Here is a 72,089-nt window from a genome sequence, read left to right on the forward strand (position 1 = left end):
GAGTTTAAGTTCTAAAAATTCCATTTTCCATTTTTACCGATTTGGAGCTCGAATTGAGGCGATTTTTGGGAGATTTTTAAAGAAAATAATGGGGTAAGTGTTTTTAACTCAATATTGGTTAAATTACTCGAATTCATCACTGTTTTTATCATGTAATTAGTGAATTAAGTTGGAAAAATTTGAAAACCCTTTTGGTTAGATTTGAGGATTTGAGGGCTGAATTATTATCGGAATTTAGTAATTTTGGTATGGGTAGACTCGTGGTTGAGTAGGCGTTCATATTTCATAACTTTCGCCGGATTCTGAGACGTGTGTCCCACAGACGATTTTTGAATTAATTTCGGATTTTTATTGAAAAATGTAGTATTTTCTTATGAAATTGATTCATATAATTTTTATTGATTGTATCGAATTCTTTTGGCTAGATTCGAGCCAGACATAATTGGATAATCGTGAAAAGGCCTTCTATTGGATTAAATTGGAGCAAATTGAGGTAAGTCTCTTGTCTAATCTTGTGAGGGGGAAAATTATCCCATAGGTAATTTAATTAATAATTGTTGCTAATTGTGGGGGGCTACGTACGCACGAGGTGGCGAGAGTCCGTGCGTAGCAACTATTAATTCTAAAGTCCGGGTAATTTATGACTCAAAGCATGAATTACTTGTGTAAATTATATTCGTTATTTAATTAAATTATTTGGTAGATATATTGTGAATTGTTAGGGAAAGATAGTAAGATATGGAAATCTCATATGCTTAATTTTCTATTTAATAGAAATTGTACATCCTTATGTATTAGCCCTATTATAATAACTTCTCATTTCGGAGGTTCATAAGAAAATGTCATCCTTTTTTGTGGAGCGGGCCGAATGCCTCGGCAGTATAGATGCATCTATGGATCGTGCCGCACGTCCCTCGGCAGTGTACACGACACTCTGGATCGGGCCGTACGACCTCGGCAGAAATCGTGCATAATAATAATAATGATACGATACTGCAGTTTGTGAATTTAATTAATAGTTTGAAAATTATTGCATTTGAAGGAATTTAATTATTTATGCTGATTAAATAAATTATTATTAATCTGTGAATCATGTTGATTTAGATATTTTAGTTTTATTTCAATTATTATTATTGACCCGTAGTGAGTGTCAAAGTCGGCCATCTCGTCTTTACCTCTTCGAGATTAGGCTTGATACTTACTGGGTACACGTTGTTTACGTACTCATGCTACACTTGCTGCACTTTTTGTGCAGGATCTGAGGCAGGCACTAGTGGAAGCCCTATCATCGCACACCCGCGTTATCCTGAGGCCTAGTGGCGAGCTTCCTTTCTGAGTCGTTCTGTAGCTACCAGTGCTTCTTCTTGTATTTGCATTCTGTCTATTTTATTTCAGACAATATTTAGAGTTTTGTATAATCTTCTAGATGCTCATACACTTGTGACATCATATCTTGATACACACATTGGTAGAATTGGGAGTTGATTTTTTTTCTTGGATTTAAATTAATTGGTATCTTTTCTATTTTCTTTAATATTGCTAGTAAAATAATAAAATTACTTAAAAATTTATTCTGAAAATAATTGATGTATGTTTAAATTACTAGTTGGCTTGCCTAGCTGTAGTGTCGGACATCATCACGACTTATATGTGAAATTGGGTCGTGACATATGCCATTTTGTGAATTGAAACTCTTCGTTCTCCTTCCTCTACTGGAACGGTTTTTAAGCAAGTCTATTAACTTACCTTTTGTGTAAATGTTTGATTTCTTTTCATCTGGGCTTCATCTTAGAGATTGGTATATATGAGTTATACATGTATTTTTTTTCTTCCGTTGAAACCTTTCTAAATAATAAACTCAAACTCTAAAATTGTGATTTTCTCGACGGGGTGAAGAATTCTGTGAGATTTGTAGCTAAAAACCTACTTAATATCAGTCCATAAATGAAAAATAGCGCCGTTGGGATATCGTTGCCTCAAATATTCTACATTTCCTAGAAATTTGAAATTAACTTCAAGTAAAAGTTCTCCATATAGACACTAGTGCCACACCTCTTATGATCTCTATCAATCAAATACATTATATATGTTAGATTCTTGAAACAAATATGGTTATACATATACACATATATGTTAGTGAATTTGTTGATGTCTTGAAGAATAAAAAGAGTGAGCCCTTCGCTGGTAGAGATAGGGACTTGGGGGAGAAAGAGGTGAAGGCATTCTTAGGCGTGTGCTCAATCTGATCACTAAACTTGTTATCTGCCATATGGCTTTAATCCGATAAACCATTGAGAAATATTGGAGATTCCTTTACTGGAGCGGGTCCGCCCGTGATTTCAGTGGCAGGAAAAACTAAAATCGGGATCTAGGTGAAATGTCAAGGTAGTGAACTTTCTTTCGTGTTAGCTCTTTTATCTATTAATTTAGGTGTTAATTTAAAATGTTAATAATACGTGTCATAATTTCATTGGTGCATTTATACCATGTTCGGAATAAGTGATCAAGTGCGAAAGTAGTGTATTATTAGATACACTTGGATAAGCATTTGACGCGTGAAAGGTTTTTCGAAAAGAAATTGTCACGACCCAAAATTCGATAAAGGTCGTGATGGCGCCGGACACCGCTGTCACGCAATCCAACAACACATACTTAGCTTAATTACCCATTTTAATGGATTTAAAATCAAAATTTCTTCAATAAAATAATAAAAATAAAACTCATAGAGTAAATGATAAATATTTTTAGCAACTAAATTTCTTAACAACTCACAACCATTTCCAAAATCCGGTGTCACAAGTGCATGAACATTTACTAGGTAATTAAAATATAAAATACAGCATCTGTCCAAAATATAAATTAGACAGGAAAATATAATATCTCTGAAGGAGACTCTGTTGGCTGCGGATCTTAATACAGAATATAGCTCACCTATGTACCCACAATTATTAACCACACATGTGCGCCCACAAGGCCGCTAGACATATATGTACATGCACAATAAAATGTGCAGCAACTGCAGCATGAGTACGAAAAATAACGTGTACCCAGTAAGTATCAAGCCTAATCTCGAAGTGGTAGAGACGAGATGACCGACTTTGACACTCACTATGGGTCAATAATAATAATTGAAATAAAACTAGAATATCTATATCAGCATGATTCACAGAATATATCAATAATTTATTTAACCAGCAGAAATAATTAAATTTCTTTCAATTTCAATAAATTTCCAAATTTATCAATTAGTCTCATTTACAGGAATAACAATAATTCCTTAACAAGGAGGAATAATAAATTATTAAATTCCAAAGATTTTCAATTTATCAATTAGCTTTATAAGCTGCAATAAACTATTAAAATATAGTATAATAATTATTATTAAGCATGATTTCTGTCGAGGTCGTACGGCCCGATCCAGAGTTTCGTGTACACTGCCGAGGGACGTGCGGCATGATCCATAGATGCATCTATCCTGCTGAGGCGTTCAGCCAGCTCCACAAGAAAGGAGGACATCTTTTTATGTACCTCCGGAATGAGGGTATATTTATTATAAGATAAATTCACGAGGAAGAACAAGTTCTCTTAATAATTAATTAATTTAAACAGAAAATCAAGTATATGAGATTTCCATCCTTTAATATTTTTATCTAACAATTCACAATATATATATATATATATATATATATATATATATATATATATATATATATATTAATTAAACAAGGAATACAATTTACATAAGTAATTCATGCTTTGAGTCCTAAACTACCCGGACTTTAGCATTAATAGTAGCTACGCACGGACTCTCGTCACCTCGTGCGTACGTAGCCCCCACAATTAGTAACAATTATTTAATGGTAATCAATTATGAGGTAATTTCCCCCTCACAAGATTAGACAAGAGACTTACTTCGTCTTGCTCCAATTTAATCCGCTAGAAGGCCCTCTCCACGATTATCCAACTCTGTCTCGCTCGAATCTAGCCAAAATAATTCGACTTATTCCCAAACATGGTCAACTCCAAGGCCCTACTAGCACATGGACACTTTCTCAAGGAAACACCCCACTATCTCACTTTCCATGTGCATTACATCTACACAAAGCATAAACTCTGAGTCTTCCAAAAACCTGAATATGAATTGATAAGACCAAATATGGCACACATTCCCCAAATCCTTTGCTCAGATTACCACTGATGTTTTCTTTCCTTAGTTGAAATGACCCACTAATACATCGATAACCAGAAACCTCACAAATAGACAACTATGCAATCCAACTGTAGACGGTAAGGCTCTCCCACTTAGCTTTAAGCTACAATTATAAAATTTTGGAATCCATCGAGATTCTTTCTTCATTGTTAACGTGATCCTGCGCACGCAACTCGCCAAAATTTCTCAAAATCCTTCTATTAACCTTTAATAAACACTCCGAATCACTAGCCACATTTACATATTAAATCTCTTACCGGGTAGCCAGAAAAAAAATTCTTCCCAGAAACTTCGTCAACATCACACGACCGCTAACATGCTCACAGGAGATAACCCACCTGTGGAAATTACATGCCGACATATTCCAACGTCGCTGCACTGGGTGCAATTACTACAAAATCAGTAGATCATCCTGAGTCCAAACTCATTCACCAACTGCACTAGTCCGTTCACTCCTCATAGACGTCAACTAAAGGTGCAACAATACATTCCAATCCAAAGTCATGTTGTATCCTTCTTCATATCGAGCAACTCCCTCCTTTTTGTATCCAATCCTCCTCAGTATAGCAGCTAATATTACAACTTAAGTCTATAGACCTAGTCACTGTCCATCCTAAATCCCAAATCACTTCAAACTTTTCTCAAGTCATGTAGTTATCCTACCACGTAACTCATATTCTACCTTGTCACTTTTTTAAGCAACTACTAGATTTATGTTTCTCACACTTGGCCTCCTAGGAACTTAACCACCACCAGACACCTTCCACATGTCCTTCCTCATCCGTAGCTGCCCAGTTGTTGCCTTAATTAAAACCCATCTCGGTAGCACTTGAACCAATAGCTTGTTACCAGCTTTAAACCTTTCTGACGATCATCCTTCTCGAGACATCTATACTAGGAACGATGCTTCAATCCTGAATCACTGCACACCGCTATCTGTAACGACTGCTTTCCCTATACCAATTCCTGACACCCCATCGTGAAGGCTAGTTGAAAAAGACTATAACACCGGCAAACCTTAACACATTTAACAAGGTGATGACACCACATCAAAATTAAGAACTCTACCACGCTCGAAAATATCAGGCTTCGTTACTCTATCAACCCCAAACCTGAACATTCATAGCCCGATTGCCTTTTTCTCTGCTGGAAATAAAACATGGAACCTCTGAATTATGTATTGAGAAAAACCTTCTTTCAAGTCGTTTAATGCCCTGACACATAGACGGGCATTTTACCATTTCATAAACACTGTGTGATAACAACGCATGCATCATCATAACAATCAATGCCAAATCTCAAAACCTTAGGTAGTACTGATACTTAATTTGAAATAACAGGGGCAGCCTTTCGCAAGGCGATGACAATAGCCCAATTAATTACACAGGGAGAAGTATCTTATACTACATATGTAGTACCATTAAAAATTTCCTCGATGCCCAATTTATAACAAGCACTTCACGTCGCATAAGATTTAGTAGGAAGAAAATGAAGGCATAAGCCTAAAAGGAATGAAATCGCATGATGAGGAATCAAATCGCATGATGAAGAATCAAAAAGGAAAATATTCCTAACAGTCTTGTAGCCTCTCGAAGATAAGCACAGACGTCTCCGTACCGATCCGCATAACTCTACTAGACTTGCTCATGACTCGTGAGACCTATGTGAACCTAGTGCTCTGATACCATGTTGTCACGACCCAAAATCCATTAAAGGTCGTGATGGCGCCGGACACCGCTGTCAGGCAAGCCAACAACGCATACTGAGCTTAATTACCCATTTTAATGGATTTAAAATCAAAATTTCTTTAATGAAATAATAAAAATAAAACTCATAGAGTAAATGATAAATATTTTTAGCAACTAAATTTCTAAATAACTCACAACCATTACCAACCCCCAGTGTCACAAGTGCATGAGCATTTACTAGGGAATTAAAATATAAAATACAGCATCTGTCCAGAATATAAATTAGACAAAAAAATATAACATCTCTGAAGGAGACTCTGTTGGATGCGGATCATAAATCACACCTGTGCGCTCACAAGGCCGCTAGACATATATGTACCTGCACAATAAAATGTGCAGCAAGTGCAGCATGACTACGAAAAATAACGTGTACCCAGTAAGTATCAAGCCTAATCTCGAAGTGGTAGAGGCGAGATGGCCGACTTTGACACTCACTATGAGTCAATAATAATAATTGAAATAAAATTAGAATATCTATATCATCATGATTCACAGAATATATCAATAATTTATTTAACCAGCAGAAATAATTAAATTTCTTTCAATTTTAATAAATTTCCAAATTTATCAATTAGTCTCATTTACACGAATAACAATAATTCCTTAACAAGCATGAATAATAATTCATTAAATTTCAAAGATTTTTAATTTATCAATTAGCTTTAGAAGCTGCAATAAACTATCAAAGTATCGTGTAATTATTATTATTAAGCACGATTTCTGCCGAGGTCGTACGGCCCGATCCAGAGTTTCGTGTATACTGCCGAGGAACGTGTGGCACGATCCATAGATGCATCTATCCTGTCGAGGCGTTCGGCCCGCTCCACAAGAAAGGAGGACATTTTTTTTATGTTCCTCCGGAATGAGAGTATATTTATTATAAGATAAATTCACGAGGAAGAACAATTTCTCTCTCTCTCTCTCTCTCTCATATATATATATATATATATATATATATATATATATATATATATATATATATATATATATATATATATATATATATATATATATATATATAAATTAATATTAATTAAACAAGGAATATAATTTACACAAGTAATTCATGCTTTGAGTCCTAAACTACCCGGACTTTAGCATTAATAGTAGCTACGCACGGACTCTCGTCACCTCGTGCGTACGTAGCCCCCACAATTAGCAATAATTATTTAATTTTAATCAACTATGAGGTAATTTTCCCCTCACAAGATTAGACAAGAGACTTACTTCGTCTTGCTCCAATTTAATCTGCTAGAAGGCTCTTTCCACGATTATCCAACTCTGTTTGGCTCGAATCTAGCCAAAATAATTTGATACAATCATTAAAAATTGTAGGAATAAGTTCTATAAAAAAATACTACATTTTAAATAAAAAATTGTCCGTGGGGCCCACATCTCGGAATCCGGTGAAAGTTATGAAATCCGACAACCCATTCAATTACGAGTCTAACCATACCAGTTTCACTCAAATCCGACTCCGAATCGATGCTGAAATCTCAAAAATTCATTTCTATGAGATTTTTAAAAAATTTCCAAATTTCAATCTCAAAACACTAATTAAATGGTGAGAACAATGATATATTTGTGTTTATAGACCAAATTAGAGTTAGAATCACTTACCCCAATGTCTTTCCTTGAAAATCTATCCAAAATCGCCTCTACTCAAGCTCCAATTTGTTAAAAATGACGAATGGGACGAATGCCCTCTTTTTATAAAACTGCCCCAGACAGCCTTCGGAACTGGGCCTCGAACAGGGCCTCGATCGTGGCTTCGATCATGGCCCTCGAGCCTAGGCCTCGATCGTGGCTTCGATCACAGGCTCGAGCCTGGACCTCAGTCATGGCCTCGATTATGGCATCAAGCCTGGTCCTTCGATCATAGCCCCAATCATGGCATCGAGCTTGAGCCTTCGATTGTGACCCTCGATCTTGGGTGTCTCGATCCTGGCCCTCGAGCCTTGCCTTCGATCATGGCCCTCGAGCTGGACCTTCGATCATGGTCCTCGAGTTGGACCTTCGATCATGGCTTCGATACACAAGCTCGAGCCTGAGCCTCATCAACCCTGGGCTCGATACCTGGGATCGATACCTGGGATCGATACCTGGGCTCTATCACAACCCAAAATGTCCAACATAAGAGGAAAAATTGCAGCAACTTTTTAAATCCAACTTTTGATCCGTTAACCATCCGCAACTCACCTGAGACCCTCGGGACCTTAACCAAATATACCAATAAGTCCTAAAACATCATACGAACTTATTTGAAACCTCAAATCACATAAAACGACGCTAAAATCACGAATCATGCTCCAATTCAAGCTTAATGAAACTTAGAATTTCCAACTTCTACATTCGATGTCGAAACCTATCAAATCAGGTCCGATTGATCTCAAATTTTGCACACAAGTCTTAAATGACATAACGGAGCTATAAAAATTTTCAGAATTGGATTCCGACTCCGGTATCAAAAAGTCAACTCCTCGGTCAAACTTCCAAACTTTAAATTCCTATTTTAGCCATTTCAAGCCTAATTTCATTACGGATTTACAAATAAAATTTCGATTATGCTCCTAAGTTCAAAATCACCATACGGAGCTGTTGGAATCATCAAAATTCTATTCCGGAGTCGTTTGCACATAATGTTGATCGAAGTCAAACTTGGCCTTTTAAGGCTAACTTAAGGAACCAAGTGTTCCGATTTCAACCCAAACACTTCCAAATCTAGAAACAACCATCCCCGCAAGCCATAATTTATTATAAGCACATTTAGGAAGTTTTATTTAGGGGAATGGTGTTCTAAAAATCAAAACGACCGGTTGGGTCGTTACAGAAATAATATGTAATAAGGATATGATTACATGATCGAGATGCAATCTATTTTTTAAGGGGTCGTTTGGTAGAGTGTATAAGAATAATGTTGAATATGGTGTATTAGTTATACTTGCATTAGTTATACTGATATTAGTTATGCTGGCATATTTCTTATCTATTATTTTGTTTGAAGTATTAAAGCATTACACAATTTCTAAAAAAATTATTTATTTATAAAAATACCCTCATAACCAGTCTATCACTTTATCTCTTTAAAATAAACATATATTGATGAATGTTTGTATATGAAAAAGGTTTAAAAAATTATTTGATTTGTCTACTTATATCGTAGTATAAAACTTAATATTTATTTATAAAAAAGAAAGGCCAAATAGGTGTACGGCCCCTTAAACTTGGCTCCAGTTTTTATTTTGACACCTTAACTTAGCTTTTTTCCTATTGAACACTTTAATTGTACTTTGGACTATACCATTTAAACACAATGCATGACCGGGCTGTAGAAACTTAAGCACATGTTTTTAAACGCTTCCCACGTGGAATAGCATACCAATAATAGTCTGACACGTGTTTATTTATCCAGGTCGAATAAAAAATCTCGTTTTTACCTTACCCACACACCTCGCCTCACTTAATCGATCTTCCACCCAAAATCCCCTTTCTTTAGCCTAATAAACCCTAATAAACTACATTGAGACCGATTCCCGGTGGAATCTTCATCGATTTTGAGTTAGATTCAACTGTCCGTCAACTATTTGGCCATTATATTATAATATGGGTAATCGTTTGCTTCTTTTGACTGTGGTGGTGAGTGGAGTTGGTCGTAACTGGAGCTGGTCATGACTGGAGTTAGTTGTGACTAAAGTTTAGAGGATCTAGACATGTCTGCAGACGAATATATTCTTGTCAATTTTTACCACGGTGAACATATTGTCAAGGATCCTGTCCCGAGATATGTAGGAGAGAGGGGTGAGGATGGTCACATAATAGACAAGGACCACTTTTCTCTTTTTGAGCTTTTGTCCTACACAAAGGATATGGGTTATGCTGAGGTAGAGGTTTTTTATTTAATTAATCCTAAATCTAATGACTTTGTCTTGATTGAAAATGATGAACAACTATATAATATAGTTTGTCACCTTAATCATCTTGATCATTTAGATTTGTATATTAAGCATGTAGTTAATGAGCATGTGTTGCTTGATGAGACTGTCCCATGTGGCCTTTTATGTAGGCTAGAAGTTGTTGAACCAAGTGAAAATACATTAAATAAAGAGGCTAGGGCAACATCTACTGTTCCAGAGGATATAAATGTCCAAGAAAGTGCTGCAGATAGCACATCTGTGCCTGAGAAAAATCTAGCTGATGTTGGTGTTGCAGGTGAGAATTTACAAGGGGCTGAAGAAATAACATAGATGCTAGTTTGGCATCAGATCTGTCAAGTAATGAGTCTGAATTAGATAACATTCTTGATGAAGATGATAGTGATGTGAATGAAGAGCTCACTTCATTAAGGCATGAAAGAAGAAAGAAGAAAAAATAGAAGAAACAAAGAAAGAAACCTACTCCAACTAAAGAGATTATTCTGGGAGAAGCTGGAATAGATAAAGGCTTTGAGAATATTGGCAGACCATCTAAGGAGGACAGGTTTGCTGGAAAATTAGGAGGGGATGAAGACTACTACACGAGTTCCGATATTGGAAGTGATGATAGCACAGATGAGTTAGATGTTTTAGCTGAAAGGGGTATTGACATACCTCCTAGAAGGAGAAGTAAAAAGGTAAGGTTTGACCCTGACTATTACCTTGCTATTTTTGAGCTTGATATGGCATTTGAAAATATTGTAGAGTTTATAAAAATAGTAGCCTCATATGCTGTGGAGAACAAAGTGCAACTAACAATTAGGCCTAATGAAAAGGATAGGGTTAGAGTTAAGTGTAAAGGAGCCAAGTGTAACTCGAAATTGTATGCAAGCAATTATGGAGATTCATATGACTTTACTGTGAAGAAGTACCATCCAACTCATAATTGCAACACCAAAAATAAGAACAAATTATGTACTTCTAAGTATATTGCCAATAAATATAAATATAGGATTATTTCCCAGCCAAATATTAAGTTGTGGAGATTCAAGATTTGGTCATGGATAAGTTAGGTTTATATGTTGGAAGGACTGTTTGTTACAGGACTAAGTGTAGGGTGATAAGTCAATTCATGGGTGACTGGAGGATGGAATTTAACAGACTTGCTGATTATACCGATATTATTAAGCAAACAAATCCTGGGAGTTCATGCTGGATCAGAACATATAGTGAGACTATTCCTGGCAAGAATCTATTTGTCTATTTCTATCTATGTTTAGATGCTTTGAAAAGAGGATAGTTAGAAGGGTGCAGAAGGATTATAGGATTTGATGGTTGTTTTCTAAAGGGAATCTGAAAGGGTGAGTTACTTGTTGCAGTTAGTAGAAATGGTAACAATCAAATATTTCCTATTGCATGGGTTGTAGTTGATGAAGAGATAAAACACTCCTCGAGTTGGTTCATCTCATATTTGATTGCAGATTTACAGTTGGGATATGGTGTTGGCTTAACTGTTATGTCAGATATGCAAAAGGTAAAGTTACAATCAACTTTTAATTTTTCTTTTTCCTGCTTTATATATACTGTCCACTAACAATTATTACTATTTTTTGTAGGGACTAGTACCAACTATAAAGGGAATTACTACCAATGGCACAACACAGAATGTGTGCTAAACACATTTGGTCTAACTGGTCCAAGAACTGGAGAGGTGAAGAAAGGGGAAAACAATTATGGAGATGTTCCAAAGCATCTTATGAAGTAAAATTCAAGGAAGAACTGGAAGCAATGAATAAGCTTGGTTATAAGATATATGAAGACTTGTTGAAGTATGATAAAAAGTATTGGTGTAGGGCATACTTTAGAGAAGATTCAAAGTGTGATGTCATTGAGAATAACATGTGTGAAACATTCAATTCTTGGATAGTAGGTCCTAGACACAAGTCTGTTATAACTATGTTGGAAGAAATTAGACATAAAATCATGAATAGGACCATTGAAATGAGGAGGTTTGCTGAGACTTGGGTTACTGACATTGCACCAATGGTTATAGTGATACTGGAAGAGAACAAAGCCCTTTCTAGGAGGTGTAAGGTTATGTGGAATACAGAACATGGGTTTGAAGTTGATGAAGGTGTGTACAGATTCATTGTTGATTTTAGGACCATGACATGTACTTGTAGATCATGGATGTTGAGGGGCATTCCATGTCAACATGCAGTATGTGCATTCTATGATAGAGAAATGGACCCAGATGATTATGTTGCCCACTGGTATAGGAAGGAAACTTTCCTTAAAGCTTACCAGCATTTCATTCAACTAATTCCCAATATGAAGATGCGGTCGGATTCAACAAATCCATCTATAGAGCCTCCGGAACCTAAACCTATGCCAGGTAGACCAAAGAGATATAGGAGAAAAGCCAAGGATGAACCAAGAAAAAAACATGGTAAACTATCAAAGAAAGGGGTAAAGATGACTTGTTCAAACTATGGGTGTTTAACGGGCGGGCTGGGATGGGTTGGACACAAAAAATCAGCTCGTCCGTTTAACATTGCGGGCTGTTAGCGGGCTGTACTTTTTTAGGTTTTTTTTGTCCTTCCGGGTTCGGTCTTAGCGGGTTGTTAGCGGGCTGTGGATTTTTTTTTTAAAGGTAAATTTTATTTTTCTTATTCAATATTATTGATACTTAAGTGTTTGCAAACTTTTAAGGCTTAGAATTAAACTTTGAAGTTTAAAATTTGAAAGTAAGTGGCTACAAAAAATTATTTAGTAAGACCTATATGTAAGGATCGGCCGTCGCCGTTAGTTTCGAAAATAAGCACCGTTGTGACGAGGAACCGGAAACATATGACACCGGTTCGAAAATTCAGGAGTGGAACACGAGAAATAAAATATAGGACCCAATTGGGGCGCTATATACTGGCATATGACCCATCTCTTTTGGTTTCTCTATATGTTCTTCCCGGCGAGGACAAACTATTTCCCGGTGTGTTCAGATTGCCGGCAAGTTTCGTAAATTCCGGCGACTTCCGAACATCTTTCAGGCGGGACACAGCAGGACTTGCCAGTGCTCTTGAGCAGATCCGACACGCTTCAGGAAACCTTGCTCCAGGTTCTTTCATTTTATATCTGGTACTCGTGGTATCAGTATTTTTATTGTATTTTTTCTGCTCGCGGGAGTTGGTACCTCCCGTTTTCCAATTTTCCTTTGTTGTGTGAGTTAAATTGCTGACATCTTACCTCGTACTAGTTTATTTACCATATTAGTGTGCCTGTTGTTACAACTTGTATTCTTATGGTTTAGTCTGTTGCCTTGTGTGATAGTGATTCCCCTTACTCTGCCGTAGGTAGAGTGGCTGTGGTCTACGATGGTCGAGTGAGGTCATGTCCTTGGGGGGAATGGGGGCCGGGAGGTAGGGTAGGGTTTAGGGGGTGGGGCGGGAGGCAAGGGAGGTAAAGGGAACAAGGGTTTCTGTAGGTTGAGAATTGGGTCATGGAATGTAGGTACATTGACGGGTAAATCTATAGAGTTGGTGAAGATCCTCCAGAAGAGGAGGGTCAATATAGCGTGTGTCCAAGAGACAAGGTGGGTAGGGTCGAGGGCGAGGGAGACGAGTATAAACTTTGGTACTCAGGAGTCCAGAAAGGTAAGAATGGAGTGGGCATCTTGGTGGATAGGGAACTTAGAGAGTCAGTGGTTGAGGTTAGACGAGTGAATGATAGATTGATGACTATTAAGTTGGTGGTTGGAGAGTGCACCCTAAACATCGTTAGCGCCTATGCGCCACATGTGGGCCTAGATGAGGAGGTTAAACGACGCTTCTGGGAAGGGTTAGATGAGATTGTGCGTCAGGTTCCGCCTGCTGAGAAGCTATTCATAGGAGGGGATTTCAATGGGCATATTGGGTCGACCGCAGGTGGTTATAGCGAGGTGCATAGAGGCTTTGGTTTTGGGGAGAAGAACGAAGGAGGTACATCATTGTTGGACTTCGCTAAGGCTTTTGGGTTGGTGATTGCGAACTCTAGCTTTCAGAAGAGGGAGGGGCATTTGGTTACTTTTCAAAATACGGTGGCGAAGACCCAGATTGACTATCTCCTCCTCAGGAGGTGTGACAGAGGGTTGTGTAAGGATTGCAAGGTGATTCCGGGTGAGATACTCGCGATGCAGCATAGGCTTTTGGTGATGGACGTTGGTATTATGTTAAAGAGGAGGAAAAGGTCTACTCGAGGAAGACCGAGAATCAGGTGGGGAGCCTTAACTAAGGATAAAGCCCAAGCGTTGGAGGGGCGGTTGTCGGCTATGAGAGCTTGGAGGAGCAGTGGTGACGCGAGCACTATGTGGTCAACGACAACATACTATATTAGGGAGGTTGCGAGAGAGGTGTTAGGGGTCTCGATGGGCGTCTCTGGTGGGCACAAAGGAGACTGGTGGTGGAATGAAGTGGTCCAAGGAAAAATGGAAGCAAAGAAGGCGGCGTATCTGAAGTTAGTGGGGAGCATAGGTGAGGAGGAGAGGCGAGTGTGCATGGATAGGTATAAGGCAGCTAGAAAGGAGGCTAAGCTGGCGGTCACAGAGGCTAAGACTGCGGTTTATGGTCGTATGTACTAGGAATTGGGGGAAAAGGTAGGGAGAAGAAGTTATTCCGGCTGGCCAAGTTGAGAGAGAGGAAGGCTCAGGATTTGGACCAAGTGAGATGCATCAAGGACGAAGATGGTAGAGTATTGATGGAAGATGCCCAGATTAAGAGGAGATGGCAGACTTACTTTTGTAAACTTCTGAATGAAGAATGGGATCGGATATTGTGCTAGGCGAATTGGAGCATTCCGAGAGTCATCGTGACTTTAGGTACTGCAAGCGTATCGAGGTTGAGGAGGTCGTGGGAGCTATGCGTAAGATGAGTAGGGGCAGAGCGACCAGGCCAGATGAGATTCCGGTGGAATTTTGGAAGTGTGTGGGGAGAGCAGGTTTGGAGTGGTTGACTAGGTTGTTTAATATTATTTTTAAGGGGAAAGGAATGTCGGATGAGTGGAGGTGGAGTACGGTGGTTCCATTGTATAAGAACAAAGGTGATATCCAGAGCTGTAACAATTATAGGGGTATCAAATTACTAAGTCATACTATGAAAGTGTAGGAGAGGGTGGTTGAAGCGAGGGTGAGGATGACAGTGTCTGTATCCGACAACCACTTCGGATTCATGCTGGGTCGTTCAACTACAGAAGCTATACACCTTGTTAGAAGGTTGGTGGAACTATACAGAGAGAGGCAGAAGGATCTGCATATGGTATTTATTGACCTAGAGAAAGCATATGACAAAGTTCCTAGAGAAATTCTCTGGAGATGCCTGGAGGCAAAAAGGTGTGTCGGTTCCCTATATTATGGCGATTAAGGACATGTATGATGGGGCTAAGACTCGGGTTAGGACAGTAGGAGGTGACTCTGAGCATTTTCCTGTTGTAATAGGGCTACACCAAGGTTTTGCGCTCAGTTCGTTCTTATTCGCTCTAGTGATGGACGCGTTAACACACCATATTCAAAGGGATGTGCCATGGTGCATGCTATTCGCCGATGACATAGTTCTGATTGATGAGTCGCGAGCCGGTGTTAACGAGAGGCTGGAGGTTTAGAGACAAGCTCTTGAGTCTAAGGGTTTCAAGCTGAGCAGGACGAAGACGAAATACCTGGAGTGTAAGTTCAGCGCTGAGCCAGGGGAAGTGGGCATGGATGTAAGGCTTGATTTGTAGGTCATCCCGAGTAGAGGCAGCTTCAAGTACCTTGGTTCGGTTATCCAGGGGGAGGGGAGATCGACGAGGATGTCACACACCGTATTGGGGTAGGATGGATGAAGTGGAGGTTAGCATCTAGAGTCCTGTGTGATAAGAGAGTGCCACCGATACTCAAATGTAAGTTTTATAAAGCGGTGGTTAGACCGGCCATGATGTATGGGGCTGAGTGTTAGCATGTTAAGAACTCACATATCCAGAAGATGAAAATAGCAGAAATGAGGATGTTGCGGTGGATATGCGTGCACCCTAAGATAGATAAGATTAGGAATGATGATATTCGGGAGAAGGTGCATGTGGCTCCCAGTGATGACAAGATGCGGGAAGCGAGGCTTAGATGGTTCGGACATGTTCAGAGGAGAAGCCCAGGTGCTCTGGTACGGAGGTGTGGGCAGCTGGTTACGGAGGACACGAGAAGAGGTAGAGGGCGGCCTAAGAAGTATTGGGGAGAGGTGATCAGGCAGGATATGGCGAGGCTCCAGATTTTCGAGGACATGACACTTGATAGGAAGATGTGGAGGTCGAGTATTAGGGTTGTAGGTTAAGAGGTAGTTGAGTCGTGCCTTACTTCGTAACATGGTGGGACTAGCCATGTAATTTTTTTTTTCCCTAAGATAACTAGTAGGAATATTGTGGCTTACTATTTCTCTTTTCAGTGCAGGTCCTATTTACTAGCTATCGCTTTTGCTTTACATCTTTCTTCTAGATTTCATGAAGTTCCTATTTTTCTTATGACTGTTGTGGTGATACTAATATTTACTAATATTGTCTCCCTTTACTTTGCATCTTTCTTCTGGATTTTATGGTGTTCCTATTTATCCTTTGATTGTTGTTGTGATACTAATATTGTCTCCTTTTTTGTCCCTTTTGCCTTTTTGTTTTTTTGAGCCGAGGGTCTTTCGGAAATAACCTCTCTACTCCTTCGGGGTAGGGGTAAGGTCTGCGTACACACTACCCTCCCCAGACCCATTAGTGAGATTTTACTGGGTTGTTGTTATTATTGTATATATAAGGATCAAGCTCCGAAGACTTTCATTTGATATTTTTATTGAATAATATATAATACTTCAAATTAAGTTGCATGTTCTTTTTTGATTTTGTTATTTTTGAACTTGCAAATTAAAAGTTTACAACAATTATAAAAAAAATAAATAGTACATCACATGCTTTGCATCATTTTTGTAAGTTCATCCATGTCAATATGAGGTTCTTGGTTTCCGGCATTGGTTTAATTAAAACTATAAACCATTATATCTCCAATTTCTTGGTCATCCGCTTCATCTACCTCGTCACGCCCTTGATTTCGTCGTTCTGATCTTATCCAATCTCTGAAGCACACTAGAATTTCCAAAGCGTTGCTACCTAATGAATGACGAGTATCTCCTAGTTGCTCCCTTAATTGGCTAAGTGCGCTCTCTGATGCGACTGTGGAAATCGGTACATTTAGCACGTCTCTAACCATGGCCGAAAGAACAAAAAATTGATTTGAGTTGCTCCTCCTCCAACCCAGTGGTAGAAATTCCTTTGTGCGGGGCTCTGCTGACTTTCGCAAGTAGAATTGAAGTTCATCAATATTTCTGCTACTGGTTTGTTAATGCTCCCCTATTATAGACCAAATCAAATAATCTTCAACACCATCATTATCATCCAAAGCACTGGTCCCAGATGTTGAAACAGAACTTGAAGGAATATTTGCATCTACAACGGAAGAAGCATCAACAATGTTAGCATAATAATTATATAATATTTCTAAATGTTTGTGTAGATCAAAAATACATGTTTATAAATATCCTTACAAATTCTACATCTTACATAATTTTTATCTTCTTCTAGTCTGTCAAAAAAATTCCAACACTTACTTCTTAATCTTCGATTATTCTTAATAGGGAGGGGAGGCCTACTTGTATTACCACGACTTCCACCCCTAATATTTTGAGTTTGACTAGTATTACCAGGTGTAGCTGGTGGTGTTTCAAGATTATCAGGTGATGAAAATGGAATATCATCTAAATTATCATCTAAATCATCATCTATACCATAATTTTCTTAAAGTCCCTCATAATCTACATTTAAATTTTCACGTGAACTTTTAGAACTATGTGTAAAGCTACTAGAAGAACAAGCACCACCTCTTGATCTTTTGAAAGTTTTTTTACTACCACCTCTACTAGTGCATGCTTTTTTGGCTGCTCTAAATATATCCATTATATAAATTAAATTAATAATTATAAATAATAAAATAAATATACACCAAAGAATAGAAAGATATAGAACGAGTGTACCGGGATTCCGGATGCCGCACTAAATTTGATATAAAAAACCAAACTTTAATTGATAGATCGATACTTGATAATTGATACCACACTTCACTTGAATACTTGATATTTGATAATAATAACTTTGTAATGGCTAAACTAAATATTTGATGAAACTTGAAATAATAAGTAATTGAGAATTTAAGAACAATAATCAATAATATCAAGAGAGAATTAGAGTAGTAAGAGAGTGAATTGTGAGGAAAAATAAAGAAGAAGGGGGGATATTTATAGTTTTTAAAAGGTTAAAATTATAATTTATCAAATATTAGGGGTGTGAGGGCAATTTTCTTAAGGGGGTAGGCCGAAATGGCCATTTCTGCAAAAAAAGGCCGTTGGCCAACAGTCATATTTGAATTTGACCGTTGGCAAAGGTAAAAAAAAAAAGTTAAAAACCGGGCTGTAGCCCGTTAAAAACTCGTTAACGGGCTTAGCGGGGCTGTAGCCCGTTAACGGGTTAACGTGCTTAGCGGGTTCCGGTGCACCGGTATCAAAAAACTGTTCGTTTGAAACCCGCTCCCCGCCCAACCCGTCCCAGCCCGCCCCCCACGCTACAGTACCGGGCTGAACCGGGTTGTAAACGGGTCAGCCCGACCCGATTAACAGGTATAGTTCAAACTGCCAACAAACAGGATATAACAAATCTGGATGCAGGAAAGGGGTAAGTTCTGATATTTGTAATTCTGTCTTTTACATTATTTTTTTGCAATTCTGATATTCTTTTCTTTTACTTCTGTCAGCATGTTCCAAGAAGTGCTACTCAACAAAGTCAAAATATGCCACCACCTCCACCAAGATCATCTCAGGAAATAACATCTCAACAAAGCAATCTATCATCTATATGTGAGGATACAAGTGTTGTCAAAAGACAAAGCAACAACCAATCAACTGGATTGGTAGAGGAAGAGGAAGAGGAAGAGGCCATGGACTATGTAGGGGAAAAGGAAGAGGAACTACACTAGGAGGAGGCTCAGCTAATGCAGCAACCATTGGACATAAAAGGCCAAGGCATAATGGTTTTGGGATTTTTACTGACACTATGACTGTAACTAATATCCTGAATTTAAGGGTGTATAGTTTATTATAATGCAGTTTTGTGGGTTGGAATTGTTCTTTTTTTTTACTAATTCATTGTATTTTACAACCTGATATATCATCTGAGAGAGTCATATCAGCCGAGACATTCAAGGATACATCTGCAACTAACATAGACATTGGATTTAAGCCCCCTGGATTGAAGTTTAAAGGAAGAAATACAGTGACAAGGTCACAACTTCAGCAAATGAGTTCAGCAAGGAAAAAAGGTTCTTCAAGTCAAACAAGTTCAACTGCATCTACACTGAGAAGCATACCAGTTTTTATTTATGTTATCTAAGATGTCACTACCAGTTTTTTGTTTGGGCGGTTATGCTCTATTAGAGTTTACTAGTTTGGGCAGTTATATGTTTGGAAAAACAATGCTCTATTTTTTGTAATTTGTAGACCAAAACAATGCTCTATTTTTTAGCTTGGATGTAATGCTAGTCCATCACATTATGCAATGGATTGTTTAGGCATCTATGTTTTCAATTCATGAATATGAATTTGCATTTCATTCATAACACATTATGGAAGTGCAGCTGAACTTAAATTTGCATTAAAAATTGGTCATTTCCATTTCATTCATAACAAGATAGTGTACATTAACAAAAGGCCAAATTCCTAGTACCTACTTCCAACATACTACATTTTTCTTGAACTAATAACAGCAACTACAACACTATTAGCACCAGCATATCATAAAAATACTACATTATTCTTCAAACCACCAGCATCACCAAAGCCAAATCCATAGAAACAGCACCACCACCACAACAAATAACCACTTCAACCGCACAACTATTTTCTCAGTTCTTTCGACTCTCTTCAACAGACCCTGTATAACCCCCTTAGCTTGGTCAGGCATTTCATCATCATGCCATCTGAAATATTTGCAGCTACCTCGACCCTACAAAATTCAAAAAAAAATACGGCCAAAAAAATTAAAAACATATTTTTTTATTAAGAAATTCAAGAGTCTAACAAAAACAATACGATCGACTTACCAATTTACAACCATAAAATCGGCGACCTGGGTTTGCAGATGACCATGATATAGTCAGTGGCGCATTAAATCCACAGTGACAAATTTCCATTCCATTGCGAGAAGTTGTTGATTTTTGTGACATGGAACTGATAAACGAGAAAGATGAGGAAGAAATCAGATCAAGATTCAAGCTTGGGCACCTAAGCTTCAGTAGAAAGGGAAAATGACAAATTTGCAAGGGAAGAAGACGAAAGAGGAATTAGGGCATTCTTGAGAGAAAAAATGAGAAAATCGGGTGTTTTAAAATGGGTCTAATGGGTGTGTTTTATTTTTACCGTTGGAATATCTACCTAAGCAAATATTAATAACATTCACCCGCTTATCATGTGTGAACATAACGCTCCTTTGGCCGGACATGCGTTGTATTTAAATGGTATACACCAAAAAATAATTAAAGTGTTCAATAGGAAAAACGCTAAATTAAGGTGTCAAAATGGAAACTGGAGCCAAGTTTAAGGGGTCGTCTATATATTTGCCCAAAAAGAAAATATGCTAAGTATTTATTTGTTTATTAGGGATATAATTTTATTTCTCGCTTTCTTGGGTTATTTCAAACTTGCAGTATATAGTAGCATATTTTAACCAAATATAGATTTTGAAGGATATTTTTGTCTTTAACTAAGTTAATGCATGCATTAAAACCCATTGCATTGTTAATACTATGATTTCTTATGCATTAGTTATGCATGGAGACATGTCTAGTCAAATAGGCTTCTAATAAGATGTTCCCCTTCAAGAGCTCCGATATGATAATACCAAATAAGGTGTATAACTAATACTTGCATAATTAATGCATATGTTCAAAAAATGTACCAATAAAATATTACTAATACACAACGCTAATGCATCCTACCAAACAACCCATAAGTATTTTTCTCGGTATAATCAACTGATATTCGAAACACATTACTCCGACTAAATTAAATTCGCATTCTAAGAATAAGTGTTACCTATTAGGTATTTCTCCATTATCCTAGACTTTTGATTAAGGTCCCGTCTTATTTTAGATATTAATAAAATAATTTTTATTAGTCTGTCCCTTCGGGACATCCGATAAAAAAAATAATATTTATTAGACTACCGATTCTAAGATTAAAAAAACCGTTGGATCATGTAAGGGCATGTGAGGTCAACATCATCTACGGTCAAAATCATGCTGATACAAGTTTTTCCCGAACACAGCCGAGCAGCAAATTGCAAAATATTATCTCTTCTAAATTTTCATCCCAAAAATAAATAGCATTAGGGCTTTGCTTGCCGTGGCCCCTCTAATTCTCTTTTCCCCAAACTTTTCACAGTAAAGAAATCTTCAAATTCCACCACTCTCCGCCGCAACGCCGCGGCGTTCTCTTTTCAAGAATAGCTCAGTTATATAATGTTTGGAGTCGTTCGATAGTTGTTTTAGTTTGTTTCATTTTGTTGTTAGGGTTTTGGTGTGTGTATTAGTCCAAAGATGTATCCTTCTCGAGGAACTAATGCCTATGGCCAACAAACGTACTCTTCGCAATCAAGCTACGGCCAAAGTGTGAGTATTTGCCTCTCTCTTTGTTTTGTTATTTTGGTACCTTCTTTTTATATAATTGAAATTTATTCAATCAATCAGTTATGCAACTTATTCCAACTGTACTTTAATTTAAAAGGCCAATTGGAGTTTGTCTAAATTAAAATATAAGTTTAATCTTATGTAGGTAAATACTTACCCGCGCATGGTGTTTACACCAAACCAAATTAAAGATATCTACTGCTAACCCTCCATAAAAAGTGATATATGTAATCTTGAATATGAGGCAAGTTACCTGTTACAAAAGGTAAAGGTGACCTTACATATTTGTTAAACTCTCAGGGGTCGTTTGGTATGAGATGAACCATTCTTGATATATTACCAATCAAAAAAAGAAGAAGATAGTATATGTTGTCTAAATGTCACACTTGTCCATACCATACAAGTCCCTAAATAAACTAAAAGGACTTGTCGCATAATCTTAATGTGAGTGTAACAACAATAATTATACCTTAATCCCAGCTAGTTGCCGTCGCCAATATGGATCCTTTCATTTTGTTGTGCTATGACTTAGCTATATCAACATTGAGATTGTACTTGTGAAACACAAATGCTGGAGCGGTGTTGTTAAAGGCTCGCCTAAACTGCTTAAGCCCGGAAGCTTGGTGAAGTCCAAGTCATGTGCTTTGCCTCTAGTGTAGGTGTCAAGGTGCTAAGGCGTGTGCGCCTTCACCAATAGGTTATGTCTTTAAGGGCGCAACAGTATACATATAGCTTAATTATAGTTTTATTGTTGTGTCCAAAAAAATATTTTTTTGTGTTATAGTTACATTTTCTTGCATTACATTTCTATTTGTTTCCCTTTATTGGCGCTCTTCTTTGCTAAGCCTAATTTTTAATTGCGCTTAAACTTCCAACTGATTTTGGCACTTTTTATACGCTTTTCGCTTTTGACTACTCTGTAATGGAGCAATTGTTCACCGCATTGGACAAACTCTGTAGCATCAACGCAAAAGAAGTAAAAAGGGCTGCTCCGTGATTGTGTTTTAGATGAGATTTTAACAGTAAAAACTCTTTAACTCTTAAATAATAATAGTGTCTTATAAAATGAGAAAAATGAGTTAGACGAAGTAGTATTAAGCATGCAAATACTGAACGTGAGTCACATTGTAGTTAGGCAATGTAACGACTTGCAAACGCAGGTCGCAGGCAATTATAAAGATTCTCAGCTGTAGTATCTTGTGTCATGAACCAGCTTATATTCACGGGCAGCTTTTTCCATAAACCAATGGTGCATAAATTTATTGTAAAGTAGCTCTTACTAAACATTTATGATTGTCAAAACTATTCAATTCTATAGTTTTCTGTACTACATTCATGCTTATAAAATTGTTCATTTTCTCTGTTCATCTAGTTGGGACATGGTTACTCCGGAAGTTCTGCTGGAGGGCCTGAGAGGCCCTCTCAACTACCCACAGGTTCACGACATTCGTCAATGTTAGGAACCCCTCAAGATGCAGAAATGAGTGCTTACAGAGATCACAGTCATCATCCATCAACAGTGCCTAATTATGGTGGGCAATATAGCTCTGTGTATGGTTCCACTGCTCAGCAGGTCAGCAGATCTCTCACTGTATATATTCTATTTGCATGTCAATTGTATGTTATCTATTGCCTGAGACGTCTGGGGAATGAAATATTTCCATTAGCGGCGCAAATACTAAATAATGCTCCAGGTGTTATATATAAATGCTGGTGACATTTTGTTTCCTGTGATGTGGACTTGGTGTGAGACTAATTCTTCTATCATCACGAGAGAAGAAAAACCTGTTCTTGTGTATTGTATTTATACAACTCTAACCTGCCTTCAAGTGTAAATTTTATCTAGTTTCTTGTTAAATTGTTTGAACAGGCATAATATGTCGGTTGCTCCTTTTTTAACTTCCGATAATGTAATTGCATAGATGGTAAATTGGCACAGACATACAGTAGTGGTAAAGTAGCTTAATTTTCTGCCCTTTTCACAAAATTGGATTTTGTTGTATAGATATATCAGTTAGTTATCATGCCAAAAAATGAGATATTTTGTTCTACATTATTGCCCTGTTGCAAATAATGTCACCTTTGAACACGTAGCTGCTTTCCTTGCATGATTGTTGCCAAACAAATTGGTGCATGTGCATATTGATTTTGGGATAGCCTTAGCTGCAAAGTCCATAGACTTGACTGTCTCACAGACTTATTTCACAAGTGGGATAATATTGACAAGATTTTCTAGAGCTAGCTTTCTTCCTTTTCCACCAATTTAAGGATTGTGGGTTTATAATGCTTCCACCGCCGTCTGATTTGTCATTTGTTATGGCTTTGCGTTCTATGTTTTTGTGTGTGTCTTTTTTGAGTGTTTCAATTAGCGTTTTATATTGTCAATCGTATAATTTTCTGACATGGGTATAAAAACTTAACTATCTCCAAATCTTTCATGTGCAGATGTCCACAGTTGGTGGAAAAGTTTCTGGATCATCAGCTTTGGAAAGTCGCAGCGGTTTTAGTGTGGATTCACCTAAGTTCACGGCAAGTGACTACGTTTCATTATCCAGCCATGGATATGGTCATAAGGCTGAACAACAATATGGTCATAAAGCTGAACAACAATATGGTCATAAAGCTGAACAACAATATTCCGATAGAGTTTCTGATTATCCAACCCTTGATAGACACCAATATGCTGAACGACATAGCTCTTATGCTGGGAGAGATCTGACAAGCGAGCAAGCCAGTCGATATCCTGATTCAATTTCTTTTGCTCATAAGCATCAGGTGCTGTATTTGGACTATGCCCCTAGTATATGTTTTAGGAATTCTTTGGACCATTACCACCACCCTGGACACACCATGCGCACCTGCACATGAGAGCTCAATGCTCATGATGGTAGTAATTATGATTGTGAAACTTTTGAATGGGAGTTGGAAAGTTTGAGTTACCCAAACTCTTATTACTGCATTTCCTTAGAGATTGACTAAAACAGAATACGAAGGAGCTGGATCAGATAGAAGTTTATAGTCAATCCTGCACAAGATAATCCCCTTTAGCATAGAATAAAAAAGGGTTTGAGGGTAGAAATATGTGTAGTAATTGGAATGTATAAAAGTGGGTAGTTTAGTTTAAGGATGGTAAATGTAGGAGAAGTAGTAGAATGTAATAAAATTTGGGTTGGTTTGAATCTTTCAGTAAAACTTCCCTTTTTTGTAAACTAGGTTGATTTTTTGGGGAGGTCAAAAGGAAAACTTGTGAGTAATATTGCTTGTTGTCATTGTTTAGGCATAATGCACTTGCCAATATCCCAGTTACATAATTTACTACTTTTTGTAACCTTCTTTACTTTCTTTTATGTCTTCTATTTTTCTCCCTACCGTTAGGCTGAAAGATACGAGCACGTGGATCAAGCATCTATAATAAGACAAGAGCAAATACTGAAGTCTCAGGCATTGCAATCCGCTTCAATTGATGGAGGATCTAGGTATGTACTCTAGTTCTTATCTCAAAATTGTGTGACGTAGTTGCAAAATGCTCTTTTGAACCATCTGATGCTTTTGTTTAGTTGCACTTGCATTTCCCCTTACATTATCTGTGTCTATTCCTTGCTCTAACATGTATATAGGAGTGTGATACATCTTGTGAGTGATGGCATATATCTGTGCACATCCTGTTAGCTTCTTTCATGGAGCTATATGTTCTATTGAACTGAGTAGCAACAAATTTCTGGCAGACAAGTCGAATATCTTGCAGCAAGGAGTGCTGCTGTTCGTCATGCAGCCCAAGATCCTATATCTTATAGTGGCAGAATGGACTCAGATCCTCACACTTTTTCAACGTTACCTGGATCATTACTTCCTGGGCAACATGCTCCTTCAATCCTAGGGGCGGCACCACAAAGAGCTGTTGAGGATGTCATGTGTGTTCAGAGTTCTACAAATCCAGGTTATGGAGTGAGCTTGCCTCCAGGTAGAGACTATGGGATAGGGAAGGGGCTGCATGCAACTTCCATCGAGTCTGACTATCCTGGCAGCACGTTGGCACGTTCTGGCCTCTCAAGGTTAGATGATTATAAGGATGACAGGATTGTCTACTCTCGGGAGCTTGAGCGAAGGGAGAAAGATCGGCACTCTTCGCGTGAGAGAGAGAAAGATAGAGAAAGGGCGAAAGATCGAGAAAGAGAACACGAACGAGATCGAGAGAGGGAACGAGATCGAGAGCGGGAAAGGGAACGAGAACGACAACGACAAAGAGAGCGTGATCGTGAACGTGCTTTGGAACGTAAGGAGAAGGAAAAAGATCATGAGCGCAAACGTGGAGCTGAAATAAAGCATGACCGAACTCCTCCCAGGACTTCTAGGGATCGACGAGGACCCTCTTTGGCCAAGGAAAGTAGATCTTCACGACGAGAATCTCCACGTCCTGAAGCTTTGCATAGGTGGAATTTTTATTTGGTTTTGTCCATCTATGGTTGTGTGTGTTTAGCAGCTGCTATATATTGTAGCATTCATAACTAACTTGGTGTTCTATCATGCTGAAGGCGTCATTCACCGATTAAAAGGAGAGAGTATTTCTGCAAGGTAAAACAAGAGCTTAGTGCTTGAATCATTTTTATCCTCCTTAAGTGGTTCTGCTTTCCATTTGGGAATGAAGTGTAATGAGGACCTCTAAGTACTTTAAACTTCTTGATCACCTTATTTCATGGACAGAGACTTATCAAGCTACTCATTTCTAAACTCATCCTTATTCCCTGCCTAACACTATTGGCTTTCTCAATTATCTTGTCTTGCAATATGCTTTTATTTTGAACCATTGCCAGTGTCAGATAAATTTGTCCCTCCTTTTCCTTTGTCTTCTTGCCAGTCCCCTATACTCTCTTTCATCTTTCCCTCTGGATGTTACTGTTCGTGATGCTCAAGACATGTAGTTTCTACAAGGAATGTGGCACTCTTTCTGTTCCTTCGTTTGTTTGCTCTTCCTTTTCTGTATCATCAGAACTTTTGATGGGTATCCTTTTCGGGAGGATAGTGGTCTCGCCTTCATTTGAATTCTTGATGTTTGTAGACTTGAAAGAGTGCTTCAATTATTTAGCAAGCGTATCTAATGATTTCAATTCTTATGCATTTATTGTTGTTTTTGCAGGTTTATTCAACCAATTTGGTTGAAATTGAGAGGGATTATCTGTCACTGGATAGGCGATATCCAAGGCTTTTCATATCTCCAGAATGCTCGAAGGTTTGCCTTTTCTTTCATTCGGCTAATTTACGTGAGATATCTTATGTAACATTGCATTTTCTTTTGTTGTAGGTGGTTGTGAATTGGCCAAAAGGGAATCTTAAGCTTTCTCTGCATACTCCTGTCAGGTGATTAGTCATGATACCCTTCCTTTTTGATGTTCATTTTTTATATTTTATTTCTATTATTTTGCACGATAGACTTCCATTCGGCAGTGGAATACCCGGTTTGCAAACATTTACAAAGTCTCTCAATTGTTTTTGAAATGATCTTTCCTTATGAGCCGCAGCTCTAACAGATGTTTTCTCTACACCCAAATCCCCGCGCGCTCAATCTAGTGTAGTTAATTTTTAGGTTGATGTGTAGTTTTTATTCTTTGAAATCTGTAAGTTGATGGCTGGTATGACACTATCATCCTTTTCATGATGGAACAGTTTTGAGCATGATTTTGTTGAAGGAGATGCTGCAACTGCGCTGAAGCGGCTGTCATCGAAACCGTTTGCTGGTGAACCTGAAAAATCAGAACATGGGAGGACTATATGGAATGCAAAGGTTTCTTTGAAGGAATATAAATTGTTTTAGAACCTTTCCTGTCTAACTGTGCTCTGAGAATTCTTAAGTTAGCATTTGCTCGAGATGTTATCATGATATTTTAAGTGGTAGTCAGATATAAGAACGAGGAGAATAATGGTGCGGAATTCTTTTGGTGTTTCAAAAGTTTGTCGTCAAAGCAGATGTGCCTTCTTTTTCTTGCATTCATTTTAGAACTTTGCTGATGAGAATCATGATGAAGTGGTGATCATTTCTAGTTCATGATGGTTATATATCAATCTGTCTGTACTCCTTAGTTTTGTGGCATCTTTGAGTGTAAATTGGAGGCTTAATGATGGATTTTAATTGGGGGAAAATGTGATAATTGCTTAAGGTCCTTATAATTTTTTTATATAGGTGATGATTGCACTAAACATACTTGCTCCTTTTTGTTGCTAGTATTGATGCATTTGTACCAGCTTTGTTCAACTTGACTAGATTGAAAAGCAATAGACCTCACAAAGAGAAACCTCTGCCCTGATTTTCTACTCTACTGCTGCCTTCTATGTTCTATATGCTATATGTTCAAAGATGACAAGCTAGCTAGTTATATAATTTTCAGTGTTATAGAGGAAGCACAGTATTTGGATTTATCGGAAACAACATCTTCCTTCATGGTAGGGGTAAGGCTGCGTACCCACTACCCTCTCCGAGCCCCACTTGTGAGATTATACTTGGCCGTTGTTGTTGTTGTAGAGGAAACACAGTATTTATGCATCGGTATCATTTGTCCTGTTAATGACATGTACCTTGTTATCCCAATTCACTCTCTCTACACTGTGTTGTGCTAATATATTTCTGAAAGTTGTCATTTTTGTTTTCTGATATATAGATGATTTTGATGAGTGGGCTCAGCAAAAATTCTCTGGAAGAGTTGTCATCCGATCGAAACTATGATGACCGGATACCTCATATTTGCAACATGCTTAGGTTTGCCATTCTTAAACTGGAAAACTCTTTAATGGCTATAGGGGGCCAGTGGGATAGTGTTGATGGTGGGGATCCATCACTTGATGACTCCTCTTTGATTCAGACAGCTCTTAGGTTTGTCAATTACATTCCTCTAATATTGTTTTACAGTTTATTTTGAACCCTACTGATATAGCTCTTGCTATTAGACATGCAAAGGACATAACTCATCTTGATTTGAAAAACTGCCAGCAGTGGAACCGTTTCCTTGAGGTAATATCCGCCTATGTGGGTCTCTCTGTCCTCTGTTTATTCTACTTTAAATGTCTCTTTAAATGTCTAAAGTAGATTCTCCTTTTGTTTTTGTTAGATAGTTATGTGTAAATAGTCCTAGTCCCATATGTAGTAGGAGTGGAATATGTCCTAGTCCCATATGTAGTAGGAGTAGAATATGTCCTAGTCCTATATGTAGTAGGAGTAGAATATGTATTATATATAGGGCTTATTGTATCATTGTTAATAAATAGATTTTTCTACCGTGCATTCTCATATGGTATCAGAGCTTCAGTGAGAAAATTATCGTTGTGCATCATTCCAGCGACTTTCCGGGAAGAAAGATCTATCGCCGTGCAATTTTCTGACAACTTCGTCTTGTTCCGAGAGTTCATCACTGCTATAGTGGTACTGTGCATATACTAGTACCACCATCAGATCCGAAACCCTTGTGCGACCAAACCCCACAAATCCCAGTCCCATCAGAACAGAAAAGTCAGTCACTGTGCGTCTTTCCGGTTGACGACTCAAGATTGATTTGCGTTATCTCCTTATCGGTAAGTGTTGTGCGGAAACCAACACTACCATCTTGTTCGGAAAAGTCAGGCGACAAAACCCCAATCAATCGCTCCCGCAGAAAGTCCCTCACGCGCCTCCAGAACTAGGGCTCCGGGCGAGCGCGTCTGACACGCGCCGGTGCGTGGAGCACTTTCCCGCCAGAATTTTCAAAAATTTCTTTAGGACAGTTGTTTCATGTGGTGATTCTGAGTCCACCAGTACAGTTTCTTACAGATTTCGAGAATTTTGGAATTTTCCGGTGAGCTACAGTAACTTTGACGGCGCGTGTGAGCCATTCATGCCGCTTTTTGACCATTTTTTGATAAAACTTCTTCAGGACAACTTACTCGTCCAGTGATTCCGAGCCTACCCAATACCCATATAAATTACATAAAGTTTTGACAACTTTTATTTTTTCCGGTGATTTCCAGAAATGTTTCTGATTTCTAGTGGTGTTTTAGAACCTATTTTGTAGTGTGAAATTCGGCTTAGTCTCACTATTTTCAAATTTTTCCGGCGACTTTTTGGCCAACTTCTATTTATCAGCAACCACTTGATTTTGTTGCTCGGGGGAGTCTAGTGGCCTTGTATGATCTGCTTGCAGATATTTTCACCAAGTCCCTCATTGGTCCTCGTATTAGTTACATATCTAACAAGCTTGGTACATATGATTTGTATGCAACGGCTTGAGGGGGAGTGCTAGATAGTTATGTGTAAATAATCCTAGTCCCACATGTAGTAGGAGTAGAATATGTATTATATATAGGGCTCATTGTATCATTGTTAATAAATAGATTTTTCTCCCGTGCATTCTCACAATTTTCTCTTAAATGTTAACTTTATTAATGTCTATCACATGAACTCTGAATAGTGAAAGAGTAAATAAATCATCCGCTTAATGCTTTAAGCGTTATGGACAGATGGTTGGCATATTGCTCCTCCTTTCCTTCATGTGTCACCATCTTGCTGAGCCCTTTTGTTTTATTTGGAAATTGTCTTGGTCCTCTTGGATGAGGGGGCTTCAAGAACTCCTTCCTAGCAAAATTCTTGTAGAAATGCCTTGCTAATAACCTCCAGGAGATTCTAGGATACTTGGCTTCCAGATAGTCAAAAAAGACAACTGAAAATAACCAATTGTTTCATGTCCAGTTTGTCCATAACAGTCACCCCCTATCCCTATCCTTTCAATGACACTTACAAAATTGGCCTGCGGGACTGAATCTAATCTGGATCTCATTACTTTAACTCCTTGAAAGTCTGTTAGCCCACGTGGTCACGTTCCTAAGTAGATTTACATTTTTGGGACCTCAAATCAATCATGTTGAAGATGTATCCCTCGAGGACGGTAATACAATGAATGGCTCACATTGGCAGCATTCATGTTAACTTGTCAGGAGCTTTTTAGCTAGTTGAAGTGGTTTTGTTTGCAGAATAATAATGAGAGTGAGGGTTGTCATTTTCCTTGGAGTTGAATGAAGCACAGGTCCTCAAACATGTATATATTTACTTCTTAAAGATATTTGCTCACCATCTTACCTACGTGCTGACAAGGAAATGCTGTTTTCTAATGAAAGCTACAGTAATTCTGGGTATTTTTTCCAAGGATGTCCAATGCCTGAAAGTCTTTTTCAGCTGCTTGTCAACTTTAAGTTTTGTTGTATTTTTTGTTAATCAGCATCCCTTTTCCCCTTCTGCAGTCCATATACTGAGATGGACCATATTATAAAAAATGTTTAAAAGGCTCCTTAGCTTCTTTGCCAAAAAATCATAGTTAGTGAACTCAATCCAATAAATAGTTTTATGATCTGGACCATCACAGAATCTTAGAAACTGTTCAGAATAATATTTACATGATTTTGAAGATAATTTATTTTATGATGTTTGGCAGATACACTATGAAAGAGTTGGAAAGGATGGGTTGTTCAGTCATAAAGAAGTCACTGTTTACTTCGTTCCGGACTTATCTGAATGCCTCCCTTCATTAGAATCATGGCGTGAGCTCTGGTTTACTCAAAAAAAGGCTATTGCTGAGAGAGAGAAGGAACTTGCTTTGAGGAAAGAGGTCTGCTTTCTTAGACTAGAACATCTCTTGTATCTTCTACAAAATTTGTCTTTTTTATGTTTGACAAATCTCTTCTATCTTTTTTCTCTTATTAAGAAGGTAAGTTATTGCTTTATAAACTGACGCCAAGCTGGTGCAGTCGTGTTTGCCTTACAAAAAGGAAGAAGTTAGTTATTTTACTGCACATGTAACGAATTGAGAAGATCTATCAGTTATCTCTGTCATTTGCATCCAATAACTTACACCATAAACTAGACATTAAATAACTTGATCCTCATTACACTCCTTCCTTCCTTCAAAGATCTTTTGCTGCAGAATGGTATACCGGAGTGCTCTTTGTTGAGTCCTCTGTGCCAGTGGAAGAGTAAATTTTTTGTAGTTTCTGGCATGCACTGCCCATCTCCCATAGGTTTAAGTACGCGCGCAATAACTGGAAGGGGACTTTGCAGTGGATGAAGAGATGTCTAGCATATTCCTTATAAATTTAGAAAAAACAAAGTAGAGAGAGATGGCTATTTATGGCATCTGTGTGTAGTGGTACACTCTTTGTGCCATTGACCAAACATTGCACTTATTGAGATGCTTTATGCTCTCAAATCCGCTTCCAATGCAACATTCTTCAATCTGCTGCTCCCAGCTAAAGCCGTATAAGACCTCACAGTAAACAGTAAACACACACTTGCTCTGAGCTTTCTCTATTATAGTGTTTTGTTGTGGTTGTAGCCTTTGGTTATGTATATAGCAGCTGTAGGAAATTACTAATATTTCCAACTACCAGTCATTGTGGCTTCTTAATAGGGGATTGCAGCCTTGTGATTCCAGCAATCACTGTATAGATGATTGGGTTGCTTTCATAGAGAACCATATTTTGGTGTAGGGTCTCTTAACTTTTTGGTATACTGCTCTACATGTTTTCCCCAACGTTAATAAAATGTTTACCTTATAAAAAAAAATGATTCCAGCTATCAGTCACAGCTACATTTTGATTGCTAGAAGAAATATATAATCTGGGGAACTTATCTCTCAGAGGTTTATGTCCCAGCCAAGTGTCCTGCCAAAAAGTGTTGTTCTGCCTCTCCGAATGCCGATGCTGATATAATTAGAGTACATGCTCCATGGGGTTCTTATATGCTTCTTCCAGTTTCCCACACTATAAGAGCATGCTGGAGGTTTATATTCCAGAATGCCAATCGCTTTTTGTTACCTGTCTCCACATAGCCTTCAAAACTTGGGGATGATGGGCCCGCCACTCTACCCTTCTCCACTTAAATACCAGAGTTAGTTCGCTTGTTCCTGGGCTCGAACTTGTGACCTAAGACACAAGTCCCTCTACCTTTGCCAATTGAGCTAGCCCTTGGGGGCAAAAAAAATTAAAAAAACAAAACACGCACACATATATATCAATCATAATGTAAGGAAATATTGTTTGATTCCTAATATAGCAATAACCATTTCTTTTGGGACAGAGAGTAGCATTTTAGTTTCTAGTTTACTTTTATCTTTTTGTTCCTTTTCATTTACTTTAGACACAGGTGGTACATTTATAGTTTTGCTTGCTGACGGTTAAATTATTTGTTTGATCTAGAAATCTGGAGAGAAGGAAAGTCAGAAAGGTAAGATATCTGAACTTTTGGTGCATCAATTTTTTTTACCTGAGAATCTATTCTGGCTCATTTATCCTTTTTGGAACTCAACAACTGATGTCTCAGCATTTTGCAGATGCTAAGCGGGGTCCCAAGTCGGGAAAAAACTCTGCATCTGGACAGTCTGCAGAAGCAAGCAAGAAGGAGAATGATGGCAAACTAAAAGAGAATACAGCTGATAAAGATGGGTCTAAGAAAAAAGGTGGAGAGAGTAAACAAGCTCTTGAAAAGGAGGGGAATGATATTCCTGAACTTACAGCAGTAAGTGCCGCTACTGAGACTGATGGTAGTGCAAAGTCAGTTAAGAAGAAAGTTATAAAAAGAATTGTTAAACAGAAGACCTCCAATAAGAAAGATGACTTGGAGACCACACAGAAAGTGAACGATAAGGTGGATGGTAAAGAAACTGGGGATGGAAGTTCGAGCGTAGAGATTGCTTCTACCCAGGTTGGAGCATCTGCTAATCCTCCAGTTAAAACTTTTATAAGGAAGAGAATTATTAAGAAGGTTCCCGTGGGGAAAACTCCAAAAGATGATGGATCAAACCCTCCCGATGTGAAAACTGTCAAGGAGGCAGAATCTTCCGAAGATAAGGGGAATAGTAAAACTGATGGTAATAGTAGTGCTGTCAAGCAGGATGCTGTTGTGAAGAAAACAGTTAAGAGGAAAATAATTAAGAGGGTTCCCAAACGAAAAGCAGCATCTACAGAGTCCAACAATGGGGTCAGTGGTGTTGATAGTATCAAAGATGATGTGAAAGAGAAGAAGTCAGTTCAAGCTGAAAGTGAGGTGCAAAATGTGGGTGATAATAATGTAGAAAATACAGAGAATGTGAATGTGGTCAAACAAGAACAGAAGGTTAGCCCTAAAACTAAATCAAAAGTAGCTGAGGTGAAGCAAGAAACAAAAGAAGAAAAAAGGACTGAGGAGTTAAATCTTGCTGGGTCCAAGAAAGAATCAGAAGCAGACAAGAATAAAAGTTCTCTGAATGATGACCATCCAAAGCTAAAAGGAAAGGTGGACTCCAAAGAACGAACAGAAAAGAAGGATCAGGATGGAAAAAACCTTTCGAAGAGCAAATCGACAAAAGAGATCAAAGAAAAGAGAAGTGAAGATCCTCCTCGGCACCCTGGATTTTTTCTTCAAACAAAAGGGAGCAAGGATATGAAGGTAGGTTGAATCAGAATCACTTAACTCTTCCTGTTAGAAGAAATGCTTTATCCTATTGTTTGTATGGAAATAACTATATTGTTGTGCATCATTGGCTACAGTTGCGATCGCTGTCTCTTTCGTTGGATTCTTTGTTGGATTATAGTGATAAGGATATTGCAGAGTCAAGATTTGAGGTATACCCTTAGCGTATAAAGCGACCATGTCTGTACTTTTTGCTGGATATCACAAACTTGTCATATGATTTGGTGAATACTAAATTATCATCCATGAATTGATTACTGTACTTTTGGTTCAATTGGATGTTATCGCGTTCACCTTTGCTGATTCCTTTTGCAGCTTTCACTCGTCGCGGAATCCCTCTATGAAATGTTTTATTATGAAATGGCTTCTCGTCTCTTACCCTTTCTTCAGGTTTGTGCCAGTCATATAATTCAGTTAGTGCCTTGAGATCTATTGCTAGGTTGTTATCTAACCCTTATCCTTTATGTTATTTTTATGATAGAAATTGCGCTCTAAGTTTTTGATCAAGCGAAACCAGCAGAAAAGACGGAGAGAAGAATCATCCAAGAAGAAAAGTGAGGAAAAATCAGCCAAGCGTGCAAAGATAGATGAGTCCATGGAGGATGCCAAGTCTACTAAAAGTGAATCACATGGCAAACATGATCAAGAGGATGAGAAATCACTTGTCAAGGAAGAGGCGACCTCCCTAAGCAATCCTGAAGAGGCGATGATTTCAGGTGAAGAAGCGAATGATGGCTCTGAGATGGATGAAGATCCAGAGGAAGATCCAGAGGAAGAATCAGAAATGCCAGACACAAGCCCTCAGGATGGCCAGGCTGAGGAGGCAAAGGTTCTGTCTTAGCTTGCTACCACTTTCACAATTTCTTTTATGTTTTGTTCTCTGTGTACTTGATATGTGTAGAATCTGCTGTCTGTTGATCTCATTTAGCGGGAACATTGTCAGTGAATAACGGTTGCAGTAGGTGTTTTAGTTTCTCATATATTTCAATCAAAATCTCATATCATTGACTACATTGGATATACCAAGAAACACTGCCCGCATCTATTTTCAACTAAATTTGGATCTTCTGGTACGACTAAGACTTAACAGAGGATTGGGGTAGTGTAATTTATGTAGAAGTTTTTTTGCCAACATAAGATATGTATTTTGTTTAAGCAAGTTATCTTGGGCATAATTATGTCTTCTAATAGAAAACTTATGTTAGGTATAATACCTTAATGCTCCATTTGGAGTGACATTTGAAATCAATGCTTGGACAAGCAAATAGATTCCAAGTTCTCACGGCGATCATTCTCACATAAGTGTTAAATATCCACTTATTGAGACAGAGTGTAACTGTTTGGACATGGAATACTGTTGATCTTTGGTGAATGTTAACTTTTTTTAGTAAGCTTATTGGTGAACATCGATTATGTTATTTGAAATTGTAGTGCCAAATTTGTGAGTAGGCAACAATATGTTTGTTCACTTGGGGATTGTTTCGAGGTGGATGACAATAATTTGAAATTTTGAACTGATGGATTGGGTAGTTGGGTTTGCAGCACAGGTGTGCAGATGAGGAAACTAAATGTCATGTACATTACTGTAATCTTGGATGTTTCTGATTGTAGGAAAATGCTGAGGAAATGCAAAGTGATGCTGATACCGGAGATGAACTGCCTGGAAGTGGCAAGGATGAAGGAGCTTCTGAGAAAAAGCCAAATCTTAAATCAGGCAGCAAAGAAGAGAAAAATACTAGAACTACTCAGGGTGAGGTTAACAAAGAACTGTTGCAAGTAAGTTACTGGTTACTTTCTCGTAATTTCTTTTCACTGTTTTTATGTTCTCTGTATGATTTCTTGCATCTTCTTGCTCTGGAACAGGCTTTCAGGTTTTTTGACCGTAACCGGGCAGGATATGTTAGGGTAAGCCAACTAGCTTGTCCTTGCCCCCCCCCCCCCCCCCCTCTCTCTCTCTCTCTCTCTCTCTCTCTCTCTCTCTCTCTCTCTCTCTCTCTCTCTCTCTCTCTCTCTCTCTCTCTCTCGTTGCCTAGGAAACTCAATCAAGTATGCCTTTCTCAGGTTGAAGATTTGAGATTAATCATCCACAACTTGGGGAAATTCCTTTCTCACAGGGATGTCAAGGTTGGTTTATTTTGTATATTCATAGTACCTTTACGTGGTTACTTTGCACATTTGCTGACAGTAACACATGTTGCCAGGAACTCGTGCAAAGTGCACTTTTGGAGAGCAACACTGGGAGAGATGACCGAATTCTGTACCCCAAGTTGATCAACATGGACTTGTGAAGTTTATCGCAGGATTAGCTAGTGGGTTATTATCCTTCATTTATGAAATTCAGTGCTGCCTTTTAAATGATTTCTTTAATGGTGAACAAACTCTGCCTTAATATAGACTTGCATTAAGCGCATTGGATGGTTAATTAAATTTTTGGAACCAGACCAGTTATAAAATATTTAAAACTTGTGGGAGTATTTTTCTTAGGGGCCTATGGTCCTCAATTAGTGTAACAATTTGACTCTCCGATATGACAACTACGTATGTAGTGTTGTACGCCAGACAATGTGCTATGTTAGTATCAAGGGTAAAGTATTTACAGGTAACTGGTTCTTGGCTAAAGGGGTGCAGCCATCAGTTGCTGCACAAGGCACATAGTAGCAGTAGAATCTGTATGTGATAGTATTCCTCCACGAGGACATCACTCTTCTTTCCCTATTCCGAAGGGACATTCTCTTGGTCTTCAAAATGATTTTTTGGTTCTACGAGGGTGTTGGTGAAAGTGTAGAACTCTTCCGTTTCATGATCGAAGTTTAGGACAAGTGGAAACACCTAAAATGTGAATGAGGCATTCAAATCCCAAAAAGGTCCAGGTTTCAATCGTACAATAGGGGAGCCTAACCGCCGGGAATAGTGTACGAGTATGACTTCAAAGTTATTGCTTCTAAATCAAGGAGTAAATGCCCTCTAAGTCGTACAGAGTTAAAACTGGTGCTACTATGCTTGTTTGGCCCTAATCCTTACTATGTTGAGATAGATTATACTTCTGGTTGATACCTCGGGGTCGCAAATGGGCAGGTCAGGTCGAATTTGGGCGGGTTGAAAATGACCCAAGTTATATTTAAATATGAATAGAAAATGGGTTAACCGGAGATAATATAGATATTCATGGCTTCTTGAAATTAGGGGTGTTCATAAAAATTTGAAAAATCGAACTAAACCAAAAATCGAACGAAACCGATCAAAAAAATTGATACTTTTTAGGTTTGGTTTGGTTTTGAATTTTAAAACCGATCAAATTTGATTTGTTTTTGGTTTTAAAAAAAAAATAACCGGAAAAAATCGAACCAAACTGACTATAGAAATAGCTATTTAAATTTATTATTTCACCTATATGTATATTTTTATATAAAGTTTCTAAAATTTTAGGGTGAATTCAAAAATATCAGATTTACACGTGGTAATTGAAAAATAGTCACATTCAAAAGTAATCGAAATTTAGTCATTTTTTATGTAAAGATAAATCTGAATGAAAACATTGTTCAAAATCCGAAAAATATTCCAGCATAATATAATGTAGTTCGAATTTTTTACATGTGAACTTTCAGCATAATATACTGGAAGTTCATACACAGGTGCTCCAATCTCTAGTATATTATGCTGGAACTTTCCGTGTGCTAGAGTTCCAGCATAATATGCTAGAAGTTCATGCACAGGTGCACCAATCTCCAGTACATTATGATGAAACTTTCCGTGTGCTGGAGTTCCAGCATAATATGCTAGAAGTTCATACACACGTGCCATACACACGTGCACCAATCTCCAGTATATTATGATGGAATTTTCTATGTTGCCGCAAAATAGTGGCTATTTTTTAATGACTTTGCAAATGCTGGCTATTTTTCAATTATCAGTCCGAAAACTGGCTAGCTCGTGCTATTTTCACAAAATTTTATGGTACATATTAGTCATTTGTATTTTTAGTCTAGTTCTTTGATATTATAATAATCTAATTCTTTGTCTTTACATTCTAGTTTGATTGGTAGTTTTCTTTTGCTAAGTATAAGAATTTATTTCATGTTAAAAATAATCGAATTTTAATTGAGTACTTAAATTATTCATTGAATATATCTTGATAAATGATAAAAGGGCAGTCCGGTGCACTAAGCTCCTGTTATGCGCGGGGTCCGGGGAATGGCCGGACCACAAGGGTCTATCGTACGCAGCCTTACCCTGTATTTCTGCAAGAGGCTGTTTCCACAGCTCGAACCCGTGACCTCCTGGTCACATGGCAGGAATTTTACTAGTTACGCCAAGGCTCCCCTTGGTAAATGATGGATTTCTCAAATAGCAATTAGTTTGATAGTGTTACATTGAAAATGTAGTCGCCGGAATATGTGTTTGGTAGTGTATGCCTCATATTTAAGAAAAAACCCGATAAATAACCGAAAAAACCGACAAAAATCGAATCGATAGTAGACTGACTTAATTGGTTTGGTTTGGTTTCAATATTTGAAAACCGACTTACTTGGTTTGGTTTCTTTTTAGGGAAAACCGATCCAAACCGAACCATGAACACCTAGTTGAATATGATCACTCTCAAATTTAAGGAACCCTCAATATGAGTTTTTGTAAATGTGAAAGTTAAATCCATTGATTATTCTTTTATTAAGGGGATAATATGGATCTTATCCATATTTGATTCATTTTAAAACAAATAAATTATCCAACCCATATTTAGTGAATAACCGTTTTTTTAAATACATTTTGCCACTACTAGTTGATGGGATAGGTGCTGATAGTAGCAGTAACTTTGAAGTCATGCTTTAATCGTATCTATAGATAAAGAAGTTGGAGTTTGTATCATGGTGAAAATAAGGTAGTCTGTGGCTTGAGATTCAGTTCACCGGAGGGGGAAAAAAGGAAGAAGCAGAAGGGCAATCGATGTTAGAAAACAACCATGCTTCAAGTCCAGACTAGTTAGGAGCAACTATATAAATCACTTATATACTGAGTTTCTAATAAATTTGTCACGTTACAGGGAATTCCCTTGTCGTTGGTAAAAAACCTTCTCTTACTTTTAACTTTAGGGAAAATGACGTTGTATAGACGCCCTCAAAACAATAGCCGAAATAATGTATATTTTTTTTGTATATACATACAGAAACATTCTGTATGTTATATACAAAAATTATAAGTACAAATTTTATATACTCAGTAGCCGAATGTAAATAGTTTCTGGCGCGGGTTAAAAGTGAAAAATTACAGATATTAACGCCAACAATCGGCAGGCGCCATGCCAATGGTTGCCCACCAAAAAGAAATAATAGTATGGAGTTGAGGAATCTATAAGGGAAGGAATTTAGAATGACTGCCACCAACTGGAGAATTGCAAACACAAGTTTAGACGACATTGAAATAACAAGAAGTTAACAAATACAAGCAATATCAGTCAATACAAACGAGTCATTCTGGATAAGCATGCAGCATAAATTCTTGCACTGAGGGAACTTAGCCCTTAAGGGCTAGGCAGAGGTGGCAAAGGCACTGGCAACTCTGGGAGTGGCAGCTTTGGCACAGGTACTGGCAAATCTGGCTTTGGCAAAGGTGGCAGTTGAGGCATTGGAAGTTGTGGCAGTGGCAGCTTTGGTATAGGTAATGTAGGCAATCCAGGCAATCCAGGCTGTGGCAATGTTGGTAGCTCGGGTTTCGGGAGGCCAATGGGGAGATCAGGCAAAGGTACATCCAAAAGACGGCGAGCCTCTGCTTGAACTGCAAGGCTGCTGATTGATGCTAAGGCGACGAGGAAGAGAAGGTAAAGGGAGTGATGAGCCATTGTTGATTTAGAACAGTTCCAAGTAGTATTGAGTTTTGGTGGATGAAGACTGAGAGTTGATGAAAGTTTATATAGACAGCAGCTTTTGGAGAATGGTAACTACAAATGATTTGTGTGGTGAGGAAAAGAATTGTGCTGGTTTACCTTCTACACCACAAATACTTATTTTACTATGAAATAGAATTATCAACAAGAATATTTTTATGGTCTTTGTTTTTCATCTATGGACAGCTCATGCCCTGTATAATTGAAGGGGCAAGGGAAAAGGATAAACACAGCTCACAATTTAACAGACAAAGACAAAGCCAACCAAAAAGACAGAAACTAGAGGATAAGTTGTACAAAAAACGAAAGGCAGGGAGTTTTGCTGTACAAGTTGAGGAATTTATGAACACAACTTTGCTATCTATTGGAAGAGTCTTGTGGCTACATTCTGCTATACTTGAGTTCATTTCATTCCAATACTCAATAATTTGTCTTTTACAACAAATTAGAAGAAACAAGGCAAGAGACAGTTAACACATTACAAAACTAAAGGATGATTCCAAAAATTATATTTGTCCATTGAATTTACACGCGGAAAGTTGAAACATGATCTTACGCTTCTAAGTGCATTATCTGTTACAGACTTTGCCTTGATATGGAATCAGAGCGAGGCTGTTATTTCCCGGTGCTTTTTGCTCAGATATTCAGCTTCCGAAAAAAGGGTTTTGATGAACATTCTTTTCATCAGCCTGGTCATGTAAGTACAGCCAGCCTTTTATAAATTTACACTAAAATTCTGTTCTTTACACAAGCCAATAACCCAAACTGAGCACCGAGTATTCTCTATCAACACGCTGGCTCCTGTTTCAACTTGATTCCACTTCTGCAGCCAAACATCATGGGCTGGGAAAACAGAGGAATCTGTTAGAATCATGACAAGTTGGAATAAATCCTGTTTCAGGAGTAACGTAAATGAACAGAGGCGGAGCCAGGAATGGAAGCTTATGGGTGGAGGATTCGAACCCTTTTAAGTTACTGGTTTCTAAATTAATAATTTTTACATTTTAAATGAATTTCTTAAGGAAAATACAGAGCTTGGATCAAAGTTACAGGTCTCAGCCGAATCCGCACCTTGCTCTCTAGCTCCCCCACTGTAGATGAACGCCTAACAAATATGAGATGATCGTAGAGAAGTTCTTTTTAGTGATATTTATAACGGGGTAATTCTAATAATATGGTGGAATTTGCAGAAGAAGCGATTCAATCAAGCTCTAGAGGTAACCATAGTTATATGGCATAAGAATGGAACCTTACGCCTAAAGAACGTGCAAGAAGTGAGATTACCTGAGCTGGACTGGGCAAAAGACTACTAGCAAGCTCCTCATTCAAGAAGACAGGAAGTGGTGGCATGTGGCTCATAATCCCTGGCATATTTCCCATGCTGAAATGACATAAACAATGGTAATATTATATGAATTGCAGGACAACTAAAATTCAGCATGGTGATAAATAATAGAAAGGATAGTTGGATTACTCATTTAAAATCGCACTTAAATTGTTCTTCGTCTGGAAAAAGAGATCAACATTGTCCTGCAACTGCTCATTTACATATTGAAATCAGATGTCGATATAGAAAATTGTAAGATAAGGAACATCTACCTCACACCCTCCCCAAAGACACAACAGAAACAAAAACAAAACTAAAACCATGAAAAAATAATAAATGATTCCATTTTCTTTATTTTTACTTTCTACAGGATTGTAGACACCTCACCCAATTCCCACATTAGTTTCCTACTTAGGTCTATTATTTCAATGGTATCACCATTCTATTTGAACTAAAACTAGGACTGTCAAAGCTAACACAGGAAAGGTCTAAAGATGACAATGCATCCGTTCTTTTTAGGACCTACGCTACATGCACTCTCCAGTCGTGGTAATCACGATTGCTGTTTGAGGACCAGATTCATTATTTCAGAACATGTGGATACTGACAAACATAGGATATGGTAATAAGATTCAGCCAATAAATGTGTCATTCAGTGCCTGTCCGAGCTCTTTTCTTGCCAGTATTAAGGAGCCCAATTTTACTTTTTTCCTTGTTGGACTATCACTATTAATATCACTTCTAGTAAAATATCAGAAAGTGACTGTCATTCCGAGAAACCTATCCGAAGTCCTTCAGCCGCAAATTCGCATCTGGTTTTTCTGTTTCTCCTCCAATTATCTGATAGGTTTAACTCTCTTTTTAGATAAAATAATAAATTTCACCAAAAGAAGGGCAAAAGTGTGGCCATATACAGGAAGTATAACAAAAGTAGAAAACTTCACAAAAGGATGGTTTTCTATGAAAGATACCCAATCTTCTATACAAATAGGAACCTTGTGGGTGCATCAAAAGGAAATAAGGGAAAAGAGGCTATAAACAAGAGGTTGAGATTAATACCTTGAATGTTGAGAGATTAGCTGAAATTTTATTAAGCGCCTGATTGTTTTCTTCTAATAGACACCTCGTTCCAAGTAGTGCTGCTAAAACCCAAAAACCATTTATACAATTAGAGCTGATGCCGCACTAAACAATGTAAGATGCAAGACCAAAAGCCCAGAAGGAAATAGAGAATAGCAAAGCAGATAATTTTTGTTTTTGATAAATTAGCAGAGAAAAAGATTAATTGGTCATTTTAGCAAGAATTTTACCAAATTACAATAAATGACATCTTGTAGCGCTTGCATGCATAACTTGGTCAAGCAACATGCGCTGGTAATCTGGGAAGAACTTTAAGGCATTACACTACTCAACATCTTTAGGTGCTTATGTACATAAATTTGTCAAATAGCTCTGGATTATTTGTGAAATCCTGTCAATTAAAACCTTATGAAACTTATAAATTTAGGGTTCCTTTCTCCAAAACAAGTAAAATATGTCCTGCCTCTATTTATCCTTTTATAAAGCCATGTTTCGCTGAGTTAGGTTACAAGGGAAGTTGTGCAGCCCACACTAAACACTTGTTAAGTCAACGCGTGAGATCCCAATTGTTCTTATTTTAAACCTTCCTTTTCAAACAAAAACAGGCAAGAAAACCTTTTGCCATCTCCTTCACTCTATCAGGAAAGTGATGTATGAATTATGCAAGAAAATTAAGCAATAGCGAACAACGTATTTGAGGAGTGTAACAACCCATGGACCACTGGCGGTTGAACACAAAAGTGAGTTAGTTGTGACACTTGCTTTAGGCAAACCACATTGGAGTGAGAGGGAAAAGTTGGGGGCCATATAAGGGCGAGTTCAGGATTTAATTGCTGATGTTTAACCCAAAAAGACAACCGTGAGATGGCCTAGAGTCGGCCAAAGCAGACAATACCTTGATAGTTGGGTCTGGGTCATGACAGGTATCAGAGTTGATAGCATCCTGAGTACGGTGACGGGGCGAACTCACAAGGACGTTAAGTACCTAAAGGGATGGGGTCAGTGTAACAGCCAATGGACCACTGGCGGTTGAAATTCCTGTTAGTTATGTGTAGTCCCACATTGGAATGGGAGTAATATGTATTTTGCAGACTACAGCTATAAATAGGACCTCTTGTATTATATTGAGTATCTAATATCAATAATATATTTTCTCCAATGCTTTCTCACATGGTATCAGAGCATTAGTGAGCAAAGATCGATGTGCGTCATTCCAGCGTTAACCGGGAAGAAAGAACTTAGTCATCGTGTAATTTTTCCAGTGACCTAAGGCATGTCTACGTGAAAATCACTTTCTGTCGGTGTTGTGCTAAAACCAACACCACCACAAGGTAGATCACCCTCCGACGGCCAACCCCTGAAAATTTATCCGGCAGAAAAGCTGCCACGCGCCGGCAACAACAACTTTTCAAGCGAGGGTTCCGGCCATTTTTTCGTAAAGCTTCTTCAGGACAGCCTGCTCTTCTCACAATTCCGAGCCTACCCATCTAATTCAAATCAAATTCTGACCACTTTTATATTTTTCCAGCGTGAACCACCTTTCGGGCCATTTTTTTGAAAACATTTCTTCAAGACAGCTTGCTCGCAAGGGAATTCCGAGTCTATCCATCCTGGTTACGACAAATTCCGACAACTTTACAATTTTCCGGCGAGCTACAGTATTTCCCGGTGTGAACAGTGTTTCTGGCGTAAAATAGATTTCTGTTTTCTGTTGTAAACAGTGTTTTCCCAGCTATTTCTTCAGTTTTCCCACAGGAGTTACTTATTTCCACTATTTCAAGTTAACCCTACTACTACAAATTGTAGCGACATGGGAATCGATACTTTGAATAGTCGGATGGTTTCTTTAGCAGATTATATTGAGTTCCTTCAGTACAAAACATGTAAGCAGACATCTTCTGAGATAGCTTCTTTTGTTCAAACAGCAGGTGCATCATATCATATTTCTTGTAACAAATCTCTTTTCACTACTATTTCGTATTCTCAATCTCTTCCCAAAGTCACAATGGCCAATGGGTCTCAAACCATGGCAACTGCAATAGGTCAAGCAAGCCCACTTCCTTCCTTACCTTTAGATTGAGTCCTTTATGTTCCCAATAGTCCTTTTAATCTCATAGTTGTTAGTCGCTTAGCCAAATCACTTAAATGCACTGTTTTATTTCTTGATGACTATGTTTTTATACAGGAACGCAGTACAGGGCGAATCATTGGTACCGAGCGTGAATCAAACGGACTTTATTACCTTATCCTTGCTAAATCACATGGACTCACATCTTGTCTTCCTTCAACAACTTGTCATGTTACTGATTCACCAGATTTATTACATAAACGGTTGGGACATCCTAGTTTGTCAAAACTTTAGAAAATGGTATCTGGTTTATCTCACTTGTCTGCTCTAGAGTGTGAGTCATGTCAGCTCGGTAAGCATATTCGCTCCCATTTCTCTCGGCGTCTTGATAATCGAGCAGTCACATTTTACTTTAGTCCATTCAGATGTTTGGGGTCCTAGTCGGGTCAGTTCCACCTTGGGATTCCGCTACTTTGTCAGTTTCATTGATGATTATTCCAGGTGCACTTGGATATTTTTAATAAAAAATCGATCTGAGTTGTTTTCTATTTTCCCGACCTTCCACGCTGAAATTCAAAATCAATTTGGGGTTTCTATTCGCACATTTCGTAGTGATAATGCCCGAGAGTATTTGTCTTCCTCATTTCAGCAGTTTATGAAATCTCATGAGATTATTCATCAAACATCTTGTCCGTACACATCTCAACAAAATGGGGTAGCTGAAAGAAAGAATAGACATCTTATTGAAACTGCTCGTACCCTACTCATACAATCTCATGCTCCGTTGTGTTTTTGGGGGGTTGCAGTTCTTACATGTTGCTATCTTATTAATCGTATGTCATCTTCAGCTATCCAGAACCAAGTTCCATTCTCTGTCATGTTTCCCCACTTACTTTTGTTCTCTCTTCCACCCCGTATCTTTGGAAGCACTTGTTTTGTCCATAACCTTACTCCAGGAACAGATAAGTTAGCTCCTCGTGCTCTTAAGTGCGTATTTCTGGGTTACTCGAGAACACAAAAGGGGTATCGATGCTACTCTCCTGACCTCCAGCGGTACCTTATGTCCGCTGATGTTACCTTCTTTAAAACCCAATCATACTTCACAGGTTCAGGTCATCACTTAGATACTTCTGAGGTACCAGGAGAAAATATATTATTGATATTAGATACTCAATATAATACAAGAGGTCCTATTTATAGCTATAGTCTACAAAGTACATATTACTCCCATTCCAATGTGGAACTACACATAACTAACACTCCCCTCAAGCCGGTGCATACACATCATATGTACCGAGCTTGTTACACATGTAACTAATACGAGAACCAGTAAGAAACTTAGTGAAAATATTTTCTAGTTGATCATTCGACTTTAAAAACTTTGTAACAATATCTCCTGAAAGTATTTTTTCTCTGACAAAGTGACAATCGATCTCAATGTGTTTAGTCCTCTTATGGAACACCGGATTTGACGCAATATGAAGAGCAGCTTGGTTATCACACACCAGTTCCATCTTGCTGATTTCTCCGAACTTTAACTCCTTGAGCAACTGTTTGACCCAAACTAACTCACACGTTGCCATAGCAATGGCCCAATCTTCAGCTTCGGCGCTAGATCGAGCAACTACATTCTGTTTCTTGCTCTTCCACGAGACCAAATTACCTCCTACTAGAACACAATATCCAGACGTAAAACGTCTATCAAAAGGTGATCCTGCCCAATCAACATCTGTGTACCCAACAATCTGCTCGTGGCCTCGATCCCTGAATAGTAATTCTTTGCCTGGAGCTAACTTTATATACCAAAGAATGCGAACTGCATCCCAGTGACTATCACATGGAGAATCCATAAACTGACTTACAACACTCAACGGAAAAGAAATGTCAGGTCTAGTCACTGTGAGGTAATTCAATTTGTCAACCAACCTCCTATATCTCGTAGGGTCTCTAAGAGGCTCCCCCTGTCCAGGTAGAAGCTTAGCATTCTGATCCACATGAGAGTCAATAGGTCTGCAACCCATCATTCCAGTCTCCTCAAGAATGTCTAAGGCATACTTCCGTTGTGAAATAACAATACCTGAGCTAGACTGAGCGACCTCAATACCTAGAAAATACTTCAATTTGCCCAGATACTTAGTCTGGAAGTGCTGAAAGAGATGCTGCTTCAGATTAGTAATACCATCCTGATCATTGCCAGTAATAACAATATCATCAACATAAACCACTAGATAAATACACAGATTAGGAGCAGAATGCCGATAAAACACAGAGTGATCAGCCTCACTACGAGTCATGCCGAACTACTGAATAATTGTGCTGACTTAGCAAACCAAGCTCGAGGGGACTGTTTCAAACCATATAGTGACCTGCGCAATCTGCACACACAACCATTAAACTCCTCCTGAGCAACAAAACCAGGTGGTTGCTCCATATAAACTTCTTCCTCAAGATCACCGTGGAGAAAAACATTCTTAATGTCTAACTGATAAAGAGGCCAATGACGTATAACAACCATGGACAAAAAGAGACGAACAAATGCTACTTTAGCCACGGGAGAGAAAGTATCACTATAATCAAGCCCAAAAATCTGAGTATATCCTTTTGCAACAAGACGAGCTTTAAGCCGATCAACCTGGCCATCCGGGCCGACTTTGACTGCATAAACCCAACGACAACCAACAGTAGACTTACCTGCAGGAAGAGGAACAAGCTCCCAAGTGTCACTCGCATGTAAAGCAGACATCTCGTCAATCATAGCATGTCGCCATCCTGGATGAGATCGTGCCTCACCTGTAGACTTAGGATAGAAACAATGGACAAAGAAGATATAAAAGCATAATGAGGTGACAACAGACGATGATAACTTAAACCGACATAGTGGGGATTAGGATTTAGTGTGGATCGTACACCTTTGCGGAGTACAATTGGTTGACTAAGAGGAGACAACTCCGCAGTAGGTGCAGAATCTGATGCAGGGCGTGAATCACCCGGGCCTGATGTTGGATGTGGACGACGATGATAAGTCAAGAGTGGTGGAGCTGCAGAAGGTTGAACTGGATTATGTGGAGGAACTGGAGCTATAGGCAGTGGAGCTACAACTGTAGGTGGTAGAGCTACAACTGGAGGAGCTGGAGATGTAGAGGAAGATAAATGGGAGATAATGACTGAATCTCCAAAAGATGAACCCGTGCTTTCTCACAATTACTATGTAATTACCTTAGCAAATCCGACATCAGAATGGGAGAGAAAGTTACGCGTCATATAAGAGCGAGTTCGGGATTCAACTGCCGAGGTGTCTTTTGTTAAAGCCCAAGATGACAAAATAGGGAGTCCCAAAAGCCTTGAGGTGCCCTAGAGCAGTCGGGCCAAAGCGGACAATACCTTGCCAATTGGGCCTTGATCGTGACAAGGACCTTATAGTAACTAAGCAAATTTCAGCATCCCATACTATTTTTCCAAAAAAAAAAAAAAAAAGGTAAAAAGGATTTTTCTAGAAGCTCCAAAAGTTGAAAAGGACCTTTGAAAAAAGCTATGCATGCAACTTTCATAAAGAACCTTCAAAAGTGCAAAGCTCATGGCATTTCTTCTCATAGAAGACATCAAAGAAAGTGCACAAGGGAAAAGAAATCGTGAAAAAAGACTCCCTTAAGAGAACTTATTAAGTTCTCACATATACACTAACGTGATTAAGAAAGATATGATAACAATTAACTAGAAACAAGGGATGTATGCAATAAACCAGCCTGACGTACTGAAGATTTGTGGAACAACTGAGTCCACAAAAGATGATCTCAACCGCAAAAGCTTTAAGATACAGTGAATAAGGGACACAGAGTAAGATTGCAAAAAGGCACCAGAGGCAATAAACCAGCCGGAAGAACTCAAGATTTGTTGGACAGCTGGACACGAAATGACACAATTGATAGTGGACACAAGAGGAGATCACAGCATCAAAGCATAAAGAAAGCAAAGCAGGAAATTGAGCAGTCGCGTAATCTTGAAGATTTGAGCATGGTATTTAACATTATTCCAGTGTTAAATTGATGTATATGGTTCATCAAAAAATGTTGATTTATATGGTTGCATGATGGGGTACGGGTGGGACTTTTGAGTTGATATATGGGCTGTCTGGAGTATAAAAATCTGAGAATTCTGGGAAGTACATCACTGGGTAATATATTAATATTATTTTTAACAAAAGGCAGCAAAGGGGTTCATAGCCATGTGCTTACGGTACTTGGGCGCTTCTCGTATTCAAATAAAGGGGCCAAATAAACACAATGGAATTTTTTTATTAATTTGTAATTACACATAAAAGTGATGTTTATCAAGTAAGCAACAAGCATATTGTATTAAGAGTTAGTATTTTTCTCTTGTTGCCGATCTCCAACATATTAACAAAAAAAAAAGTCCTAATCACTTTCCTACAAGGTACAATTGTTATTACTTTGATTGTCTTTCCCTAGTTAAAGCTAAGCAACTAACTAAATAAACTGTTCTCGGATTTCATCACACAATAGAAAAGAAGCCTATTAAAATGATACTCAAAATCTCTCACGGTTGCAGAATGCTGTTCATCCAATACCAGAATGAATAAGACATATACCGTCAACCAGAAACATTACTTACTTGCATTAGGTAAGAAATCATCTGTTATGAGATAATGGATGCAAGTTCGTTTACTTAAGACATAATCAGAAAATGAGTATCATATTACAACTTTGTTCTTTTGGCAAAAAAGAAAAAGGAGAAGAATATGTTCCTATTGATGAACATACGAGACTAACCTCCAGCAGCATGGTTATGATGATTTATGGGGAGAGAATATGGCGTCAAGCTCAAAAGTGAAGCAGATGCACTACTCTTTGAGGACATTTCCGCTGATTTATCCTGAAGAAGCATTAAATGTGTAATGTGTTTTCTCTCAATCAATGTGATAAAAAAATGCGTAAAGAAACACGCATGCAGATAGAAACATACCAATAGACATGCACAAAGAGATGATCAATGATTAAATATCATGACATACTAAAACTAGGGAAGATTACATGAACCTTCAGAAAGTGTTTTTTAAAGTTAGAGTTCATTAGTGATCTGAAATATCGCTATTCAGAAATTTTCCTGCAGCAGATGCAACATTTCGAAAAGATACATATCTAGTGGATTACATCTTAAACAAAATTATTCATCAAAAGCCAGCAGAGAGTAGATCCTGAAACTGTATAGTTGCAAATAATTGCTCCCCATTAATATCCAAAGGGGATGAAAAACCTATAAGAATACTCAATTCATGTGCATTTAACAAGTTACACCAAAAGGCCAAAAAATTACAAGAATTTGTAAACTAATTCAGCTTCATCTTCAAACACCTCTGGTTTCTATACTGGGAAATCACCCAAAAAAGGGCAAGCTGGAACAACTCCATAGCTGTCTTGCCACTACACTGTGTAGCAACAGATGGCTTGAATCTTCACCATAAAACTCATATATAACACCTATTACACATTAAAATCTCCTCTTCTGCAGATTTGATTGTCAAACAAGCATCAAACTTGACAATCCAACAAACCTAACCACCTTAAGAGGTGCTTTTTCTCCTCCTGATAATCCTCCAAGGTCAACAATCAAGGAGATGTTTGATGAACAAAAAACTTTATGCCTTGTCTTGCAGTGAGAGTTCGGCAGAGGCGGAGCCAAGATTTGAAGTTTGTGGGTTCTGAATTTGCCACAAATCCCGTAGCTCGTCTTAGTTACTGGGTTCGCAATTATATTTACAAGGTCAATATTTTTTATGTATATATAGTAGAGATTGAATCCCCTTGACTTTTCGGAATATTAATTTTTTTGTATTTTGAATCCCCTTGGTAAAAGTCCTGGCTCCGCCACCGCGCCAGCCACCATCTGTTTTGTACTGTGCAATGGCAGCATTAGTATTCCTGGAGAAACTAAACAATTGTGTAAATTCACATTTAAGATGATACTATTATATCCATGTACAATGCCACAACTTTAGCTTCTTCCAAAACTTACTGTAACACAAGTGCTTGAAACGAATGTGTCACAATACAACTCCGTGTGAATATTACTGGTTAGTGCACAGAGGATCAGCTTTCGCATATTCAACTGGGATTACCTGTTTCTAAAGGTCATCGGAACCTGGCAATATCTCCACAACCAGTAATATAACAAACCCTTGTACGGAATATCAAACTTTTATCCATAAACCCCCTCCTTCTTTATCTTAGTTACTTTGCTCCATTTCGTTGCATGAAAAGTCTTATCCTCTTTATCTCCTTCATAGAAAAATTCTCTCCTAATGTTGTCAAGCTTTCTTTCTGTCTTAGCTGGAAATATAGATGGCATGTAGGTAATAAGCTGTAGTACTTGGTCAGAATAGTAAAATTAAATTTTACAGCATGCACATTTCTTCAAACTAACATGACTAAAAAAAACTGCAAACATAAAAGTTACAATCAACCGTTTCCAGACCTCCCAGATTCAAGAAACTGGATAAACAAAATACTCCACTCACTATGTCTGATCATAAGAAAATCAAAGTAATTCGTAATACCATACAAGATAAAGGGAACGGAAGGGAAGAAAAGGATAAAAGTAAGTAAAGTAGATGACGGCACACCTTCCTATCTTTCAATTTCTTTCCCAAACTATAGTTTTCCTGTTTCCTTCGTTTTCTCTGACAAACAACCACAAAAAACGTAAGTCTTCTCAACTAGCATAAATCTATCATAAGAAATGTTTAAGGCAAATGAAAAGATAAGACTTCATCAATAATAATAACAGCCTCGGGAGCTCACCATTATCCACCTACATCTCATTGCAACATCACGTACAGTTTTATCCCGGAGTGTGGCTGCAATCTTAATATATTTTAGTATACGGGGTTCATTAGCAAACCTATCATCAAAAAAACTTGTAAGGTTAATATATATAATTTTGTCACAAACATCGGATAGACACAAAAACATCACAGCATATATATTCATTCAGAGACCAAGAATAAACTACCTACTTGATAAGTCCTTTATCCAGCTTGTACTGTTCCTCCACCGTCCACTCAGCTGCTAGCCCCGAGTCGTGCTTGAGCCCCGGCACTGAATCTATAAGAAAAGAACCTGAACAACTTCCGTACGGACTAATTCTTGGACTATTGATACTAGTGTTATTGTTGCTGGTTACCATTGTTGGATTCCCTGAAAATAACATCCCTCCACCTACGTGTCCTACACCACTATAATTTACACTAAAATTATTCATCCCAAGCTGACTATAGTAATCACTCATCAAAATCATTTGGGATGATGTGCTGTCAATTGCCCCTGATTGAAATGATAAAGCTTGCCGCTGGTGATAATCATCTGCAGCCATTTCTTGAATAAAGCATTTAACTTTATTCAAGATATTTCCAAGATATTTATCTAAACTCCTTGAATCCACACAAAGCTACTAAAGAAAAGCAAAACTAAAATCAGAGCTTCAAAATCCCAAATAAAAATCCAAACTTTATTCCAATACAGTAAAAGGGGTTGCAATAAACAAGATTATACAGTACCAAGATGAATCATTTCACCAAGATTCCTTGACTAAGGTGAAAAATCAACTTCAAGAATTGGAACCCACTTGGGAATTTGCATCTTTGTTGATTAAATTACATTGCTTCACAAGTTTACCCATTACTGAGCTCAGCCACTTGCTGAAGCATAAAACCCCAACCTCAAAGAAACAAGAAATGGTATATATGTATTAGTGGAGGTACAGAGTAAGAGAACAGACGGAAAGGAAAAAGAAAATACCTTGTTGAAGTTTTTCTTTATCTAGTCTAGCTTTTCTTTTCTTTTTTAAAAAAACAAAAATGAAGACCAGGACCACTGGTTTTACTCATACTCGATTTTTAAGTCTTTTTGGGGGGTTATCACATGATCTACACCGTTAAGTAACACTTTGAGGGTAAAGCAGTTCTTACTAAATATGATTCCACGCGGTTTAAAGCTAAAACCTGTAGTTAAGGAATAGTTACCACTTTATTAAACTATAAGAGACTTTTAAACTCTGAGACAGGTTATTTATCATTTTTATTTATTACTACTTATTTGTAATTATGATCTGAGTGTAAGTTGAAACAATTTGGTATAAAAATTATATGGGAATAAACTTTTACTAATGGAAACTAATGTCAACATGAGAGGTAAAATCTAATAAACTATATTCTATCCCTCAATAATCTCCATAATTTTGAAACATTGCTTTTTTACCTTAGCTTTTTATTTAATATGAACCACCTAGTAAAATATGCGAAGTGGTATCGACATAAACCTCGGTTGCTTACTAGTTGTAGTTACAATGCCACTTTTTAGCATTGTGGGGTTTGAAACCTTTTCTTGCTTCTACTGTTTGTAGCTGGCTCTCCACCAATAGGATATAAGAAGAAAATGAGCAATGGGAAGTGTGCAAAATAAATAATTGGATGATACTATTTTGGTTTTGTTCTATTGTGGGCACAGATCTTGAATAGCAGCAGCACAAAGTGCGAGTCCCAATAAGCAGGTGATGCAATAATTCTTGACAATTCCTCTTTTGTGACTTTTCCCTATTTCAATTTCCTGTTGTGGGAGGAATAAATAGTATTTATTTGAGTTTTTGGCCTTTTTTGAATTCGTATTTTAGCATTAATTAATAATAAAATTAATTATATTAATTATAATTTATTTATTAAAAATATAACAAATGATCTTAAACTCTTTACTTCAAGGGAAAGTTTAGAAAAAAGAAATTAATTTCTTCTAAATATCTGAAAAAATCAAATATTATGAACCATTAAAAAATAATTAAAAAATCAACTAATATGGACAAAAAAGAGTTGTGAGTAAATTTTGTACTGTAGAATAATAGGACTAACATGTTTAGTGGGAAAATGACTTAGATTAGCACTTAACTTCTTTAGGCCAGTGAAATAAGTACTACTATAAATTTGTACCTCAAATAAAAATGAATCATCATGCGATGAAATAGTTAAAATCCCTTCGCCCTCAATTAGATATTGGAATTTTTCCTAGTCATGTAAAAATAGCGGTAGAACTAGTATTTCAATAACTAGTATAATAGCTTTTTAACAAAACATGCACAATCACGGTAAAAATTGCTTATCAGCGTCAAATTATCTTAAATACACGTGGCGCGATTAACATATATTATTAAGGATTTCAGTTTCAGTTGTATAAATTCATCTATTGCTATACGAATCATTCTCTCCAAAAATATCTTTTGTTTCACTCTCAGACTGTCCAAGGACAAAATACATAACTTGTATGTTTCTTACACAATTTCAAAAAATATAAATTGAAACTCAATAGGAAATTAACTTCACAGTTTATATGCAGTTGCAATGCAATTAAATCATTATCAATAAATCTAATTCAGTGATACAAGAAGAAAGAGAATTGCATATTCAATGGCGACGATGGCAATTATGCTTCAACACAATGGACTTATGGGAGAGGCGGAGCTAAGATTTGAAGTGTATGGGTTCTAAATTTTAAAACAAAACACTACTTTCAGCGGGAATCAAACTTCCATCTTTCCCAGCGAACCCACAACCCTTACCGTTGAACCAAGACCCATTTTATTAATGAATTCGACAGTATATATTTATATAAATTTAGTAAATATTTCAATACAAATACATGGTTTCAGAAAAAATCACTGGGTTCGCCCGAACCCACACCCACTATTGTAACTCCGCCCCTGCTTATGGGATAGTAGGGTAGATATGTTGATTTCCTATTGATGGGTTGATAATCAACACTGAATCAAACTATGATTCATTAGTTTCAAACACTGCAGGTCGACTAGCAGTAGACACCTATGCTAAAATAATCAAAATCAAGTATAGAGTTAATAGGTGTCCTCTAATGGAAATTCACAATGACATAGGAGTTCGAGTGCATGTGAAAATAATGAACGACAACAAGGATTTTTAATGCATTTCGTTATGAGTAATAATGACGGTAATGACATTAGATGGGAGTTGTTCCGAATGAGTTCAATTGTAGGTTCAGTTGATCGTCTGAATAGCAGAAACATACAAAGGACATACAATTTTGATACATATATCGTCGAGCATTTACAATTTTGTTAAATTTGAAAAATACTAATTTCATACGTGAATATACTTTTTGCTCTTTAAATTTTAAAATTATCGTTGCTTGCCTCAACAACAGATGAACGCCGATTCCACCACAAAATATCGCAACGATTGAAAATATAGATAATTTAGATAATCTACTAATGATTGAGCCATAAATCAAGGTTTCAGTCGGTGCTTGCGCAAGACCAACAATGCCTCATATCCTAGCAAAGTTTGGAGGACAATCCAAAAATTTGGGATATGGCATTGCTGTGTGTAATTCTCGGTCTTAAGAGGAGGGCCCACGTTTACATATTTTCGTCTTTCTCGATCAAAAACTAAGCGTGACAAACCATCTAAGCAAAGTCCTATTTGTCAAATAAGAGAGCCAAGACAAGCTCAAGTCACCTCGGATAAGAGAATGTCCTATCCTAATAAGTCAGGGTAGGACCGGCCGAATAAGCATTAATTTTAACAAGAGTAAGGCAAGGTTTGGAATCCTACTGCGAGAGGGATGCCTCGCCCCATAACCATCCAACCTTCTTTTTGCTCTTCCTTCAGTTTACCTCTACGAATGTGCCACTTAGTACAACAACCTAGTAAAATCTCACTAATGAGGTCTGTGGAGGGTAGTGTGTACGCAGACCTTACCCCTATCCCGAAGGAGTAGAGAAGCTGTTTCCGAAAGACCCTCGGCTAAAAAAAAAAGACAAAAGGACAAAAATGAGACAATATTAGTATCACAACAACAATCATAGGATAAATAGGAACACCATGAAATCCAGAGGAAATATGCAAAGCAAAGGGAGACAATATTAGTATCACCACAACAATCATAAGAAAAATAGAAACACCATGAAATCTAAAAGAAAGATGCAAAGCAAAAACGATAGCTAGTAAATATGACATGCACTGAAAAGCAAAATAGTAAGCCACAACATTGCCACTAACTATCTTAGACAAATCCTACATGGTTCGTCCCATAATGGTACGAACTAAGACACGACTCAACCACCTCATAACCTACAACCCTAATACTCGACCTCCACATCTTTCTATCATATTCCATCTTTCAAACGCATGCGACCTAGCACTTCATAATCTTTTTTGCTTGGTGTTTTCTTTTTTCTTTTAGATTTTTTTTCCTTAACGGCCAATTTTCTTTTAGATCGGTGGCTCTGCTAAGGCCCCATCATCTGATGTTCATTTATTTGCCAAGATTGTTGGGGATTATTGTAGCACTAATTAAGTATAGGATAAAGTATCTTAGAAATACAACTGAAAGATTAGAGGCGACAAAAGATAATGGACCCATTTTTGAAGTTAACCTCTAAAAATACTTGAACGATTCCGGAAAATAAAATCTTCGATAATGTATCTTGAGAAATAATTTGGAACTGTGAGCTTTAAAGAAAAGTCTTTACATAAATAATTAAGGAATGAATACCTACAATACTTTTGACTTTTGAAAAGAAAAGAAAAAAACAGTCTAACGCCGTAAGTTGAGTTCTTTTCTCCAATAAAGAAAATAATTTTTACTTTAAGAGGACATCTTCAAGGGATATAGACCTAATAATCAGTAATGTATGTTTCTTTTGTTACCCATGCGTTTGCAATACATTATATTGGATCTTATTGTGAAAAGATTTATTATATATGAGTAGTTCAATTCAAATTTCTTAAAACTTTTCTACTGCTAAAAGATGAGACATTAAAATAAAAAAATTACAAACTTGGAAAATAATTTCCGTTGGTACTGAGGGGATTGAAATATGAGAGAAAGTTACATGTGCGACTTCTCTAAAGATACTTGAGAGCGTGGACTTCTCTAAAAATAATTTGCTTGGCTTGTATCAATAGTTAGTGTAGGATATTTATTTTATTAAAATTTCATTCTCCTACCAAGGGGAACATATTTATGCCTATAAGAATGCTTTCTTATTATTAAGAATATAATAATTTTGATTTAAGAATTAATCTTTTTAAGAATTAATTCATTCACATATTTATTATAATGAGAAGTAAAAACAGTTCATTCGGAAAATAACATTAAAAAATAAAATTGTCATAATCAGGAAAAAAATAGAACTAATGTACAGTGAGAAGAAAAAACCAAAACACACGATGTAGATATATTGATTTGATAAATTAATGTAACGACTCGGCCGATCGTTTTGAGTGTTGTAACTACGTTCCCATATTTACTGCTTATTTCATGCTTAATTGTTGCTATGTGACTTACCAGGGTAGCTGGTTCGGATCCGGGGAAGTTTCGGAAGGAGTTGAGACACTTAGTCTCAAGGTTGGAAGCTTAAGTTGTAAAGGTTGACCAGATGTGGACTTATGTGTAAACAACTCCGGAATGGAGTTTTGATGGTTCCGATAGCTCCATTTGGTGATTTCGGACTTAGGAGTGTATCCGGATAGTGATTTGGAGGTCCGTAGTTGAATTAGACTTGAAATGGTGAAAGTTGAAAAATTAGAAGCTTTGAAAATTTAGAAGTTTGACCGAGAGTTGACTTTGTGGTTACCGGGCTCGAATTTGGATTACGGGAGTTGGAGTAGGTCCGTTGTGTTATTTATGACTTGTGTGCAAAATTTGAGGTCAATCAGACTTGATTTGATAGGTTTCGGCATCGATTGTAGAAGTTGGAATTTCTTAGTTTCCGTTAGGCTTGAATTGAGGTGCAATTCATATTTTTGATGTTGTTTGATGTGATTTGAGGCCTCGACTAAGTTCGTATCGTGATTTAGGACTTGTTGGTATATTTGGTTGAGGTTTCGGGGGCCTCGGGTGGGTTTCAGATGGTTAACAAATCAAATTTTGGACTTGGAAGATTGTTGAAGATTGCTGGTGTTCAGGTCTGGTTTCCTTATACGCGATCATGTGGGAAGGTCCGCGATTCCGTAGGCTAATTTGGGAAGCTGAGGTTTCTGTTCTATGCTATCGCGAGTTCTGGTGCAATTGTGTAAGCTTGGGAATCAGTGCATCGCGAACGCGTGGGTTAAGCTGCGTTCGCGAAAAGGAAATGAGGCAAGAGTTGGTCACGCGCGTTGTTCTACACGAACGTGTGCATCTATCCGCGATCGCGTAGGCCTGGGAAACCTATGCTTCGCGTGTGTTTGTATGCAATTGCATAGAGGAAGTTCTGGGGCAGTGAAATTTGTGCTTCGCGATCGCGAAGATTTTCCCGCGATCCCGAAGAAGGGACATCTGGGTAGAACTTAAATATTTCAAAAACGAGGGTTTGAGTCATTTTGCATAATTTGATTTTGGGAGCGCGGTTGGAGGCGATTCTTGAAGAGATTTTCAAGAGAGTGATTGGGGTAAGTGATCCTTACTTAGTTTTGATAAAATTTCAGTATTATATCTTTGATTTCATCATTTAATTAGTGATTTGGGTTGAAAAATTGGAGGAAACTTCTTAGGCCGAATTTTGGGGATTTGAGCGAGATTTTGGTCTCGAATTTGAGTAATTTTTGCATGGTTAGACTCGTGGTCGAATGAGTGTTCGGATTTTGTAACTTTTATCGGATTCCGAGTTGGGCCCGAAGGTTTACTTTTGAGTTGACTTTTTGACTTTTGATTAAGAACTTAGATTTTTTACATGGAATTGATTCTCTTAGCTCGGGTTGATTATATCGAATTATTTGTGGCTATATTCGGGACATTTGGAGGCCGATTTGCAAGGCAAGGGCTTGTTGGAGTAGAGTTTTGCACGTCTTCAGCTAAGTAACACTTCTAAACTTAGTTCTGAGGGTATAAAACCCCAAATTTTGTGTAATGTAATTGGTGTTGGGGTGACACGCATGCTAGGTGACGGGCGTGTAGGCGTTCACCGTAGAAATTGTGATTTTGTCGATTACATGGAATTGTGTAGCTATCTTATCTAAACATTATTACTGTACTATAAGTGTTAGAGCACTTGAGCTTTGATTCATGCTAAAAAATATGTTTAGGCTATATGTTGATACTATTGGGACCCACATTGATCGATCTTTGCTGTTAACTTATTTGTTAATTGTTGTTATGTACTCAGTCGCATTAATCATCGCATATCATATCTTAGTCTCTGTTATCGTATATTGTCACATCTTGTATCATTGATTTGGGTTGCTTAGCATGAATGTTATGAGCCCGAGGGACTGGAGAGATTGAAGACTGAGTGAGGCCGAGGGCCTGTTTGTGAGTGACATTTATAGGATCGGACTGCACGGCGCAGTAGATTTTATTGATTCATACAAGGATTTGGCTTATTGTAGCATTTGGACTAGATCTCCCCCTCCGGAGTCTGCACACCCACAGTGAACGCAGTTGCTATTGATTTATTTGTATTTGGGCTGGATCTGCCCTGTACTTATTTGCATGTCGGCTGGATCTACCCTGTGCTGGATCTGCCATGTACAGTGATGAGTGATTGAGTGTGATGAGTGAGAATTGAGACAGTCATGTCGAGTACTTCGAGAGTGTGCGTACGCGAGGCTTTTATTGTGTTGTATCACATACGATATGCATATTGACATGTAAATATAGAGATGTTACATTCCTTATATCATTCAGACTTGACATATCTTATCTGTTCTAAGTTAAATTGTTAAACCTGGAAGCATGCCTAAATTCTTGTATCGTTACCTGTAGATTATGAATTTCTGAGACATTACTGTCATATGTTCCGTAAATTTCCGTACTGTTAATTCTGTATGTGGGCTGTAATGTTTGAGCCCGTTACTACTTTCAGTCCAAAGGTTAGATTTGTTACTTTTTGAGTTGGTTGTACTCATGCTACACCCTGCATTTCGTGTGCAGATCCAGGTGTTTCCGATCACGGCGGTTGCTGATTCATAGAGTTCAGTCATTCGGAGGTTATCGAGGTACTGCCCGGGCGCCCACAGGCCTTAACTCTCCTCCCCTACCCCTCAGTTTACTTATTTAGTTTCTGCATTTCTTAGACATTGTATCTGACTTAGTATTGTATGGATGCTCATGTACTCTATGACACCCTAATTTTGGGAAACTTCACTATTGGGTTGTGATAATTTTATCCAGTATTTATGTGATTTTTACATATTTAAACCTGTTTTTTAGTATACTTTAAATTTGAAAGTGTTGGTAATGTGTGAGTTGTCGGCTTGCCTAGTACCATAATAGGCGCCATCACGACAGGTTGAGTTTTGGATCGTGACAAGTTGGTATCAGAGCCTAGGTTACATAGATCTCACGAGTCATGAGCAGGTTTAGTAGACTCTTGCGGATCGGTACAGAGTTGTCTGTACCTATCTTCGAGAGGATACCGAACCCTTAAGAAAACTTCATATTCTTGTATTCTTGTCATGCGAATTTGTTGATTCCGGGAACTAAACTTGACTATTTGCACTAGCCTTGCTCAGGCGGTATCTGTTCAGATCGCGCTAGCCACTTTTGAGGCCGGGGGAGGTACTCAGACTCCTGCCGCCCGCACCCCAGAGCAGGTGATGTAGGGACTTCAGACACCGGGGTACTACCAACTCAGTGAGTTGCAGTTGCTTAGGCCCATGTGGGTCCCGTTATGAGTGATGATGAGCATAGAAGACTAGAGATATTCGGGAGACTCCAGCCTCCATCATTCAGTAGGGTTGAGTCAGAGGATGCCCAGAACTTCTTGGATAGGTGCCAGCGGATTCTTCGTACGACGGGTATTCTGGAGACCAGTAGGATCTCATTTACTACTTTTTAGTTTACTGGGATTGCCTTCAGATGGTGGGAGGCCAATGAGAGGCGCATGCCAGTCGGTGCAGCACCATTTTCATGGCATGAGGTCTCCGTTCTCTTCTTGGAGAAGTTTTTGCCACAGACCCGCAGAGAGGAGTTGTGGAGGTAGTTTGAGCAGTTGCGTTAGGAGGGCATGTCTGTGACCCAGTATGAGATGAGATTTTCAGAGTTGGCTTGTCACGCAGTTTGGTTGGTTCTCACTGAGAGGGAGAGGATTAGGAGGTTCATTGATGGCCTCCACTATCAGTTGCGTTTTGTTATGACTCGGGAGAGTGTATCGGGTGCTACGTTTGATTAGGTAGTCGATATTGCTCAGCGGCTAGAGATGATCCACAGTCAAGAGCGCGAGGAGAGGGAGGCCAAAAGGCCTCGTGGTTCGGGTGGTTTCAGTGGTGTCCCTTCTGGGGGTTAATTCCATCACAACAGGGGTCGTCCTTATAGGCCCGCTCATATGGCTCGTCCAGTTCATCGTGGTGCATCAGCTTGCCATGGATCATACAGTTCTCGATCGGGTCAGTTATCTCTCAGTGCACTCCTATCTCAAAGTTCATCTCGTGCATCTTCAGTTCAGGGTTCATCTGCACCAGGTAAGGCTGGCTAAGTGGGCTTCGTGGGCCCGGTCCCAACTTAAACGAGCCCGGGCTTCGCGGTCTTTTTGTTGGATCCGGGCCGGGATCGGGCCCATGAACTAATGGTCCCGGGCTAAGTGGGTCGGTCCCGAGCCTAAGTGGGCCCAACAAATACTTTTTATTTTCTCTAACTTTTTATAGAAGTTAGAGAAAATAAAATGGTAATAAAATATCTAAGGCAATTCCTTGTAAATTATATTATAGAATTGTGACCTAAATTTTTTAATTCAAATTTAAAGACAAAAATATTGTAAAGAGATATTCAATGCAATGCGTTATAACTTTATTATAGCATTAAAAAAATATGGTAATATCTTTCTTAGTCTTCCTCCCCCCCATGGAATGAGCACAACAAAGTACTAATATTACCATTGAGAAGAAAAAGAAACGAATCAAGATGTGCCAAAATACAAATTACATATTAATTTTTGTTCATACAAGTTACATGGTATCTCTTACAAATTTTATAAATCCTTCATGGTTTAATTATTTACCGGGTGCAATATTAAGGCAAAAATTGACTCTCGGTAAATTGTAATAAACTAATCAAGATGTGCCAAAATACAAGTTACATATTGGATTTTTCCTTATTTTTACTAAATATTTTTTTTAAGGAATAAGCCATCTTAATTAATCAAGCAATACAAAGTAAATAAAACAAACAAAACTATAATATTAAAACTTAAGAGTTGGAACGAGTTTACCGAATTGACGAACAACTTGTTAAAAATTAATTATCGTTGAATACATGAAGACTTGAGGACTGCAATTCACCAACTTCACAATTTTTTACAAATTGTAATAATAAAGTAAGCAATTATAGAAGAAAATTAGAGAGAGATTGATGATTTTGTGAGAAAAATAAAAGAATGAGGGGGTATTTATAGTTGAAAATTCGAAAAAAGTGTAATTATAAAACGTTTGGAGTTAAAACAAAATTGGGCCCCCCCCCCCCCAAATGGCTATTTTGTAAATAGCCAGCGGCTATTTTGGCAGAGGAAACGGCTATATTTTAAATGCCCCAACGGGTAGATTTTTTTAAAAAAATTAGAGGCGTTGGGACCGTTTAGGCCCGCTAGGACCGGTACGGTCTCGCGGGCCTCGCGCAAAGGACCGACCCACTTTCTAGGCCCACCTCCCCCGGTCCTGGTCTTAAACGGTTAGGATCGTTTAAGCCCACTACCCATATGGGCCGCGGTCCTGGGCCGGCCTACTTGCCAGGGTTAGCACTAGGTTCTTCTGTTAGTTATTATGGTTCTCGGGGTCCGCCTCAGTATTTGCCACCATTTTCCGAGAGGGGATGTTTTGAGTGTGGAGAGTTGGATTATGTGAAGAAATTTTGTCCCCGCCTTACGGGAGGTCCAATTCAGTAGAGGAGTCAGGCCACGACTTCAGAACCAGTTACTTCACCACCCGCCCTGCCAACTCGGGGTGGGGCTCAGGAAGCTTGGGGTCGCCCTAGAGGGGGAAGCCGATTAGGTGGCGGTCAGACTCGATTCTATGCTAATGGATGCTTCTGTATTATTTGATCCCGGTTCTACTTATTCCTATGTATCATCGTATTTTTCCCGTTATCTGGACCCCGTGAGTCCTTAGTTTTATCTGTTCATGTATCTACGCCAATGAGCGATACTATTATTGTAGATCGTGTATATCGGTCATGTGTAGTGACTATTGGGGGATTGGAGACTCGAGTTGATCTTTTATTGCTTAGTATGGTTGGTTTCGACGTAATCTTGGGAATGGATTGGTTGTCTTTATGTCATGCTATTCTGGATTGTCACGCTAAGACCATGACGTTGGTGATGCGGGGTTACCAAGGATCGAGTGGAGAGGTTCTCTAGATTATGTTCCTAGCATGGTAATTTCTTATTTGAAGGCCCAACAGATGGTTGGGAAGGGGTGTTTGTCGTATTTGGACTTTGTGAGGGATGTTGGTGCTGATCCCCCTACTAATTATGTTCTGGTGGTGCGAGACTTTTCGGATGTATTTCCTACAGACCTGCCGGGCATGCCACCCGACAGGGATATTGACTTTGCTATCGACTTGGTGTCGGGAACTCAGCCTATTTTTATTCCTCTGTATCGTATGGCACCAACCGAGTTGAAGGAATTGAAAGAGCAGCTTCAGGAACTTCTTGATAAGGGGTTTATTAGTCCTAGTGTGTCGCCTTGGGGTGCACTGGTTCTGTTTGTGAAGAGAAAGGATGGTACTATGCGGATGTGCATCGACTATAGGCAATTGAACAAATTTACAATCAAGAACAAGTATCATTTGCCCCGTATCGATGATCTATTTGACCAGCTTCAGGGAGCAAGGGTTTTCTCTAAGATTGATTTGAGGTTTGAGTATCACCAGTTAAAGATTCAAGACTCATATTCTAAAGACGGTATTCAGGACCCGTTATGGTCACTATGAGATTTCCTTGTGATGTCTTTTGGGCTGACTAGTGCCCCAGCAACATTCATGCATCTGATGAACAATGTATTTCAGCCATATCTCGACTCGTTTGTCATAGTATTCATTGATGATATCCTGGTGTACTCACGTAGCCAGGAGGAGCATATCCAACATTTGAGGATCGTACTACAACGGCTGAGGGAGGATAAGCTTTATGCCAAGTTCTCCAAGTGTAAGCTTTGGCTTAGTTCAGTGGCGTTCTTGGGGCATGTGGTGTCCAGTGAGGGGATTAAGGTGGATCAAAGAAGATAAAGACAGTTTATAGTTGGCCCAGACTGTCCTCAGCTACTGAGATTCAGATCTTTCTCGGCTTGGCTGGTTATTATCGTCGCTTCATAGAGGATTTCTCGTCTATTGCATCGCCATTGAGTGTTATGAGGTTCAGAAAGAAGGGCAAGTTGAGCCCTCGGTATATTGGGCCTTTTGAGGTGCTTCAAAGGATTGGAGAGGTGGCTTACAAGCTTGCTTTGCCGCCTAGTCTGTCGAGTGTTCATCCAATGTTTTATGTTTTTATGCTCCGGAACTTGTCGGCGATCTGTCTCATGTTTTGGATTTCAGCACGGTTCAGTTGGATGGTGATTTGACTTATGATATGGAGCCAATGGCCATTTTGGATCGATTGGTTCGAAAGTTGAGGTCTAAAGATATAGCTTTAGTGAAGGTGCAGTGGAGAGGTCAGCCAATTGAGGAGGCTACTTGGGAGACTGAGCGGGAGATGTGGAGCAGATATCCATGCCTATTTGGGACTCCAGGTACGTTTCTAGACCAGTTCGAGGACGAACGTTTATTTTGGAGGGGGACGATGTAACGACCCGGCCGATCGTTTTGAGTGTTATAGCCATGTTCCTCCATTTACTACTTATTTCATGCTTAATTGTTGCTATTTAACTTACTGGAGTAGCTGGTTCAGATCCGGGGATGTTTCGGAAGGAGTTGAGACACTTAGTCTCAAGGTTGGAAGCTTAAGTTATAAAGGTTGACCGGATGTGGACTTATGTGTAAACGACTCCGAAATGGAGTTTTGACGGTTCTGATAGCTCTGTAGGGTGATTTCGGACTTGGAGTGTGTTCGGATAGTGATTTGGAGGTCCGTAGTTGAATTAGGCTTGAAATGGCGAAAGTTGAAAAATTAGAAGCTTTAAAAATTTAGAAGCTTGACCGAGAGTTGACTTTGTGGTTACCGGAATCAGATTTGGATTCCGGGAGTTGGATTAGGTCTGTTGTGCCATTTATGATGTGTGTGAAAGATTTGAGGTCAATCAAACTTGATTTGATAGGTTTCGGCATCGATTGTAGATGCTAGAATTTCTTAGTTTCTGTTAGGCTTGAACTGAGGTGCGATTCGTATTTTTGTTGTTGTTTGATGTGATTTAAGGCCTCTACTAAGTTCGTGTCATGATTTAGGACTTTTTGGTATATTTTTTTGAGGTCTCGGAGGGTCTCGGGTGGGTTTCGGATAATTAACAGATCAAATTTTGGACTTGGAAGACTGCTGAAGATTCCTAGTATTCAGGTCTAGTTTCCTTTTACGCGATCGCGTGGGAAGGTCTGCATTCGCGTAGGCTAATTTGGGCAGCTGAGGATTCTGTTCTACGCGATTGCGAGTTCTGGTATGCGATAACATAAGCTGGGGAATCAGTGCATCGCGAATGCGTGGGTTAAGCTACGTTCGCGAAGAGGAAATGAGGCAAGAGTTGGTCACGCGCGTTGTTCTATGCGAATACGTGGGTCTATTTGCGATCACGTAGGCCTGGGAAGCCTATGCTTCGTGTTCACGTGAGTTTGTATGCGATCGCGTATAAGAAGTTCTGGGGGCAGTGGAGTTTTTGCTTTGCGATCGCGAAGAAGGGACATCTGGGCAGAACTTAAATATTTCAAAAACGAGGGTTTGAGTCATTTTGCATAATTTGATTTTGGGAGCTTAGTTGGAGGCGATTCTTGGAGAGATTATCAAGGTAGTGATTGGGGTAAGTGATCCTCACTTAGTTTTGGTAAAATTCCATGATTATATCTTTGATTTCATCATTTAATTAGTGATTTGGGTTGAAAGATTGGAGGAAACTGCTTAGGCTGAATTTTGGGGATTTGAGCGAGATTTTGGTATCGAATTTGAGTAATTTTTGTATGGTTAGACTCGTGGTTGAATGAGTGTTCGGATTTTGTAATTTTTATCAGATTTTGAGACATGGGCCCGATGGTTGACTTTTGAGTTGACTTTTTGACTTTTGATTAAGAACTTAGAATTTTTATATGGAATTGATTCCCTTAGCTCGTGTTGATTGAATCGAATTGTTTGTGGCTAGATTCGAGGCATTTGGAGGAGATTCTTGAAGAGATTTTCAAGAGAGTGATTGGGGTAAGTGATCCTTACTTAGTTTTGATAAAATTCCATTATTATATCTTTGATTTCATCATTTAATTAGTGATTTGGGTTGAAAAATTGGAGGAAACTTCTTAGGTCGAATTTTGGGGATTTGAGTGAGATTTTGGTCTCGAATTTGAGTAATTTTTGTATGGTTAGACTCGTGGTCGAATGAGTGTTCGGATTTTGTAACTTTTATCGGATTCCGAGTTGGGCCCGAGGGTTTACTTTTGAGTTGACTTTTTGACTTTTGATTAAGAACTTAGAATTTTTACATGGAATTGATTCTCTTAGCTCGGGTTGATTATATCGAATTATTTGTGGCTAGATTCGGGGCATTTGGAGGCCGATTCGCAAGGCAAGGGCTTGTTGGAGTAGAGATTTGCACGTCTTGAGCTAAGTAACACTTCTAAACTTGGTTCTGAGGGTATGAAACCCCAAATTTTGTGTAATGTGATTGGTGTTGGGGTCACACGGATGCTAGGTGACGGGCGTGTAGCTCTAAATAGTGACTTCAACAACTATTGTAGAGGGGGAGAGAAATTCTTACACACTGATACTGCACATTATTCTAAGCTCAATAATACTTTATTTTCTGTCTTTTGATATTCTTATTGCTGTCTTCGGAAGTCCTGCTCTCGGAATCAAGCTATTTGGTGTCTTATCTGGATTTCAATGCTAAGTATTGCATTTTGTTTAATTTATTTATCATTTTAGGATCAAATCGATTCGCTTGTCTATAAACCACATTAAAAATTCAACTACACCATTTTATGGGTAAACAGTTTGGAGTCCACCACGGGACTTAGACAATTGCGTAATTATGTTGATCATTACATCTGTTACTAATCTCTTTTTGACTCTTTGTTCCTTAGAAAAAAATTATAAAATATGGGAGATAACGATGTCAACATTGCACACAACGTTGAGGCACAAGGAAATCTGCCTCAACACAAAGATTCAATCAGTGATACCCGCAGCGAAGAGGACGTAGCCAGGCTGGTCTATGGCGGGCAATATCTGCGACACGTACGGGAGGCAATTCTTAATGACGCTGAAGATGAGCACGTTGCGGAAATGATGAGAATCTTAAGAGAACAACAAAAGACTATCATGGGCCATCTCTCAAGGCAAGATCAGGCCATGACAGAATTGAGACAAACGTTGACGAGTGCTTCCAACAATGCGAACGGAAGGGGTCTAGTTCCCTCCCGATTCTCCCACAAATCAAACAACGCAAATGGTTGATCTTTGGATCCTCAGGAGCATATCACCACCTGCACAATGGCGGTTAAAGGAAACGATTTAGCTCCACACGAGATTGAGTCAGTCTTGCTCAAGAATTTCGGGGAGACCCTCACGAAGGGGGCTTCAACATAGTATTCACTTCTACCCGAACGCTCAATAGATTCCTTTGAGATGCTCGCAGATTCTTTTATCAAGGCCCATGTCGGAGCCGGGAAGGTACTGGCCCGAAATGCCAACATATTCAGAATTGTGTAGGGAGAGTACGAATTGCTATGAGAGTTTGTGACCAGATTTCAGAAGGAAAGGATGTTGCTACCGGCTGTGCCAGATGAATGGGCAGCTGATGCATTTACTAAGGGGCTGAACCCGAGGAGCTCTGACGCTTCTCGGAAGTTAAAAGAAAGTTTGCTCGACTTCCAGGCGACAACATATGCATATGTCCACAATCACTACAAATCAAAGATAAGAATAGAGGACAACTAGCTCGGTTTCTCGGCATCAACCAAGGGTCGGGATCGAGAGAAGAACAAGGAGAAGTTGAAGGATGATTTCGACGCAGAATGACAGTTTTCTAAAGTCTAGTTTTTACCCTATGAAAGGGTTGAAGGACATGGCAGAGGTTTCCGGTCGGCGGACGGGTTCACTACCTATAGGAGAGTTGACCATGTCCAGAATAACAGATCGTTGCAGGACAAAGAGACATCAGGCTCCTGGGATTCCACCTACCCTAGACTGTCCGAGTATAATTTCAATGTCGGCGTGGTAGAGCTGGTATCGGTGATGAGGAACATTAAGGAAGCATGGCTCCCAAGGCCGATGAGATCCGATCCCAGTCAGAGGGATCCTAATATATAGTGTGAGTATCATCGGACTAACGACCACCGGACTGGGGGACTATCGACATCTACATGAGGAGGTGGAAATATTGCTGAAAAACGGCCATCTCAGAGAGTTCTTAAGTGACCGGGCTAAAAATAATTATGCCCGCAACCGGGATAATGCGGAACCCTCAAAGACAAGAGAACATCCTCCTCTTCTAACAATTAACATGATTTTCGGAGAAAACGATATTAATGGTGTAACCTTTTAGCAGCAAAATAGACAAAGGTATCGGTGACCCAAAGCAAAAGACTTCGGGAAGTCGCCGATGATGATATCACCTTTACAGAGATGGACGTTGATGGACTCCTACTACCATACAACGATACCCTGGTAATTTCGCTTAATGTTTTAGATTTTAAAATTAAACGTGTTCTGGTGAACCTAGGAAGTTCAGCCAATATTAGTCAGTAGAGAGTGTTGGAACAAGCCAAGCTAATCAGAAGCATCATCCCGGCCACAAAGCTCATCGTCAGGTTCAACTTAGCAAATGTGACAACCCGATGGGAGATCCTGCTGCCCACAAATGGCAAAGGGGTCATGAAGAGGACCCTGTTTGAAATAGTAGACGGCGACATGGAATACAACATTATTCTTGGAAGACCATGGCTATACGAGATGAAGGCTGTGCCATCAACATACCATCAACTTCTGAAATTCCCAACTCTAGAGGGAATTAAACAAACAAGAGGAGATCAACTGGTGGCAAGGGAGATGAATGCAATCTAGGTTTCTAGTAGTAAAGGGATGGAACATGCGACATAGCAATTACAGGAACCGACGCCTGCTCCTGAGCCAAATGAAGTGGACAAAGGGGAGGAGCCGTCAGAATCCTATCAGTTACCAACGTATTTCTAGGTACCATAAGAAATAGACGCAACCAAATCCACAACGAAAGAACTCGAACAAGTCACATTGTTCGAGAAGTTCTTACAGAGAAAGTTCTATTTTGGGGAAAAGATTAAGCCTCGAGCTCATGTTAGGATTTATAGAATTTCTTAAATTTAATGTTAATTGTTTTGTGTGGTCGCATGCGGATATGACAAGTAATCTGCTAGAGGTGGCCGTGCACAAGTTAAGCATGGATCCCAACTTCTCTACAGTAAGGCAGAAGAAACGATGTAATGCCAAGGTCAGAAACAGGTTTGTCAAAGAGGAGGTAATTCGATTGTTTGACATCGGTTCAATCCGAGAGGTAAAGTATCCTGACTGGCTAGCTAACGTAGTAGTAGTTCCAAAAAAGAATAATAAATTTTGCATGTGCGTATATTATGAGGATATGAATAAGGCGAGCCAAAAGACTCGTTCCTATTTCCAAAAATTGATCAAATGATTGATGCGATGACCGAGCACGAGTTGATAAATTTCCTTGATGCCTATTCCGGGTATAACCAAATCAAAATGAACCTGGAGGATTAGGAAAAGGCTTCGTTCATAACGAACTTTGGCGCATATTGTTACAATGTGATACCTTTCGGGCCTAAGAATGTCGGAGTCACTTACCAGAGGCTTGTGAATAAAATGTTCGAAAAGCAAATAGGGAAAATAATGGAAGTTTACACAGATTATATGATGGTTAAGTCTTTGAATGCAGGTGATCATCTGAAGCACCTCCAAGAAACCTTTGACATCCCGAGGAAGAACAACATGAAGCTTAACCCTAAAAAGTTTGCATTTAGAGTCAGCTCCGGTAAGTTCTTGGGTTTTCTGGTGTCACAAATGGGGATTGAAGTCAATCCCGATATAATTAAAGCCATTGAGGATATTCCCGACCAGCTGCTAAATGTGAAAGAGGTTCAGAGGTTAACTAGAATACTGGACACTTTAAGTAGGTTCATTTCTCGGTCTTCAAAAAAATGCCATCATTTCTTCTCACTTCTGAAAAAGAAGAACAACTTTGAATGGACTTCAAAATGCCGACAGGCCATGAAAGATTTGAAAAGGTATTTATCAAACCCGCTGTTACTATCGAAACCAGAGGAAAGCGAACCGTTGCTAATTTACTTAGCGGTCTCAGAGGTAGCGGTAAATGCCATTTTAGTCTGCGAAGATGAAGGTACGCAATCTCCTATCTATTATGTTAGTAAAATTTTAATAGGAGCGGAAACTCGCTACCCACACCTCGAAAAATTGGCCTTAGATTCGTAGTCGTAGCTCAAAAGTTTAGGCCTTATTTTCAATGCCACCTGATAGCCGTGGTGACAACTGTTCCCCTGCGAAACTCCTTCACAAACCTGAATTGTTAGGTCGACTGGCAAAGTGGGCAGTCAAAATGAGTGAATTTGACATAGAGTATAAACCCAGGGCTGCTATCAAATCGCAAATTTTGGCCGACTTTGTGGCCGATTTCTGTCTCGAATTGCGCCTTTGGCCACTAAAGACGCGATGACGGTGTTAGAAATGACATCAAGAGTGTGGACCTTGTTCACAGATGGAGCTTCCAACATGAAAGGGTCCGGGCTCGGGGTAGTACTAATTACGCCATAGGGAGAAACCTTGAGGCATGCCATAAGAACTGTTCTCTTGAATAACAATGAAGCCGAGTATGCGGCTTTGATTGCAGGACTTGAACTGGCCCGGGGACTAGATTCCGAGGTCATTAAAATCAAATGTGATTCCCAATTGGTAGTAAATCAGGCATACAGAATCTTCAACACTAAAGAGGAATGCATGCAACAATATGTAGTGAAAGTCCAGATTCTGCTCGCACGGTTCAGGGAATGGTCAATCACCCACATCCCGAGAGAAGAAAACGCATAAGCGGATGTACTGGCCAATCAGGGCTCATCCATGGAAATAATGGGATCAGATTTTGGTACATTTATACAGCTCATGCATCTGGTATTGGATGTGCACGGTTATTATGAAGTAAATGCGACCAATTTGGTCTTGGGATGGAGAAATAAGATCATTGACTATCTTGAGCACATAAAACTACCCGAAGATCCACAGTCATCTTGGGAACTCTGCACCAAAGCAGCTCGTTACAGCTTCTGGGAAGGCCACTTGCATAGAAAGTCTTTCCAAGGCCCATTGGCTCGATATTTAGGAGCCTCCGAGGCTAATTACGTCATGAGAGAAGTGAACGAAGGAATCTGTGGAAATCACTCAGGTGCAGACTCTTTAGTGTTAAAGTTAGTTAGGGAAGGATACTAATGGCCCCGGATGGAACAATACGCTAAGGCATTTGTTCAGAAATGCGACAAGTGTCAACGCCACACGCCGTTAGTACATCAACCGGTAGAACTATTACATTCGATATTATCGTCTTGTCCATTCATGAAATAGGGGATGGACATAGTCGGTCTACTGTTGCCGGCTCCCGGTAAGGTAGGATTTCTTTTTATTTTAACTGATTACTTCTCTAAGTGGGTTGAAGCAGGTCCTTACCAGAAAATCGACGAGCATGAAGTGGTAAATTTTCTGTATAAGAACATAATTTGCGGGTTTGGAATACCAAAGGAAATAACATGCGACAACAAGCCACAATTTATATGTGCAAAGGTCACAAAATTCTTTGAAGACTTGAAAATCAAAAGAATCACATCTTTGCCATACCACCCGAGCGCAAATGGCCCAGCGGAGTTGACAAATAAGGTGATTATTCATAATCTCAAAAAGATATTGGAAGCAGCCAAAGGAAAATGGCCCGAGGAGTTACCGGGAGTGTTATGGGCATATCGAATGACAACTAAGTCAAGCACGACAAAGACACCTTTCTCTCTCGTACACGGAGCAGAAACCCTGATCCCGGTGGAAGTGGGAGAACCTACCATAAAATACTTCCGGGAGGACGAAGAAGCAAATAATGAAGCATTGCTGGTTAAATTGGAGCTGCTTGACGAACGCAAGGACTTGGCGCATATAAGGATGGTGGCCCAGAAACAAAGAATGGAAAGATACTATAATCGAAGAGCCAATCTCCGTTAGTGGGAGACTTGGTTTTAAGAAAAGTGATTCAAAACACTCGAGATCTCAACACAAGGAAGCTGGGTCCAACGTGGGAAGGCCCCTATCGTGTTTCAGTTATCACCAGGAAAGGATCATATGAACAGGAAAATCAAAACGGTGTTAAATTGCCAAGCAACTGGAATGTGGCACACCTCAAAAGGTATTATTTCTAATGAGCACTGCCTATACTGAAAGTATGTGTTGTACGCTTTTTGCCTTCGTT

At 38.7% G+C, this 72,089-nt stretch overlaps 3 protein-coding genes across 10 annotated transcripts; 2 read left to right on the forward strand and 1 right to left on the reverse strand.

The window, feature by feature from the left end:
• The first annotated feature begins 11,657 nt into the window (after window positions 1–11,657).
• Window positions 11,658–12,437, forward strand: LOC142167351 (uncharacterized). Its single transcript, XM_075227514.1, has one exon. It carries the CDS (start codon window positions 11,658–11,660, stop codon window positions 12,435–12,437), a length of 780 nt encoding a protein of 259 aa, XP_075083615.1.
• An 8,890-nt stretch (window positions 12,438–21,327) lies between these two features.
• On the forward strand, window positions 21,328–36,564 carry LOC107802770 (protein SHORT ROOT IN SALT MEDIUM 1). The gene is made up of 21 exons (XM_075226901.1): window positions 21,328–21,618; window positions 23,009–23,209; window positions 24,082–24,411; window positions 25,012–25,112; window positions 25,362–26,066; window positions 26,169–26,208; window positions 26,771–26,863; window positions 26,936–26,991; window positions 27,298–27,415; window positions 28,287–28,498; window positions 28,573–28,636; window positions 31,083–31,256; window positions 32,842–32,869; window positions 32,976–34,069; window positions 34,171–34,245; window positions 34,409–34,483; window positions 34,575–34,922; window positions 35,705–35,869; window positions 35,957–35,998; window positions 36,155–36,217; window positions 36,295–36,564. Exons 1-21 carry the CDS (start codon window positions 21,547–21,549, stop codon window positions 36,379–36,381), a joined length of 4,143 nt encoding a protein of 1,380 aa, XP_075083002.1. The 5' UTR covers window positions 21,328–21,546; the 3' UTR covers window positions 36,382–36,564.
• Window positions 36,565–40,348: 3,784 nt separating this feature from the next.
• LOC107802771 (uncharacterized) lies at window positions 40,349–52,385 on the reverse strand. Of its 8 annotated transcripts, XM_016626329.2 has the most exons (11): window positions 52,258–52,385; window positions 52,017–52,177; window positions 51,477–51,907; window positions 51,262–51,361; window positions 51,084–51,140; window positions 49,234–49,336; window positions 42,358–42,440; window positions 41,446–41,507; window positions 41,256–41,352; window positions 41,043–41,076; window positions 40,349–40,814 (listed from the first exon to the last, which is right to left on the reverse strand). In XM_016626329.2, the coding sequence occupies exons 3-11, from the start codon at window positions 51,830–51,832 to the stop codon at window positions 40,687–40,689; spliced, it is 1,020 nt and encodes a 339-aa protein (XP_016481815.1). In that variant the 5' UTR covers window positions 51,833–51,907; window positions 52,017–52,177; window positions 52,258–52,385; the 3' UTR covers window positions 40,349–40,686. The 8 variants fall into 8 exon arrangements, 6 of the variants coding, with proteins under 6 accessions (XP_016481815.1, XP_016481813.1, XP_016481816.1 ...); XM_016626327.2 differs by having other exon boundaries at window positions 51,477–51,910; window positions 52,017–52,325; XM_016626330.2 differs by having other exon boundaries at window positions 42,358–42,437; window positions 51,477–52,325.
• Window positions 52,386–72,089: the final 19,704 nt, after the last annotated feature.

The sequence above is a fragment of the Nicotiana tabacum genome, chromosome 12 (genome assembly GCF_000715075.1).
Source record: "Nicotiana tabacum cultivar K326 chromosome 12, ASM71507v2, whole genome shotgun sequence".
Classification (NCBI taxonomy): domain Eukaryota; kingdom Viridiplantae; phylum Streptophyta; class Magnoliopsida; order Solanales; family Solanaceae; genus Nicotiana; species Nicotiana tabacum.

Excerpts from the sequence above, each read along its gene's own strand:
- LOC107802771 (XM_016626329.2), bottom strand. The coding sequence starts at position 51,832 with ATGGCTGCAGATGATTATCACCAGCGGCAAGCTTTATCATTTCAATCA. Across the intron at positions 51,141-51,261 it reads TGAGATGTAGGTGGATAATG|AGAAAACGAAGGAAACAGGA; the intron begins GTGAGCTCCCGA and ends GTTGTTTGTCAG. Across the intron at positions 49,337-51,083 it reads AGAAATTGAAAGATAGGAAG|GATAAATCAGCGGAAATGTC; the intron begins GTGTGCCGTCAT and ends ATGCTTCTTCAG.
- LOC142167351 (XM_075227514.1), top strand. The coding sequence starts at position 11,658 with ATGAATAAGCTTGGTTATAAGATATATGAAGACTTGTTGAAGTATGAT.
- LOC107802770 (XM_075226901.1), top strand. The coding sequence starts at position 21,547 with ATGTATCCTTCTCGAGGAACTAATGCCTATGGCCAACAAACGTACTCT. Across the intron at positions 28,637-31,082 it reads AGTGGAACCGTTTCCTTGAG|ATACACTATGAAAGAGTTGG; the intron begins GTAATATCCGCC and ends GATGTTTGGCAG. Across the intron at positions 31,257-32,841 it reads AACTTGCTTTGAGGAAAGAG|AAATCTGGAGAGAAGGAAAG; the intron begins GTCTGCTTTCTT and ends TGTTTGATCTAG.